At 41.8% G+C, this 60,948-nt stretch overlaps 2 protein-coding genes, 1 long non-coding RNA gene and 1 other non-coding gene across 6 annotated transcripts; 1 reads left to right on the top strand and 3 right to left on the bottom strand.

Moving 5' to 3' along the window:
• Nucleotides 1-2,643: 2,643 nt before the first annotated feature.
• Nucleotides 2,644-9,261, top strand: LOC145421448 (uncharacterized). 2 transcript variants are annotated; one of them, XR_013902803.1, is made up of 3 exons: nt 2,644-2,797; nt 4,674-4,735; nt 8,016-9,261. It is a non-coding gene; the product is annotated as an uncharacterized LOC145421448 (long non-coding RNA). The 2 variants fall into 2 exon arrangements; XR_013902804.1 differs by lacking the exon at nt 2,644-2,797 and adding an exon at nt 2,825-3,706.
• A 386-nt stretch (nt 9,262-9,647) lies between these two features.
• Nucleotides 9,648-23,825, bottom strand: LOC113009252 (uncharacterized). Of its 2 annotated transcripts, none has more exons than XM_026147456.2 (5): nt 23,693-23,825; nt 15,362-16,406; nt 11,810-14,887; nt 11,629-11,689; nt 9,648-10,402 (listed from the first exon to the last, which is right to left on the bottom strand). In XM_026147456.2, exons 2-5 carry the CDS (start codon nt 15,891-15,893, stop codon nt 10,363-10,365), a joined length of 3,711 nt encoding a protein of 1,236 aa, XP_026003241.2. In that variant the 5' UTR covers nt 15,894-16,406; nt 23,693-23,825; the 3' UTR covers nt 9,648-10,362. The 2 variants fall into 2 exon arrangements, with proteins under 2 accessions (XP_026003241.2, XP_026003240.2); XM_026147455.2 differs by having other exon boundaries at nt 23,582-23,743.
• Nucleotides 23,826-34,845: 11,020 nt separating this feature from the next.
• On the bottom strand, nt 34,846-50,305 carry ttll12 (tubulin tyrosine ligase-like family, member 12). Its single transcript, XM_026147551.2, has 14 exons — nt 50,104-50,305; nt 49,750-49,925; nt 48,137-48,335; nt 47,704-47,863; nt 47,408-47,541; nt 45,943-46,019; nt 43,302-43,418; nt 42,016-42,204; nt 40,862-40,973; nt 39,352-39,503; nt 38,794-38,875; nt 38,634-38,702; nt 38,194-38,332; nt 34,846-35,324 (listed from the first exon to the last, which is right to left on the bottom strand). The coding sequence occupies exons 1-14, from the start codon at nt 50,242-50,244 to the stop codon at nt 35,173-35,175; spliced, it is 1,899 nt and encodes a 632-aa protein (XP_026003336.1). The 5' UTR covers nt 50,245-50,305; the 3' UTR covers nt 34,846-35,172.
• A 6,016-nt stretch (nt 50,306-56,321) lies between these two features.
• Nucleotides 56,322-56,410, bottom strand: trnat-agu (transfer RNA threonine (anticodon AGU)). The gene is given in 2 exon segments: nt 56,322-56,357; nt 56,373-56,410. It is a non-coding gene; the product is annotated as a tRNA-Thr (tRNA).
• Between the last annotated feature and the right edge of the window lie 4,538 nt (nt 56,411-60,948).

Genomic DNA, 60,948 nt, shown 5'->3' with positions numbered 1-60,948 from the left:
CTTTTCTCCTTTGACGAACAATCGGTTTTCGAGGAGTCGTTGCAGGACCTGTCTGACATGGGTCTCGTGCTCGGATTGGTTTCTGGAAAAGATCAGGATGTCATCTAGATAGACAAAAACAAAACGGTTAATGAAGTCTCTGAGCACGTCATTCACCAGGGCTTGGAACACCGCAGGGGCATTAGTGAGACCAAAGGGCATGACAAGGTACTCGAAGTGGCCAAGGTGGGTGTTGAAGGCGGTCTTCCACTCATCGCCCTCACGGATGCGAACCAGATGGTATGCGTTTCGCAAATCCAGTTTGGTGAAAACAGTAGCCCCCTGGAGGAGCTCGAAGGCCGAACTGAGGAGCGGCAGAGGGTATTTATTTTTTACTGTGATGTTGTTTAATCCGCGATAGTCAATGCATGGCCGGAGGGTTTTATCCTTCTTTTCGACAAAGAAGAAGCCTGCCGCGACTGGAGAGGTGGAGGCCCGAATGAGGCCGGCAGCCAGGGATTCCGTGATGTACTTGTCCATAGCGTCTCGTTCTGGAAGTGAGATGCTATAGAGCCGACTGGTGGGTAAAGGAGCTCCTGGGAGCAGTTCGATAGCACAGTCATAGGGCCTATGCGGAGGAAGTGACTGGGCGCGGGACTTTTGAAACACCTCAGCTAGGTCGTGATAAACAGAGGGCACATTAGTTAAATCAGCTGATTTCAATTCCCCAGGAGAGGGCATTTCAGTGCTTGGAGGCGAGGCAGCTTTAAGGCAGGTCATGTGGCAGTCCTCCCCCCACCCAGTGACACGCCCCTTTAGCCAATCTATGTGAGGGTTGTGCTGTTGTAGCCAAGGATGGCCGAGAACTAGTGGAGTGCGAGTTGCTTTAAACACCAAAAAACAGATTTCTTCAGAATGATTGCCAGAGAGGGTGAGCTCGACAGGCTCCGTCACCAGAGTTGACCTGACAGACAACGCCGTAACACGTAATGCATGAGGCAGGGGCTCCAATAGTAACCCAAGTTGCCGGGCTAACTGACAGTCAATAAAGTTTTGTTCCGCCCCAGAGTCGATTAACACCGACAGGGAGCGGCTCTTAGAGTGAATGGAAAGCATGGTCGGTAGTGTTAAACGGGTAGGAGCTTCTTCCTGGCTCAGCTCGCCCACCAGTACTCCTACCATCACTGGCGGGCGCGCCCTTTTGCCCGCGAAGGGCAGGTAGCCACAACATGTCCCCTGTGACCACAATAGAGGCACTCACCGGCCGTAATCCTGCGCTGACGCTCCGCCGCGGTGAGATGGGAGCCGCCCAGCTGCATGGGTTCCTCTCCGTCCCCGCTCTCGTGAGTCCGGGAGGGGCCGGCATCCGCCATGGCGCCGGTGCCAGAGACTCCCGCAGCCTCATGGAAGTTGTAGTTCCGCTGCGACCGGCGAGCCCGTAGCCGCTCATCCACCTTAATGCACAGGGACATTAGCTCATTAAAGGAGGCAGGGAGATCACGCATGATTAGCTCGTCTCTTAATTCTTCTCTGATATTGTTCAGCAACATGCTCCGTAGCGCCTCCTGATTCCACCCTGCCTCTTCTGCCAGAATCCAGAAGTCGATAGCGTATTCAGACATGCTTCTCCTACCTTGTTTGAAGTTGAGGAGACGGAGAGCAGCGGCCTCTGCCCCGGTGCCTGGGTTAGACACATTCTTAAATTTGGAGAGAAAGTCAGCGTAGGTGATGACAGGATCAGAGTTCAACACAACCTGGGCCCATTTTAGTGCACGGCCCCTCAGAAGTTGAACTAAATAAGTGATCTTTGCCCCATCGTTGCTATGAAAACGCTGCAGCTCGCGAAACGTCAGAGACACCTGAGCCAAAAATCCGGCACATTTGTCAGTCTCACCCGAGAATGGTTCCGGTGTGGGTAAAGGTCCGTCAGACGGCGTACCGACCCGCGGTGAGCTACCTGACGCTACGGCGGGCGGTGCCGCCTGGGGAGCCGGGCTGGGCGGCTGGGGATTCCCTGGTTGCGCATTTCCCTCCAGCGGTATTAACTGCGCCACCGCCAGGGTCAATGCGGCGACATCCTGCCGTAGCTGCCCGAGCATTTGTTCATGGCGGGCCAGCGCGGCTTCCTGGGCGGCCAGAGCCCGGCCCACGGGGTCCTGTCCTGCTGAGTCCATAATGGCTGGATCGTTCTGATAAGGTTTCCGAAAGAGACTCAGGCGCAGGCCAGGGTTTTCCTTTAAGCGAAGGACAGTGCGTTTATTTACAGTGAACACATACACCAAGTGGCTATATACAACATGCAGGGGAAACGGGTCCGGGTCGCCAGGGTCCGTGGGAAACAGGGTTGGGAGAAGGGTGTTCCACACTTTCTGTACAAAAACGTTCCCCCTCAATCACTCCTCTCCGCATCGGGTTCCAAAAACGATCTACACACAAAACGTCGGGTTAGCAGGATAATTATAAGAAATTCTCAAAGTACAGGTTAGCAGAAACACAAGTCTAACTGACACTGATAGCTCAACGATCCAGCGAAGACTAGTGCAGACTCGCCATCTAAGTAGTGCAGTAATCAGCTGGGATCAGCGGCCGGTGTGGTGATGAGCAGGTGTGTGGGCCAGCAGCGGGAGCCCGCAGTGAGCATCGCCGTGGCGAGAGAGAGAGAGAGTGAGAGAGAGAGGGCGAGAGCGAGAGAGCAAACAAACCACAAACATATTGCCCAATAGAGGATTGACCAGCGGGGCACAGGGACCATGACATTTAATATCGCTAAGACAGTCAAGCAGTGATTGACATGGGGAGGTATCCAAATGACTATAAGGTAAGTAAAGCTGACAGTCATCGGCATACAACTTCTTGCTAGCAAGGGCAGCCTCCAGCACTGAGGCTCGCACTGAGAAACTGCCCTGGTCTTTATTTATACTTCAGTGAGCGTTTGTTCCTTACATTGGAATGTGTGTGTGTGTGTGTGTGTGTGTGTGTGTGTGTGTGTGTGTGTGTGTGTGCGTGTGTGCGTGTGTGTGGGGTCAGAGTGTGGCCCCATAAACGACTTCCTTTCACCTGCTGGTCTGGAAAATCCAACAGTTCATCTATATGTAAAGAAGCACTTAAACTAAAACTGACATAGTCCTACCGTAAAACAATAAGACAAGGTACGACCTCTCCCATGCTCCCAGAATGTGGGGGTGAACACCCTGGAATGTTACAGACCTCCTAGGATGAGACATTCTTTCAATATGCCACCAACTATATACTTCTAAACACAAATGATTACATGCAGCATTCTACCATATGCAAACTTATATCATTAAAAGATTATACTGACTACTAAGTACAATTTTCCATTGACATGGAGAAATAAAGGGAGAGTGGAGAATTATGGAGAAGCAGAGAGAGGAATGTGTTGTGAGAGTGCAGTTTGCGCTGTAAAGGTGGGCGTGTTGCCTGCTTGTCTGTTTAACAGTGATGAAAATGAAAGAAAGAAATCTCTTAGTGTGTTAATACAGGAGGCTACAGACCTGGACCAACCGCCCACCACAAGCACAGTGGCCGAAGCAAAATGATAGCAATGGGAGCCACACCCAGCAAGAATCAGCAGCTGTGGAAGAGACTGCAGCGAGGAGAGAATTAAAGGAGAAACTAAAGCTTTAAGAGTACACAAAATTGGGTTGGATTTTGGGCCAACGGACTTGTGGAGGTTGGGAAAGCGTCCGGAGCATCGCAACAAAAGGTGAAACAAAAACACACACAAGCAGAGAAATGTGAGAGAAAAGCACCTTTTAAGGAAACGCCTTGTTGGAGAAAAAGTTAAAAGTAACCCGCCTACAAATGCACACACACGCAATGAAAAAGCAGCTTACACTCATGGACACGTGAAGATTTTTTCAGCAAGATTAAAGCAGGGAAACTTAACATACACCTGTGGTTAAAGGATGAACTGTAAAGTCTCTGGGTTGCAGGACAACAACTTAACTTCAAAGAAAACAAAGAGACTGGTATGACCAACCAGTGTGTGTGTGTGTGTGTGTGTGTGTGTGTGTGTGTGTGTGTGTGTGTGCGTGTGTGTGCGTGCGTGTGTGTGTGTGTGTGTGTGCTGTGCTCACAGAAGGAAGGTCATAGCTCCTGCTTTTTTGAGTGCATTTCCAATCAGTTTTTCTTTTTACAAGAAGTGTAGCTCATACAATGGTATAAATGTATTCTTTTCAATACTTTAAAAATATGAAACTCTGAAGATTTTGAGTTCATGCACATTGTGAAACAAGAATATAAATATTTGTGTCACAATGATTTCTATAAAAACATGTTGTTTATGGGCATAATGTGACGAATCTTTTGTGTCCCTATTAATGATCAAAGGTAATTGAAGAGGAAGCTTGAACCCTGGCTCTGGACATTTGAGCCAGGGTTCAAGTGACAGCACAGACATTTGCTAACGCGAAAGCATGTTTTGTCATCATAAAGACTGTGAAATGAAGCATTGTTAAAGTGTGACTTCAGTAATGGACGACTTAAAACACCAAACTCTAATTTCAATGGTTTATTTTAAGTTTACAGAATATAACAACTGGTAAGACGATGAGATTTACTTTTCACTGTCCGTGTTATGTGTATCCATTATCATGTATGCTACTTTGCTCTGTGGACTGTAAAATGTTTCATTGTATTCATGAAATAAACCAGACTCTCACTGTCTGCAGCAGGGGCGATTCTAGGATCAGAGCTTTGGGGGTGCTGAGCACCCAGAGAGCTGCCCAGCCAGGTAAGATAAACTTTACTCATCACGATGAGATGTCTTCCCCGTCTCTGTCAGTCCCTGCATCCTTAAATGTCTCCAGTTGTCCCAAGTTGTCTCTGAATGTCTCCTTGGTGCATTTAAACCCCTGTTCCTCCCTCTCCTTGTCGTCTGTTATCTTTGTCTCTGCTATCAGTCATCATAATTTTACCATCTCTGTGCAAGTCTGCAAATTTCTTTATTAAATCATAAGATTCTTAAATTCATCAAGTCTCTGTGCCTGGGTCCTCGTCACAAAACATGACATCACTGTTTTGTACATTTTAACACAATTTAATCCCACATTTGTGAAAGAAAAGCAAAACACTTTTTTGAAAAGTCTGTAACAAAACCATCAAATCTGATAAAGGTTATTTAAATGCTGCAAAAGAAGAATGGATTGGAATAGAAAAATACACATCCTGACCTTAATTACTGGGGGAGAATAATGAACGATGCTCACAGTGAGTAAGAAGTAAACTGAGTGCATTTTTGGATACATACAAAAACACTCCCAAAACAGCATAAATTATTACAAATAAATGATTACAAAATATTAATTTAAAAAAACTATAAAAATGGAGGCAACTTTGCCTGTGGTAGAATGTCTACAATGTATGAAAAAATCGTTACTGCAGATGCTAATTTTACTAATTTAATAATACTAATTTTGTGTTGCAAGATTTATGAGTTTCATGCTTTCATAGTGGTCCTTGGGAGAGCTTGACATTGTTATCAGGTGGCCCACACTGTAAAAAGTGTGAGAAACACTGATAAGTGTGTGTGTGCTTTTGGAAAACATTTAAAGCTGCTGTACAGAATCTTTGAAACAAGCTTAAAACATTTTTAGAAACAGAGCATCTGCTTCTCTTTACAGCTGCTCACTCCACCAGGGCTGTTTGGCTCTTTCTGATAGTGAGCACATGTGATGCACGTACTGCGGCAGTCATACAGACAACTGGACGGTCCAAAGGTTGGCCGACCTATTACTGGCTGAGGTTTCAGTAGAGCTGTGGCTGAACCACATAAAAATATATCATTAATTTTAATCTCCCCAATCAGTGATAATGTTATGTTGGAATGTTGTTAAAGAGGGTCAAAATGCTTCAACCCAGTTTGTTTAGCAGATTCTGTACAGCAGCTTTAATATAGGGAGGACACAACTTCCAGACTGTGAGTAAAATCAGGTTTTTTCTCTTTGTCAGTTTAACAGTTGCTGTTGTGCCTGTCACTGCTCCCTGTCTGTTTGCTTACCTGGTTCTTCCTGACCTTGTACTTTCTCCTCATGTTCTCCTCTTTCCTCTCTCCCTCTTTGGACTGACAATCATACACAAATAGATTGTATTCAATTAGATGAAAAATTACATTAATATGAAAAAATTCTATTAAGATCACTAACAAAAAGTCCTCTCTCAGTGTACTTTCAACCAAAAGGCAAATAACCAAACCACACGAACATCTAATAAAAGATATAAACATTGAAACACTGATCCAACATTATTCCTGAATCACAGGTCATTTGATTTTACACTTTTACCTGAATGTGGCTCCTTTTTTGAAAAAACTTCCTTATATCCATTATGAACCTGTCTCTCTGTACACACACACACACACACACACACACACACACACTCAACACTGCAGGTTACCTGGTGTAATGTTTTTCAGCTAAAAAGAAACATGGTCTGATAACTACCTAACTATATAAAGAGTAACTGAATGTTAAATGCAGCTAATATGTCCTGTTTTAAGCCAGACACTCACACCTCCGCTGCGCTGCATCTCAGCCACTCGAGCGCTAGAATCACAGTAGGGGAGAGGCGAGCTGGAAGAAACCATTTTGGATTTCTATACTTTTGTTGTTAAAATGTTACGTCCCTCACACCAAAAAGCAATCGGGGCGATCGTGGCTCAAGAGTTGGGAGTTCGCCTTGTAATCGGAAGGTTGCCGGTTCGAGCCCCGGCTTGGACAGTCTCGGTCGTTGTGTCCTTGGGCAAGACACTTCACCCGTTGCCTACTGGTGGTGGTCAGAGGGCCCGGTGGCGCCAGTGTCCGGCAGCCTCGCCTCTGTCAGTGCGCCCCAGGGTGGCTGTGGCTACAATGTAGCTTGCCATCACCAGTGTGTGAATGTGTGCGTGAATGGGTGGATGACTGGATATGTAAAGCGCTTTGGGGTCCTTAGGGACTAGTAAAGCGCTATATAAATACAGGCCATTTACCATTTATAAATATAAAAAATGAAATCTCCAAGAATATCACAAAAATAGCATTGAGGGGGTGTTACAGTGAAAAAAAAAAAAGCAACCAAATTTTAATCTGAAGATGCTGAATTTTAGTAAAAACAATGCTCTGTAGGTTGATGCCGTCGTTACAGACAAAGCACATGTTTAAAGCCTTTGGATGTTATAATCTATCCAAAGGTTCTTTGCAGTTTTACATTGATAAACATTATCCTTAACATATTTGGTCCACATAAAGTACCATGGCCATCACACTGTCATTTATAATTGTTTAAATAACTCGTGTCTTAAGTCCTTCCATCACACAGAAAATTAAAAAAGCCACGTGGTTCACTTTTACATCACAAAATGTTAGAAATATAAGCCGTTCATAACAACCTGAAAGGCTGGGAGTTTAAAATGCAAACCATTCGAAGCAGAAGTAGAAGACATTTCCGAAAGAATGCAAAAGCATTGACATATATCTTTCCTTCCTATTATAGCCCGACGGGCAGGGCAGAGATAGATTTTGGTAGCCCGACTGGAAAAATCGCTAGCCCCGGGACGTCGGGCTAGCGATTTTGCGAGCCCTGCATCTTTTCCTTCCCTTCGCCTCTCTATTAATGTGCTTGGAGACAGAGCTCTGTGAATAGCCAGCCTCTTTTGCAACGACCTTTTGTGTCTTGCCATCCTTGTGCAAGGTGTCAATGGTCGTCTTTTGGACAACTATCTTCCCCATGATTGTGTAGCCTACAGAACTAGACTGAGATACAATCTAAAGGCTTCTGCAAGTGTTTTGAGTTAATAAGCTGATTCAATATTGAACCTTTTCAGTCATTCAATAATTTAATTCATAAAGGCACTAGAGAAAATGTATTGATATTCACCTTACAGTTTTACGGGTCAGGGTCACACATAACACAAAGCATTATGCAGGAAGTAATAAATGTTTTCACGCAGCAACAGTTGTTGTACAACCGTTTTTAGTTTTCTAATAAAGTTTTATTATTATGTTATCCATCCATTCACTTCTGCTTATCCCTTTCAGGGTCGCGGGGGGCGCTGGAGCCTATCCCAGCTGTCATAGGGCGAGAGGCGGGGTACACCCTGGACAGGTCGCCAGTCTATCGCAGAGCCAACACACAGGGACAGACAACCATTCACACCTAGTGACAATTTGGATTATCCAATTAACCTATCCCCACAAGCTGCATGTCTTTGGACGGTGGGAGGAAGCCGGAGTACCTGGAGGGAACCCACGCAGACACGGGGAGAACATGCAAACTCCACACAGAAAGACCTAATGGTAGAATTGAACTCAGGACCTTCTTGCTGTGCGGCAACAGTGCTAACCACTGTGCCATTATTATTTTACACATTGATCATCTAACTATGATGCACAATTCTATAATTCATAATCTTAGTTATACATTTGCAGTATTTAACTTAATTTTTTGCACACCTCAAGGTCTTCTCAACCTTCAGACACTTGTCAGAGATCCCAAATAGGGATGAGAAATAGGGAGAGAACTGGAAAGTACCAAATTTTCTGAATCCGGCAGGGCGAGAAGGTCACCATTTGGGCAACTCGGTATGCTTCTCAGAAAATTGGACAGCCTTAACATATTTTGTCTATGCTTTTGAGTTTAGTGAAAATGTATTTCGAGGAACTATTTTTCTGCAAATTTGAAGTTGCATGTCCAATGTTCATTTAGTTTGGTTTTGACTGAAGTAGCAATAGTCTACAGCTTCAGTTTTTGCTTTTCTCCAGAGGTTCTACAGTTGGGTCAAAGTTTATTGCAGTTCTACGAAAAAGTGCCCACAGGGTGTAGACAAATAAAGCATTATATTTACCACATAACCTGGTCATGTGCAGGTTACGGTGCAAGTTTTGATTTTCCGATGCTGACGGTGGATCAAGGAGACCAGCGCACAGGCTGCAGGCCCGGATCTCCTGTCTACATTGGCTGTCTCTCACCCTTTACCCCCCCTGTTGCTTGTCATGTGCTTCTTTGGTGTATTAAGAGTTTTTTCATGTGCAGAGGTGTTTTTCTCTGTTCTCAAACTGATCTCCCTGTTGGAGCTCAGTCTGGGGGGAGTTATTTTTTTCTCCTTATCTTTCCTCATGTGGTGCATTTTCCATTGTTGTACCTCTCTGACCTGTCTTCCCCTTGTGATGTTTTTGTGTAACGTATGTATGGTCGGAGGGTAAGATGGCACCGCGTGCAATAGGTCGGCAGCCTTAACATGAAATTTCTCACTCGTGGGACTAATAAAGGTATCTTATCTTAAAATGGGCTGGAACCGCTTCCTTTGCACCTGTCGTTTTTACTTTTTCTCCTTCTGGACTTGACAACTGGCCTGCAGAGTATGACCTCAAATTACATTACAGCAAAGCGCAGACATGGAAACATGCTTTGGGGCTGTTTTCCTGTCTATCGCTATGTCCATGTCTATGGATTTTACATCTGTATTCTCTGCGATTATGCAAAGAATCTGCTATATTTTTCAGATATCCCCTCTCACTATTAAAATAAAACTACAATAAAAATAAGAGACTTTTCAGTTCTTTGTACGTGAGCAAACTAACAAATTCAGCAACAGATCAAGTACTTATTTCCCCAACCACAGGTGAGCAATACATGATGAAATAACAATCACGCAAATAACAGCGCCCATGTTTTTCTAGCAGAACATTGTACCAACTTTTATTCATTTCACCTGTCAGCGGTTTGAAACCTTCTGATGGGTTTAGGACTCACACAGGCACTGGGGAACATCACTTAAACAGAGTGAGCATAATACTGCATTTAAAATCCCGTGAAACAGACATTCAAACAATTGTGAATCTATTAGCACTTCTTGTAATAAGGCTTCTTTTTTTTTTTATATGCAGCTATTTTAAGTGGTGCATAGAATTTTCTGAGTAAGAAAAAAAGCTTATAAATGAATAGATAAAAAAATTCAACAAACTATTTACAAAGTTTCAAGTATGAACAGTATTCAGAGAAAATACAGTAAACAGCTGCATGTTGGGTTTTCATACAGGCACTTCTGTTTCCAAAGAAAACAAAGAATAATGTTTGTATACTGCTCAGAAAATACGGGAACAAGTCAGTGTTTGCTTAGAATTAGAATGGACCCATCAAAACGTTGATGACTTTAGTTTCCATCCCATTTCCAACTTTCATTTTCAAGATTGTCTGGTGTGCAACTTCAGTGTTCCTGTATTTTTTGAGTGTATATAATATAGCAAGTACAACACATAAAATGCTGAACTTCTTATAGTTTTATATGTAACGTCACTTGTTTTACACAAGTGCTTTATTAAATCAAACACAGAACCAGTCATAACAAAAACAACAGAATGCCTCTTTGGCAGAGCGTTTTTCCCTTCAGTGGTGAGGTCTTGGAGAGCTGAACCTTTTCCTTGGTCTGCACACAGTGAAACACAGGACACACCTCAGAAAACCTGGTCATACTGTACACTGCATTGCTTTGACTTTGAAAACAAAACAGCAAGTTATCAATGACTCTTTACTCAAGCTCTGTTGTGAAGCCTCAAGCTAAGCATATTCACGTGTTATCTTAGCTATTTAAAACCAGACATAACAAGCCCAGACCACAATTTTCACATTATCTTTGACATGGCCTCATTCAACCTGTAAACTGACCAATACTAGTGATTTTACACGGACGTTAAATTGGTTAAATAAACCTTTTGGACTTGAGCATGAGTTAAAAAAGCAGATTCAAATTCAGCAGCAGATCAAATACTCAGAGTCCGGAGCCAAGGCAGTTTTCCCACATGTCGAAACAACTACAAGTTAGGGCTGCTCGATATAACGATATATATCGGATGACGATATAAAAACGTCTGTCGTTTCATTTTACGCTGTCGATTGTTTCGTGGTGTCGCAAAATAAACTGTTTACAGCGATATTTTTTCATTATCATTATTATGGTCACTGTAGCGGCTATATTCATTTCTTCTTTCTCTTATATTTAATATAACCACACTACGGACGGACAAGCGCCTGTTTTTATGCGTTGTCGTTAGCAACAACAACGGTAAAACCACCGCGTGTCCGCTTGTTCCACATAAACCTTTCACAATAAAGCTCAAGATCCTGTTGAGACTTTTCAAAATAAACTGAATCACGTGAAAGAGCAGATTGTTTATGGATGAGAAGTAAAAAAGAGCCGCCAGGTGCTAAAAAATAAACCTTAGACTCAAACGTTAGAACAGGCTTCTCCCCGCAGCACGCCGTGTAATAAATACTCACAAAGAAAACTGCGGCCGTTACAACTTATGTCTAAAAATGTATCGTTTCATGCATCGGCTAAAACACTGGACTCCAGGTACACGACGCGCAGCTGGAAACACTTCACGCAAGTCGAGCTGCCCGAGATTCACAGAATTTACAGAAAATGTTACATTTTTGTGATTTATATCGTTATCGGACGATAGATGTCTTAATATCGGGATATTAAGACATCTATATATATGAGATTTTGGTCATATCGCACAGCCCTACACAAGTTACTTCTCTCTGCTGGCCAAAGGAAAGTTAGAGGGATCTCCGTATTGGTTTTACTGCTCATACCCGGAGGCTTGACCACTCTTTTATATGCAGTCGATATTAAATGTTGAGCATCACCTTTTGTCGGCCATGACGCTCGTTTCATTCTTCCACTTGTAGCCTTGTCTCAGAGGAAATCCTACATTTAGAAACATGCAGTCAAGATCAAACACATTTAAAATAACAATTTGGAACTTGACTATTATTAATATATGAATCAAATCAATTAAAACATTTTAGAGACTTCAAAAGTACACACTTCGCACTAATGGAGCGCCCTGATGTCTGGCCTTCGTTATCTGTATGGCTTCATCCTTGGGCCTCTTCATCAGAGGAGGTACAGACTCATAGGAGCTGTGTCTCCGTTTGTGTGGCTTGTCACATTGACTTGGTCCAGCTCTGGCTTCTCTTAGCGACTCGTAATTGTGCCTTGGTCTCAGGTTACTCTCCAGACTACTCTTTCGGTCTCTCCTGGTTGGGACAAAGCTCTTTCGCCAGTCACTGAACACTTGTTCCTTTGCTGATGACTGCATGGATGTGGAAGATGACGGGCCCTCTGTAGGAGTGCGAGACTGATGTAATGTTGAAGAGTTTCTGTCAGAGTGAGATCGCTGTAGTTTGGATGAGGACGAGCAGTGCCTGGAACTAGATGAGCTATCCGCAGACCTAGACAACGGTTCTGTATGGTGTGCATCACTTATAGGCTTTGGGTTGGATACAAGCTTTCCTTTAGCCCCTTGTTGTTTCTTCTTTTTAGAGTCAGTCTTGCTGGTTTCTGTGGGGGTCTCTGGAGTTGGCTGGGATTCATTTTTGCCTCGCCTTTGGACTGTAGACTGTTTTAGAAGTTTAAGGGAATCACTAGATGAAGAAGACTTCTGAACAACAAAGCGAGGAATCACGGGAGTCATAGTGGAGTCATCCTCGCTATCAGAACAGGATGGACTAGTTTGTGCATAAATTAAGGTATCATCGCTGTCCTCAGTTTGAGATGAGAGAACTCTAGTCTTTCTCTTCTGCTTCTTCAAGGCTTGTTTAACCTTCCTGTCCATTGTTTTTGATGTCATATGTTCACTGGCCTTTTGTTCAACATGCTGATGGCAAATGGAGCCCATTCCCTTGTCCGCAGACTGGGGGTTCTTGTGTTGGTAGTTCATGAACGGTGGACTGGTTTGTATATAAATCAAGGTATCATCGCTGTCCTCCGTTTCTGACGAGAGAACTCTAGTCTCTCTTTCCTTGTTGTTAAGGTGTTTTTCTACTTCTCTTTGCACCATTTCTGAGGTTTGCCTTTGTGCCTTTTGTTGAACGTGGTGATAGTGAGCTTTAGTGATGTCTACCTCCGTGTCCACAGACTGCTTCTCACAGCGGTTCTTTGATGATAAATTGATTTGGGTGTTTTGGCTGACATGAAGACTATTTTGTGCATCATCACGATGTTGTTCCATGATTTTTGAAGTAGTCTGTCTGTTGTCGTTTTGTTGAACACGCTCAGGACGCACTTTAACTTTAATCAGTTTTCTCTTCTTTATACTATCTGATTGGCTAAAGGTTACATCCTGTTTCTTTTCTTTTATCTGTGTTTGCTGAGGTTTGGACTGATGCTGTGACTTTGGTGAATCTGCACAAGGCATACTCGGCTTTCTGCTGTTTGCTTTAGGACTTCCCTTCTTTTCAATATCCCTCACTTGTTCTCCACATGAAGTACTGCCTCCACTCATTGACTCAGAGAATGCACCTTTCCTCTTTACCCGTCTGCTGCTTTGTTTTTCTTCATCATCACTGTCAAATATTACTATAACAGCAGGATCATCTGAAATGCTTCGTGCTTTTCTACCATGGTGAGATCCAGTATTATTACACTTTTCTGTCCTTTGTGAAAGGTCAGGGTTCCCACTCTGGATCACTTCATTACAACATCTGGATAAATCTATAGATGTACGTCCATTGGTTTGACAGTTTCCTTCCACAGTTTCAGGAGAAGGTTTCTTCAGTTGATTAAGGCTGGCAGCTCCACTGTTCTCTGTGCGCGTAGAGAATAATCTCTTTGTTTTTGTCTCTGGACAGCTTTGGACACCTTCATCCTCGGTGTCAGAATCAAGGTTGATGATGTCATCCTTTTCTGAAGACTTGCTTCTGTTCCCCGTTTGACTTGGTTGTAAGTTTGCCATCTCATGGTCTTCATTTTCTTTTACAGAACCAGAGTCATTTTTCTCTGCTGACGCAGGCGCTGACAGGTTACTTAACCACTGTTTGGACACGGTCAGATAGTTACGTCCTGAATCAGCAGAGTAATCGGAACTATCGTCAGTTTCACAACTGTCATCAGGAGCACTATGTGACTCCCTATTTTGTGGTCTCTGAGCTTTAGTCTCAGTTGTGCCCCAGGAAGAAGGCACCATGAAGGACTGTTGCATTGTCTCTCTAGATTGTATGACTTTTGCTAGATGAGAAGGTGTTTCAAAAACCTCCATCATGGAAAAAGCAGAAGCTGGCACATGGTTTGGAACAGATCCGGGTACCTCACAGACAGCTGGATTTGTGTCACTTTGTTTTACCTGGTCTTCATGCTCACCATCATGCTGTGAAACAGTTTCTGGGTCAGCCAGGCCTTCATCTGCTGGTTCCCATTTAACATCTAATACGCTAATAGGCATAACAAGCCAATCATCGTCCTCATCAGTCTCCTCTTGATCTTGCGCGTCAGAAAGGGGGCTCAAAGAGCAGCTTGCTTGCCAATCTAAATGTTTCTCACCGTCACATTTAGGACATAAGAAACGTTCAAACCCATCCTCAGTTTCAACAAAACATGGACAAGAGCAATCTTGTGCTATGCCAAGTGTTTGGTTCTTTGGAAGCTCGGCCTGACTCTGCACATGTCCAAACTGCGTATTACTGGCTTCAGACACGTCACATGAAGGTGAAGGCATCTCCTCGTCATTATTATCAACTTCTGGATTCTCATCTTCACTTATATCTTCATATGAAGGGTCCTCAAACCTTACTTCCTCTTGGTTTGTGTTTAAAAGATGCATGTCTGGCTTTGATGAACCCTGTTCATATTCTGGATCATTTCTAACTGCAGCAGAGAATGTATCTGCACCTTCAGGTCTAGATGGAGGTGTCTGTTCGTTTACATTTTGATCTTGATCTCCAGTGCCTTCGGTTTCTTTGACTCTCTCACGCTCTCCTTGTGAGGAACTGCAGCTGACCGTTAATCCTGGGTACTTCTCAGTCTCTTCTGGCACGGTGACTCCAGAAACTGCTGTCACAGTCACTGGATGCTCTGCTTCATTATTTATGCAAGTGGGAGCAACGTCCAAGACGACACGTTGATAATCTGTGGATGTAAAGAGATGAAAGTTACCCATGAAATGTCTTGATGCATGCTCAATCACCCAGATAAGTAAATCCCTAAAAGTTGATTCTGTCCATCGGGACGTAGCGTTTTCAGTGGAAGAAACGTTTCATCCAACTGACTTCTTCAGTCTGAGCTGACTGCAGGTTTCCCCAATCTTATAAACAGTACATTTGCATAATGACTGACACTAGCAGCACCGAAGGAACAATGGGCTAGGGGGTCAGTTCCTTGATCATTAAGATTGGGGAAACCTGCAGTCAGCTCAGACTGAAGAAGTCAGTTGGATGAAACGTTTCTCCCACTGAAAACGCTACGTCCAGATGGACAGAATCCACTTTTGGGGGTTTGCCATGAAACAAGGTCATGTTTTCATACTGGTAAAATTTACACTGGAATACTTCTCAACATTTTTATGAACATGTCTTGAGCTGTCAACAGCAGAGTTTGGTGTACCTGCTACATGTTTCTCTGATGCAGATATATCACATTTCTCTTGAGACGTGGGAGAGAACTCAGCTCCTTTGCTTTCCTTCACTTCATCTTCTTGTCCAGTTGCAGTAGTGCACTGCTCAGTAAGAACAGGGCTGAAACTTTGCCGCTTGGTAGAATATAGTAACGCAACCTCTTTCTCGATAAAGTCTAATATTTCATCATCTGTGATTCGTTTGGTTTTTTTAGCTTCCAAGACTTCACCTTCGGCTGGCTGATCCCTGAGAGAAGAAGGGGAGAGCTTCTGAGAAGGGGTGGAAACATTTCCTTCTGAATGATCTAGGATTTGTTCCTTCTGCTCACAAACTCGTGGGAGGAAACTTCCCACTTCCTGATTCTCAAAACATTTTTCCTCTGAAAAATCATCAACATTAGGTTCAATCTTGGAAGATTTGAAATGAGCAGATTCCTTTTTTGGAGAGATGCAAAATAATGGGGATGATGTGGAGGCGTTGTTCTCAGGTACAGAAGAAGACTGATCTTGTAAAGAAAACATTTGGGCTCTCTCTCTATGAAGTGGAGCAGCCCTTGCTTCAGCCCAGCATTGTATATTAGAAACTTTTAGGAAAAGTTAAAGTCTCAGTTAAAAATTCCACAAGCTGTCCACTTTTGTTAGAAGGCTGTCTTATGAAGTTCTCAAGAGAGGATATTCCTTTGTGTTAAACAAGGACATGTGCTGATGAACTCAAGCCAGTATTTCTTTTTGTTTGATTGTCACTGCTATACACACTAAATGCAAAATCCTTGGGTTTGGGGTGCTGTAATTCAGTGCACAATTGTGATTTTTGTAGACAGTGGATTCCATGGAATTTTGGTGGGATTGTGCACTGCTTTCTTGACAGCAAGTCACTTCTGATTTTTCAAGATGCAGAAAGGCTACCCTGATTTGAGTTCCAATTGTCAGGAGAACCAGGCTGTCCTGAGACTTCCTTGACAGTTGGAACATTCAGAAAGTATTGCCTGAAGAGCAGTCTTTCAAACGATGACTTCAGTTAAGTAGTCCCCTTGTCTAGGAAACAAGACAAATAAATGAAAGTGAAAATTAAAAATCTGCATATATTTAACAATAGACCATTTTTAAAAAACATTTTTGATCTATGAAGCTGAAATTTTACAGCAATCATGATACATGTCTAAACTGTACAAAATTAAATCAGAAATGACTGAGCAGAAGGTCCACAACGTTCTGAGAAGGAACAAACATGATCCAGCTGTGTGTAGCACAGACTAGTGCTGGGCAATATGGCCTAAAATCCATATCGCGATATAATTTGAAGCGCGTGCGGTAACGATATATATCACGATATATTCTTTTCTTCTGTATAACGTATTTTCCACACAAAATCCTTTAATTTTCTCAAAAATCGAGTGTGCCTTATGTATGAATTCTGGTTGTGCTTACTGACCTCGAACCGATTTTGGCGTGCAGAAATCTGTTAAAAATGTTTTGATGGATTGTCAGAGCATTACGGCTGCCGTAGTGAGGAGCTTCGCGGAGTAATCTGGGTCCAAAACTCCGTCTGCTTCAGGTCCCAAAGTCAAACGAAAACTAAGAGTTAAAAACGGTCTAAATTCTTTCATCTTTAATTAAATCATCTGGTGTAACAATTAAGTTTAACATCCAGGCATCCATGAAAACAGAATTTATTAAATTTAACGGAGTTAGAAGTTAACAGGAAGTTGGCTCGCTAGTTTCCACCTAAACATTTCATACCATGTTCTGACAGAGATTTTTGAAACTAATTCAAACGTACAGCTCTGCTACCACTTCCAACATAAATGAAGACAGAAAACTAAACAGCAGTGGCGTTTGCAGGGTTACTGAAGTTGGACTACCTGGTATATAATGTTGTGCTACATGATTGCTAGCGACACAGCGATGTTAGCATAACATTAGCACAGTGAAGCTGGAGGATGAACGCCAACTTTTTTTCCACTCGATAAAAGTTAACGTGACGGATTCTGGTGGTCAGGGACAAATGCAGTCGCATAGCAGGATGCTGTACACGGGCCAAACTTCAGTCAAGAGAACAACTGAGATCATTCATCCACAATACGAGGTTAGTTATTAATATACTGCAACAACATGGGAACAGAACAGCTGCGAGAGAATTCAACATTAATGAATCAACGTTATGGAAGTGGAGGAAGCGCAGTTTTCAGCTTTCCCCATATTCCAGAAGTGCTTCATCTCTTTGCTGTGACTGTCGCCCGCCACAATTTGCAGATGATAATGGTTGTAGCCGCTGCGATGCTTTCGACCAAAACAGGCGCAGCTTGATGACATCATCAACATGCGCTATCGCGATAGAGAGGTATAGTCAAAATCTCTATCACCCACCCCTAGCACAGACAAACCCTTTAACCCTGCATTCATCGTGTTCAGTGTGTACATCTACGATACAGGAGGCAGAGCGCTTTGTGCAGAGCGGATAAACTTGGAATCCTGGGACGTTTTCCAGCGGCAGCGAGCAAAGCACAGCACAACCACGCCAGCGAGGAGTCCTCATGCCTGCTGACATACCTTCACACAAGTTTTGAAACTAAAACTACAGTCACCCTAAGTTCAAGCATGCAACGAAAACATTCTGTGCAGTTCAATGAACGTTATGACAGAAGTTTCCCTCCAAGCCGTTGAGTAAGTCATTCCATTCAACAGCTCTGGGGACCTTGGAAGGAAAGCAGTGTTGTGGAAACAAAGCAATCTGGTACATAACCTCTTTTTCATTAGTACCTACTTGGATCATCTCGCCACAATTTGCCACAATATTTAGAGTCAGACTGCGTGCCCCCGATTGGCTGATCAGTGGCGTCATTCAATGAGTCATGAGAAAGTCTTACTTATGCAAATCAAAACTGCCAGTTTTGAAACCTGGCAATGAGGGAAAATGGCTACAAAAAAAGCAAAAAACAAAACACAAAACAAGGACATGGTCCCCCGAGTCTGACAAACAGCCATAGATCGAGCACCGGGTATATCGTTGCCTCGACGTCCACCTTTGTTGTAGGGTTCATGTCACATACTAATTACGTCATTGGACACTTGGCCGCATTGCTATAACAACAAACATGCATTGTAATGGAAAACCAGTCGATCTGAGTTTAGTCATGGCGAGCTGATCTTAATAAGTACTAATGAAAAAAGTAGCTATAGACCGGGCACAAAAAAACGACGTACAAGCAGAGGGCAGCAGCCAGCGCAGAGCATGCCGTGTCTTATGTGAAAGGGCCTTCAGAATTCTCAGATGATGCTATAATTCCTCCCTGCCTAAGGATAGAAACTAAAACTTTATTAAAAAATATTATAAAGACACTGAGATACTTTACTAACGCTAAACCTCCCAGAAACACTCTGGAACTATCTGTGGTGGTCATACTGACGAATTTCCTGCAACAACAGCAGTAATGGCAAGAGAAACTAATTTTGGACAAAGTTGTTAATTCTGATGTACTTTCAATTTTATAAAATAACGATAACCAAAATTTCACAAAAAGGTATTTAAGGTTCAGTTTTAAGGTTTTGTTAGCTTAAAAATGTTGATTATTCAGGGCTCGCAAAATTTCAAAATCCCTGGTAGCCCTTCGGGCAGGGACTCTTCAGTTTTTGGTAGCCCAAAATAAATTTAAGTAGCCCGAATAAAAAAAAGAGCAATTTTTTGATTGATGTTTTGTTTCCTGTTTTGTTTCCGTTACAATATTATACATTAATGTATAATATTGTAACGGAAACAAAATATTAATCAAAAAATTGTTGAAACACAAATTACAACATTGTATAAAAATTACAATCATCAACTCAAATACTTGGTTCTGATTGAACAGACATTTCTATGAACTTGTAAGAACTGTGTAGGACATGAATCAGTCTGTGTCAGATCCTGAATTTGAAATTTCCACTGAAGTCTCGGGTAAGAGGCAAGTGGAACCAAGATCGAGGCCATTTGCTTTTTAAAGTTTGCAAAGACTGCTAAATTGTGCCAGTGGTAGTTCACTCTTTGCAACATAGTAGCTGTTTTAAACTGATTTTTCAGGTTTATTTTTAGTATGTTATTTGCAATTGGTGTTTGTTCTGGGAAAGATATTGCAGACTGAGCAATAATGCATTTCTTGCATTTCTCATGGGTTCTAATGGGGCCTTTCTTAAAATGACTGGTCCCAGTAACAAAGGCGCTTGTCGACTCAGAAATCGAGAGAAAACCAACAACACACCCGGCAGAACATTATGTTATTTACACGGGTGCACATAAGTGGTCCGCATTAGGGCTGGGACAACGCGTCGACGTAATCGATTACGTCGACGCAAAAAATACATCGATGTAAAAAAATCTGCGTCGATGCGTCGTCACTTTCAAAAAAAGACATGGCGGCAGCGAGTAGCGGAATCATGAGTGAGGCAGTTGCAGTCAACTTAAATCACTCCACCCGAACACGCAGTTCTACAGTATGGGGATATTTTAACAGAAAAGGAAGTGATTCAGTCGTTTGCCGGCTTTGTGAGGTGGAAATGGCCTATCATAAAAGCACGACGGCTATACACCAGCACCTCAAACGACTGCATCCAGGAGCCGCTTCTGCAAAGGACAAACCACCGTAAGTTTTCAACTTGTTTACTAACGCTAGTTTTTACCCGTTAATTCATCCAGACCCCCCCCCCCACGTAGACGTACACTCACTCATAGACACAGAGATAAACACAGAGATAATCACACACAGCACACACACATTTCAGGAATAAACAGAGAAGTCTGGAGGACTACTGTCAGAGAAGAAGTACACCATGCACCCCCCAGGAGGTGGCTGTACTTACTGAGAGCGTCTTATCTATGATTTTAAAAGACAAGAGACCACTTGCTGTGGGTGAGGGATTCAAAGAAATGCTGACCACTTTCCAACCAGGTTACACTCTGCCGTCTAAGCGTCATTTTACAAGCATGATGGAGAGAAAGTATGAAACTTCAGTGGAGAAACTAAGGAATGAACTAAAAAAAGCCACATCCAAAATCTCCCTTACCACTGATGCTTGGACAAGTCTGGTCACAGAGTCCTACTTAGGGGTAACTTGTCATTTCATTATTTGTTCAAAGACGCCATTGCTGCTGTTTGTATATTATTAATTTTTTGCTATGATTTCCTTTGTTATATTTGTTTTGCAAAACATTTAATTTTTTGTTAAAAACAGAAGATTGTAGTACAATGTTATTGTGGATTTTGTTTTGTGAATGAAGAGCACTTTTTGGCAGAAAGCAAAGTGAATGTTACATTTTGTTTGTTTAAAGACACCATTGTTGCTATTTATTTGAAATGTTTTGTTAACTTTTCCTTAATTTTATATATGTTTGCACATTTCATTTCTTGTTAAATGCTATCTCTATTGTATTGATTGTACGACCTCTACAACTTTATTTTGCAATTTTTTTTATTAAAAGGTCTTCAAATGAATAAATTTGTGTTTTTCATTTATATACATAAATTAGTAAATGTGAAATTGCTATACAAGTCAAATAATGGGGGAAAAAAATCGTTAATCGAATCGAAATCGAATCAGATTGAAAAATGAATCGTTAGATTAATCGATTAGGAAAATAATCGTTTTGCCCAGCCCTACCTCTCACATGTTTAAGCTTGCTGCGGGAGATTTCACTTGTCATGTTTGCATAGTAAGCTAACGATTGATAAGACGACGTCAGAGGGATTGGTGCACAAATTATCATCACTCACAGATCAGTGCTGTCGCTCTCTATACACAGTTCGTGCGATTGCAAAGTGAAAGCAAAAAACAAGCGCAAATTCAAACGCGATTTCAATATGTCACATATTGACAGTGGCTCACCGATGTCAATGACATAATTACCCAGCTACATTTCCGAAAGAACACAAAAGCATTGACATATATTTTTCCTTCCTATGATAGCCCGATGGGCAGGGCAGGGCCCGACTGGAAAATAGAGATTTTGCGAGCCCTGTTATTTCATTACAGACTAATATTAAATATATATTCAAATTCATGAATCTGCAAAGGATGCAACAAACAACAGCTAACCCATCTAAGTAATTTAACTACAGTAGAACAACAAAGTTATGGAAAAGTTCAAAATTAACTTCAGATAATGTGTGGTATTTATTAAACTAAGATGGATCGAAGACAATCACCAGGACACTGTACAGGAAGAGACTGAGAATGCAGAGCAAGAAAAACTACACTTCTGTAGAAGAAACACCTTCAAGCCAGACTAAAGTATGCTAAGGATAACTTGGGAGAAAGATTCTACACACTGGTAGCACTTCCTTTCTCACATGAGATGAAACTAGAGCTCTTTGGACATGGAGACAGTGCTCATGTTTAAGAAGGGAGAGGCATACAACCCAAAGGCAGTTGGTAGAGATGTGGAATGAGTACCAAAAGGATCAAAGCAAAAATGCTGCACAAGATGATTCTGAATTAGCACGCTGCAGGCACCAACCGCTTTGAGTGGTAGAGACTGACGCTACAACCACACTAGCCTGGATAAATGTGAAAACGGCGTTTTCGCCTCCGCGTCCACACTAGCATTTTCAGTCGTTTTCACGGAGTTGAAACGGCTGAAAACGCTTACGTTCCAGTCCTGCGCATGCGTGAAACGCAAGAAGATTCGACCTGCCTCATTTCCGTCTGCCGTTTATTTACTTGTTGAAATGTGGCAGCAAAATGTTGAGGAAAAGCAGCGAGCTTTTTAAATGGACTAACAATGAGGTGGAGTTGTTGCTGCAAGTAACACAAAAGTACAAAGTTGCAAAAGCGAGTGAGAATTAAAGAATTTGAAGAAAAGGTCTCTGGAGCATGTACAGACTGATATTATGAACAAGCGTACAACAACAAAAGTCAGTCACATTTATTTATATAGCACATTGCTGCTGACTCAAGTGCTGCAGCAAGCAGTCAGAACAAGCAGTAAAGCAGTACAAGAACAAGTAGTCAGAACTCATTCTGCTTTAAAAGCCAAGGAATAAATGTGGGTTTTCAAACATGTTTTGAAATTGCCTAATGTTGGGGAGGTCCTGATGTGAAGAGGCAGTTTGTTTCACAGTTTAGGAGCAGTCACAGCAAAGGCCGACCTCCTCTGTGCTTTGGTAGTCTGCAGATGATATTGAAAGATCTACCAGTTCAAAAGATCAGAAAGGTATGAGGGTGCTAACCAATGTAGCTGCAGTCAGCTAACAGACGACAAAAGTCGAGATACAATGAAAGCATGGATCGCTCTCCAAGTCTCTGAAACAGAGGAATGCTTTCCATCTACTTGCAAAAGTAAAGCCAAAGACAGTAGATTTGATTACAGCCTGAAAGATTTTTAAAAAGTAGCACAGCCAGTGGCCGTAGTTACAATTTTCAATGTTTAACACTATGTCTGTGAAGGTTCTCAGTCATCCAGGTCATTGTAGTCAAACACTGTTTCTCTTAGGCCTTCTATACGTTATAACTTCCCTCTCCTCCGCAGCTGGAGCAAGAGCCGTCCACTGACCAGCACAGACTTCCTACACTGCCTCCATCTGACAGCAGAGGAACAATACAGCGAACGCGCCCCCGCAGCTCTGCCATCAAAACACCAGTAAAACAACAGGGGCGGCAGGCAACGGAGCTAACTAGCAGTAGCTATCTAGCCCAGTTCAGCATAGGTGTTCTTTATTAAGGTGAAGAGTGCAAGAACTGAGGGATGATGCCATGAGCGGGAGCCACATACGTCATCGTAGCTGTGGGGTTTCAGCCAGGGCACCCGGAAGCGTGATCCCATATAGAGTGGGTCGACTGAAGGGGAACCATGAGTACGTTGGGGAACCATTTGAGTTAAACTGGTTACCAGGAACGCAGCTCTTGACTTTCGCATTTCAGATTAAGAATATGTCACATGCTCAAGAACAAAGACTTTGGCTCAACCTACCTACGCTAACGGGGCTGTGTGATTCGTTAACGTCCCGTTTTGGGTTGTATGGAAGCCCCAAACGCAATTTCATTGTTCTTGACAATGACAATAAATAAATAAATACTAAAAATACTATATTTTTAACTTCTTCTTCTTCTTCTTCTTTTTAAAGAAAACGCGCCAGTCACGCTGCGTCACATGCAAACAGAGGCGTGTTATGTCTTTTGAACGGTAATTAAAAGGTTATAAAAAACAAACACGTCGAGGTGCTCATGTCACTCATCCTTACCGCGTTTTTCACAATGCAATTCTCATCGTCTTTGAAGCGTGCACACAAAACAATGCAACGGCTGAAAGATCAAATTCAATGATGATGCTTGCTACCAGCAAACTTACGTACCACAGTAAATACGTTTTTATATCTTGGTCCCGCTGAACTGTCTTCTTCCGTTTCTTTTCGTTTTCTTCGGACGTTAATGGCGAGTGGAGAACCGACTGGCATGCGCATTAGCGCCACCTACGGGAAGGGCGTGGTGATGGAGTACAGCGTGCGGTGGGGAATATAACTAATTCTCGTCTCTCTTCCACATGCTTTGTGCAATTGGTCCATACATGTTTAACGCTTTCTGGTGTATTACGTTAAAGACAGAGACCTGTTGGGTGTTTTGCTTTTTTATGGAGTACATGGTTTAATCCTATATGTTCTCTTTTCAAGGGAGTAATAAGCATCGTGTTCTTTGAGTTCCTGCCTTATTATATTCAACTCCTTTTGGATATTGTTAGTTATATACACCAGTAATTTTCCATATATGATTCTAAATGATATTTTATCCTCAGCTCTGCTTGTTAACTTCCTATTATTTTAATGAAATGTGCATTTGCATCTCTACCTTTCCGTTCCCTTTAACAGTACATGAGCAATAATTTGGGTAAATTACATTTCTGAAACCCTGCTGTGGAATTCCAAAAGCATGTGAAAGATGTGATAATAATAATATTCAGTCTACATGATAATTTTCCAGACTGATTGAAATGTGCTGAAAAGCTATATGTATGATGGAACTTTGATTTTGGTTACTTTCTTTGACCTACTGCAGTGCAAACATTATTCCCATTACTTTTATGCTGTATCCTGAAAAAAGATCTGTTCTATTCTTCACTGCTACATATTGAGGGATATAAAAAACAGTACTTGCAGTACTCATCAGTAAATATATATTTTCTTTGAATTGCTGTTGATCTTTATACTCTTGTATTAAACCCCGATTCTTTTGTCCCCATGACAGAAGAAACACAACATAATTCCTAATTTATCCCATTAAGTTTACTTCAATTCAATCCAATTCAATTTTATTTATATAGCGCCAAATCACAACAAAAGTCGCCTCAAGGCGCTTCATAGATACAGAGAAAAACCCAACAATCATATGACCCCCTGTGAGCAGCACTTTGGTGACAGTGGGAAGGAAAAACTCCCTTTTAACAGGAAGAAACCTCCAGCAGAACCAGGCTCAGGGAGGGGCGGGGCCATCTGCTGTGATTGGTTGGGGTGAGATAACAGAGACTTTGAAGAGAGAGACCTAATATTTAATAATCCACATTTCACTGTTTTACTCTTTGGTTCAGATGTGGATTCTGTATTGTTCTTTCGTTGTGATTGTTTATGTTTACGTTGTTTACTGCTGGCTTTTAGTTTGTTTTTGTCTGTTTGGGAGCTGACACAGTCTCTATGGAGATGGGTTTTATTTGGGGTAGCATTAGGAGAGAAGCTGCAGAGAGGCGTGTTCCATGTTAAAAGCTAAAATATAACAAAAAAAATCATGCTAAACAAAACAAAACCTTTCAATTGCCCAACCCTATCTGTCCCCTCAACGGGTTGTATGTTTTCAATGTTTCCTTATTATTTTTGTCATAAAAATAAATCAAACAAATAAATCAAGTTGCGAGACAGCACCTTGCATTTACGCCAGGCTGTGAGCTGCCCTCAATCTACGTCCTTCACCCCCTTTTCAACTAGAATCCCAGTTTAAAACTATTCCTGACTTCCCTCAGTGTACACTGTAAACTCCAAAAGATACAATTAGCTTTTCCTGGTAAAAGGTCCTACTTTACTCTTGTCACTGGTTTGGAAACAACCTCTATAAAGTTAACCCGTTTCATCTTTAAAACTTAGTCCTGGTTTCTTCGTCCCCTTTAACGGGTAGCGCATATCCTGAACTTGACACTTATTAACCCATAAAATGACCAATAACCTATGATCCTGTGTTTTCCTAAACACACATTGGTCTCTTTTCTCTCTTACCACAACATCTCATGTTACTTTTATCTCAGTACTGTCTTTTTCTCACAGTGTCATTATCCTTACTTCAAAGCTTCACTTTATTCTCAAGAATTTAGTTTTACCACTACTGAGCCAATTTAATAGTTAAGATCATCCACTCAGCGAACAGATAATTTAGAATTCAGCCAATATGCACAAATTTGCTTTTTGAACAGGTTTGTGCCTACCTTTAAATCTCTTTAGACCGGTCTTCTGTTCGCCTCATATCAGATCCAACCTTCGGCCACATTTGTTCTCTCTGTTACACGAAGAACCGGGCGGAAACCCCGATTCTTTTGTCCCCATGACAGAACAGAGAAAACCGACTCATAGTGTGTTAAAACATTTATATTTCTTTTTATTCAATCATCTTCCAGAAGAGAGAGACCCCTGCACAGCTCAAACGCCAGTTGCAAGAGCTCTAACATTTTTAGCTCAACATGTGTCTCATATGGTGTTATTTCTGTACTTCAGACGTCACACAGTTTCAAACATTGCTTATATGGAAAGTTCCTCTTTTCTGTGTCTTAGCTATTAATATGGCTGTGCACTAAAACTTCCTGTTTTTCAGTCTGGCTGAGCACTTAGTTTGTGAGTCAAAAGTGGCCTTGCTTTACAAGCCTTCATTATTAAAGTACATAACACAATCTAATAGGAAAATAAGGATATTGATTTCATGACACTTGTATTATTGCACCTTCTGATATTCTTTTTGATTTTTTTTCAGGAACAAGAGAAAGTGGTTTAATGGTTTAACAAATTTTCAGGGAGGAATAGGTGACAATGACACAATCAGACTTAACCACCTTTGCCAAGGTCACAATGTTTTTGCTAGCGTGTATGTGCATGTACGTCATTCTGTTTGTAAACACAATAACTAAAGCTTTGAAAAAATTGTGAAACGTTATTATGTTGTAGAGCAGGGGTGTCAAACTCAAATACACAGTGGGCCAAAATTCAAAACTGGAACAAAGTCGCAGGCTAACGCTAATATTTATTGAAATATATTTATTCCTCCAGAATGAATCTTTTCTTATGGACTCAAACACGTTTTGCTGAAAAACTGAATATGGAACAAGCAAAGCTTAATACTAAACAATATATATATTAGCTGTATAATACCAGCAGGCCAGCTCTAATAATAATTTGGTGTGGCTTTGCGGGCCAAATGTAATTAGGCTGCTGGCCAAATTTGGCCCGCGGGCCAGAGTTTGACACCTATGTTGTAGAGTGAGATCACTGTAATAAATTTATTGGTCTAAATTTGACAGAAAGCCTTAAGTTAGACACTATGATTCTTGCAAGTGTGGTGTGTATTCTCAATATGTAGAAAGTACTTTATAAGTATATTTTAAAATATATCACCATCGTCCTTTTGTTAAGCCATAAAGAGCTGCACACACTCCCTTGTGAAATGGCATTGTCAGCTATATGTGTACTGTCCAACCAAATGAGGAAGTCCAATACCCACAATTTACCATTTACTCATAGTTTAACCTGTTCACTCCAACTTTATCATATTTGATCTATGAGTTTTTGAAACGTCTTTTTTTTCTAACTAAACCTAAATAAATTGCATTTTAAGGAATAAGTTGCAAAAAATGCATGAAATAGCAAACGTGAAACAAATTAAAACTCATATGCATTTATCAAAAAGTTTCCAGATTTTTTAAGACAAGTGCAGGCCCATTTCCAAACTTTGATTCATTTTAAAAGAATGGTTTGTTAATGATTTTCGGAATTCATTTGCACTAAGGGTACATGTAAACACTCTCAAAAAGGAGACAAAAGGTGATCTGGAATCTTTTTTTAGTAATATAAAGTAATAATATAAAGAAGTAAAAAATAGCAATAATAATAAACAGAACAAGTATTATTATTAAGGTTTGTTATACACCCACAAGACAAGCTCGGGTAACAGGACAAGATGTGCTGTTCACATAAGAAAAAAAATGTTTCCCAGTCTTTTCAAATTTGTGCCCAGTACCAGATAGGGTCAGTCTGATCTTCTCCAGCTTCAGATGATAGAGCACTTCCTTAACCCAGGCCATATGAGAAGGTGGAACTGAAGAGTACCACCTCAAAAAGATCAGCCTGCTGGCCAACAAAGTTAAGGATGCTATCGAGTCTTTATGTAGATTGAGTGAAGCTCATGATACACAAATTATGCAGTCACAGCATTTAGAACAATATTTCTCCCAGTTACCTTGGACAGGGCATCAAAGACTCCAGATCAGGACACCCTCAAAGATGGAGAGTGCCAGAATATATGAGCATAATTTGCAGAAGAATGACGGAGACATTGGATTATATATTTTAGTGAGCCAGTCCTTAGTATAATGAGTACGGTGTATCATCCTAAACCGAGCAAAATAATGTTTAGCATAAATAGATGACTAAGGAGAACAGGACAATCTTTACATGAACGGTGAACAAAGTTTTGGACTTGGAAGTATCTGAAAAAAATGGCTCCTAAGTAATGCAAATTTTGCGATCAATTGTTGAAAAGATGCAAAAGATGAATCTAAATATAGATCTGCAAAAGTCCCAATGCCCAACCTGGCCCATCCAGTGAATACACTGTCTTGTAGAGATGGAGAAACAGATGGTTCCCTATTAATGGTGCTTCAATAGAGGGCCCCTGCAAACCAAAAATGTGTCTAAATTGGGTCCAGAAAGCGGAGCACTCATGACTCTGTAACCATCATTGACTGTCGGCTTGCTCTCACACGTGTGGTAATAAAGGTATTGACTTCAGCTGGCTGTGTTTGCATACTTTGTCAACAAAATCCATAACAGAAGGCTTTCATGCTACACAGTCTTTCTCTCTTTGGACCAGTTACTGGAAACCACATGTTCATCCCCTCCCTGTCAGGTGGAGGCTTTCAGGTTTTGTGTAAAAATAGTATTCTGTCAATACAGGACATTTATATAAGAAACAGTTTTCCCTCTTTCCATCAGCTGGTAAACAGGTTTTCCATACCCAAATCTATTTTTTTATGCTTACAATTACAAAACTTTGTATCCTTACATACAGATTGCTTCTTGTCAAGAGATTTATTCTAAAGACACTTCTTCAGCTGAGAATCTAAAGGTAGAAACACACAGACATTCTCTGCGACCTGCTGGAGCGGGGGGGCTAGGAGGAGGAGTTGGCCGTCCGACTGCGGTCTGGAGTGTGGGGCCTCCCTGCTGCTGCGGAGTCGGGGCGGTCTGCCTCCCCCCACCGCAGGGAAAAGGGTAACACCACCTGGGTCTGGGTGCAGTTCCCCCCTCCAGGGGCAAGGGTACCTAGACCCGGTTTGTAGAGTACGCTTGGGGAGTGTGATCGTGTGTACAGCGTCTCTTTATGTCTGTCTCCACGTTGGTTGAGTGTGGAGTAAGTGCATATGAGAGCATGAGGGTGGGAATGGATGTTTGTGTCTGTGTGTGCCTGTATGTCTGTGTCTATATGTCAGGTTGGGTGTCAGGCGCCACCTCTCTGGGGACACCTCAGGCCCTCCAAGGTTTGGAGGCCTATCTCCCCCTACCACCACTTCCCCTGCCAGTGGTGGACTCCCTCAGACATCGGTGCGTTGGTGGTTCTTTGTGTCTGGGGATGGGCGTCCAGGTACACACCGGCTCACTCCTTGGCGGCCGCTTATCGGGGCCTGGAGCCTGGGGCTCGCTCGGGCCACTTCGGAGGTGGGGTGCCCCCGGCCTCTCGGCCTGGGGCTCGGTCACTCAGGCACGGCTGGCTGCCGGCGGAGCTCACGGGCGCGTCACTGCAACTCCCCCTGGCTTCTGCTCCGCGGCTGCTGAGTGAGCCCTCATCTGGGACTCTCCTCAGCTCTTACTGGGACAGTGGCGCGGCTGCCCCTCTGTTGGTCTTCCTTGGTCTCTTGTGTTCTGGGGGCCTCTGGATGTCTGGAGTTTTGATCTCCTCCATACCTGCTTCATGCCCTGGAGGACGGGGCTGTGGCCCCCCCACACCCTCTAGCAGATCATTACATGAAGGAACCTTTTAAAAAAAAAACAAGCGCGTCCATGCTCACAGGTGTACACACGGGTGATCACACCCACAAACTACACCCTTTTTGGCTCCTACCTCAAAGCACACTGTGTTCTGTTGATCTTATGTGCTGCACAATAATGTTTAATATTTAGTATTTACTGTCATATTCCCATATATCATTGTGATGTTGTTTATTCTATTACTCTTGTTCTCTTCTGCTTGTTTTCTTTTTTCTTTCTCAGCAGGTGATCCAGGTGATCGATATATGCATTTTTTATTTCTTTTTTTTTTCCTGCTCATTCTGTTGGTTTTTGTCTTTTGCCCTTCTCCCCCGTCCCTCTTCTCAGCTGTTTCTCTTTCCCTCTTTCTTTCTCCCCTTCTTTCCCCCAGTCAAGTCTGTCCCGTATTCAGTAAGTGAAAATAAAATAAACAATAAAAGGTGAATCAAATGGACCATTACGGCAAGGCTGGGATGGTCAGTTTGGTAAAGTAAATCCGTTGGGCATCTTTCTTTGCCTTTAGACAACAATTCTGATGCAAAAGAGCCAAACGGGACAGGCAAAAAAACAAAAAAAGAAAAAGAAAAAAAAGAAACACACAGACGCTGCAGCTTTTACTTGCAAGGGCGATTACAGAACGCTCACACCAGAGTGGGGGCCCTGTGATGTGCGCTCCGTTCCTGCACTTGTCTTTATTTAAATACAAAAATAATACAACAGTGAATACGTCTATTCATAGGAAGAGGAATGTTAGTGTGTGTGTGTGTGTGTGTGTGTGTGTGTGTGTGTGTGTGTGTGTGTGTGTGTGTGTGTGTGTGTGTGCTTGTGAAGGACGTGGCCCCTCTTCTTGTTAGGGAGCGCAGATAAAAGTGTCCAGCTCTCCTCTTCCTAGCAGGAGTGAAATAATAACAGCTTGTTCAGCTATTATCGCTGTGAGAAACAGTCTTGTAGTGGACAACAGTCTAAGTCATAAAAAGGTCATCATGCAGTATTCTATCATATGCAAACTTATATCATTTAAAAGCTTATACTGACTAATAAGTACAATTTTATATTGACATTTCCCCTCTCGTCCAGCTGTTTCTCTGCTAGATGATACTTTTAAAGTAGCATTTGATCAGAATTATTGGTAACATTTATAAAAAACGAATCCACAGCTCAACCACTCTTAATCACGTAAAAGTAAAGTTTGAAGTGGATTTAAATGTTGAAATCTCCAGGGAAGACTGCCTAAAAATTATAAGTAAGATTTGTTCATCATCAATTTGCCAATGTCATACTCGTCAAAGATTTGTCCTGATTTAGACCAGATCTGGATTCTACCTGTGATAAATGTAGGCAGGCTCCAGCGATCCTCCTACATATGTCCTGGACACATTCAATGCTACATCAGTTTTGGCAATTCTCTACTCTTTTTAAAATTTGATCCATGTTGCTTTGTTGCTCTATTTGGTACCACAGGGGAGGCATCTGAAAAAACACAAGCTGAAGATGCTTTTGTCCTCTGTTAGCCAGGAGACTTGTGCTGTTGCACTGAAAGACTCCTCACCCCCTTCATGTTCACAATGGATCACAGAAGTTATGGAGTATCTTAAACTGGAAAAGCATGTCTTTTATCCTGTCTTCCTTCTCTAACCCCAACCAATCACAGCAGATGGCCCCGCCCCTCCCTGAGCCTGGTTCTGCTGGAGGTTTCTTCCTGTTAAAAGGGAGTTTTTCCTTCCCACTGTCGCCAAAGTGCTGCTCATAAGGGGGTCATATGATTGTTGGGTTTTTCTCTGTATCTATGAAGCGCCTTGAGGCGACTTTTGTTGTGATTTGGCGCTATATAAATACAATTGAATTGAATTGAATTGAACTAGAAGCCAAATGCAAAACTAGTGAAAACAAAATCGTCAGAAAAAATGATTCAAGATTTAAGATTCTTTATTTGTCATGTGCATAGTTATACAGGTATAACACGCAGTGAAATGTGACCTGATACGCTCCTTGACTGTGCAAAGACAAAGAGAGAGACAGAACATTATATACAGTGCATGAGTATACACAAAGGAGGAGGGAAAGGTCAGTGGCCTCCACCTGTAAAACCATTAAATTACCTCAAGAGGACTGACCGTTTGGACCCCAAGTCATCTCTATTTGGCTCTCTGGGAACAGACCACCTAGTCCATTCCTAGAGATCTCTTTCAGCCCAGCTGGTTCCGAGTACACCTGACTTTGAACTACAGTCTCTGACTGACCTGTCCTCAATCCCTGATTGGATTCCACCTTTTCTGATTTTGAAGAATCTTAAACTTCAGTGTAAAATTCCTATTTTTATTTTAGTTCTCCTTCTATTCTGCTATACCACCAGGGGTGTCTGAGACCCACAAAAACATCTCTATGCTTTCTGTATGACACAATGTGACCTTGTTTGAACCTGCTGGGAGTTGTAGGTGTGATGGTTGTGCTATATTTGTACATACTTGAATAGATGTTTTTCTTTTTAGGATTTCGGCCTTCTCTGTAGTCTAAGGAGCTTGGAAAGAAAAGCGTCTGGACTTCTTTAAGTTGCTTGAAGATGTTTCATCTGAGAAGCTTCTTCAGTTCTAGGGTTGAATGGTGGAGAGTCCCAGATTTAAATCCTGTGGGAGTGTCCCCCCAAGAGGGTCATGGACCCCTTATTGATCCTCTACCTCAGTGGTCTCCAACCTCTTTTGCGCCACGGACCGGTTTATGCCCGACAATATTCTCACAGACCGGCCTTAAATACAACAAAATAAAACTAGTACCGGTACCGAAAAAAAGAAGATTTATTCATAACACACATGAAAAGACCCAGGAAAACCGAGTTAACGATAAAACGATAACAAAATAACGCTGGAAACCGATAAAAACCCTGAAAACCAAACATTTCACACCTGAGCCTCAACTCTCGCGGCCCGGTACCAAACGACTCACGGACCCAGTGGACATAGATGCTTCTTTCGCTCCTCTTTCTAACCATCTGTCTTCTCTGTCCAGAATGTGAACATTGACCTTTGTCCTTCAGATGCAGATGGACAGCCGAGTCTTGCCCCGTCGAGGCAGCTCTTCTCTGTTATTCTATTCTTATAGCTAAGAACAGAATTGATCCCCTTCCAAGGGCAAATTAAAACTTTACAAAAACAACTTGTTTGTGTAGTTTATGTCATCTTATAGTTAATGAGGCAGCTTAAGATTCACCATATCAATCAATCAATCAATCAATCAATCAAAATTTATTTATATAGCACATTTTTAAGACCGAAGTACACCAAAGTGCTTTCCATTAAAATCGCAGTACAAATAAAATCACAATAAAATATAAATTACAAATATATAAAATAAGATAATTACATCATCTAAATACAGAGCCAGATGTAAATTACCCTAATTCGCCTTAAATGCCAGATCAAACAAATACGTTTTTAAACGTGATTTAAAAGACTGAATGGAATCTGACGCGCGAATATGAAGAGGGAGAGTATTCCATAGCCTGGGTGCAGCAACGGCAAAGGCACGGTCTCCTCTGTCAACAGAACCTGTGCTTGTAGTCTAACACTGAGGTCTGCCTTTAGGTGGAGACAGCCCGGCAATTCCTCCTGTGAATATTTGAGAATAAAGGCGGGAAGGGAAAAGGGGGAAAAACAAAGAAACCAAAACCTCTGCTTTTTTGAATTTTAACACATGATTTAATTAACCCTGTCCTGTCTGGCAGCTTTTGCGATTAAGATCTGCTTGCACTGTTGTGCCAAACACATTTTGCTTTTCCTCTGTGACCATGTCCCACAGGGACCCAGGCCCAGCCACACATACCATTCACTCACTCATACATACCCACCAATGACACACAGACACACGAAGCCACACATGCAGACACAATGACCACTTGCCCCCCCAGCAAGCAGACTGTTTAGCCTAACTGTTGAACAGTAGCGCACATCCCCTGTCATTGTCTAAGATGCAGATAAAAATGAAGGGCAGATAACAGTTAAGGGGTGAACGGGGCCACTGCAGCAGTCCCACCCACAAGCCTCTGGGGGGGCCCCTCAAGGGCCTGTGAGTGTGTGTGGTAATATGTTGTGAACTGTAATGGAGGATGAAGGAACTGATACCAGTTACTGCCCCTCACACTCAGCTGGCCTATAGAAAACTTCTGGGACATTGAATATCAGACGTCAGTAGGAGAAGTCAGTCATACAGCGTTTGGACGTAGTGTTTTCTCCCACTGACAACGACAGAATCAGCTTTTTTGGATTTCCTTACCTGGATGACTGAGCAAGCATCAAGACTGTGTGTGTGTGTGTGTGTGTGTGTGGGGGGGGGGGGGGTCATACAAAGTACTGACTATCATTTTTCTACAAAGTGGACCCTCTGCTGCAGCATCTTTCCACTTTGTTTCCATCATTCCTAACACATTAGACTCACTGCTGCTTTCTACTCTACCTGAGCAATCAAGGCATTATGCAACCCGACTTACCCTTTCATACAAGCGCTTTTTTTCTAGGCTGAAGTACTTTTAGCTAACATGCATTAGTAGATGCTGCTCTGCCTCCTGAGCTACAACCAACTCTACCCCTCACATTTCAGGATAGCCTGGACTCAAACCAGGCCTGTTCAGAATGTGTACATCCTCATCACTGAAAGACTGGCCACTGAGTGTAGGTGTAAACACTGCAGAGTCCTGGCCTGATGAGTTAGCTCTTCTGTGGTGTGTCATCCTCTTAGCCAGAGGCTGTTTGGTTCCCCCGATGAATAAAACACAGTAATCCACTGGCTGCTGTATCTTTGGGGATGGTGTTCAGTCGGTGTTGTATTATACTGACACATAGCCAATTTAGACCCATTTGGGGGTGCTTGAGTATCATCAGAGCACCCCTAAAATAACCATAGTTGATTCACCCAGTTGGTGCTCCCATTACTGATGGCAATTTCACAGTCTCAGCCTGAGACTAAAAAAAGTCACTTGGGACGAAACATTTCTCCCACTGAACACGCTGCATCCAGATAAACAGAATCAACTTTCTGGGATCCTAATAGGGCCTGCATCAACACATATCACATGTCCAGTAGGATTTTTTCTTTGATGGAGTTTCGAACTATATCTTTCATTTTTTGTATGCAGTATATGTGTGACATCTTCTGAGCTACTGTCTGCAGGAACTGCAGAACAATGTCAGCCGTGTGTGCATGAGGAAACATACAGCAAAAGAAAGAAAAAGTAATTATAATGACACAGATGAAAGAGTACAATATGGCTTTAATGAACAGTGAAACTAAAGAGATTACATTTATACTCTCTGAGAAGCCTGAGAGAGAACATCAAGAGAAATCATTAACAGAAACTGAAGTTTATCCATTTTTAATCTCACTGTGCAACACAGAGTTGACAAGGTGTTCCTCTATACGACTCTACGAGCACACAACCAGCAGAGTATGCACAGTTGTTATCTCGCATACAGGGAGTTCCACCAAACCTATGCAGCGCAGATGGATAAGGGGAAGATTTCAGCAACTTGAAGCATGAAAACATAAACTAAAGACACTCCTCCATCATGTTCGGTTAATCACATGATTTGCGTGACAGGGCACTCCTCAGGCTGATCCAGGAACAGCGTCTGAAACATGTGGTTGTAGAAGTCAGGGTGGTAGAGGCAGGCCCGGGCACAGTCTGGGCTGAAGTTCAACTCTAGGATCTGAGGTTGTATTATACGTTCACCTGAAGGATGAGAACACAGTAAATAAAGTTTTAGTCTGATAAGCTGATATGTGCAATGTCTTGTTACAAAACTACACCTGTTGTGCCGCCAACAGGTGTAGTTTTGTAAAAAGACTGTAAATGGGCCGAAATACCATACCATACCATACCAACTTTATTTCTAAAGCACTTTAACATAAAACCAGGGTTTCACAAAGTGCTGTACATGTTAATAGCATACGTAAAGAAAATTAAAATGAGATACGATAAAATAAATAGATACAATAAATTAAAACATGTTAAAACAAATTGAGTCAACCCCTCTAATCAATGCCAAAGGCTTCAGCGAATAAATATGTTTTAAGAAGACTTTTAAATTCAGAGACAGAAGAGGCCTGCCTAACATGCAAGGGCAGATCATTCCACAACTTTGGAGCAGCTACAGCAAAAGCACGATCACCTTTAAATTTATACTTAGTTTTCGGTACCTTAAGGAGCTGCTGATTGGCGGACCTAAGGGAACGGGCAGGTGTATATGGTTGTAGTAGCTCCGAGAGGTAGGGGGGGGCCAGGCCATTAAGAGATTTAAAAGCAAATAAGAGAATTTTAAAAACAATCCTAAAATGTACAGGTAGCCAGTGGAGTGAAATTAAAATAGGGGTAATGTGCTCAAACTTTTTTGTTCCAGTTAAAAGACGTGCTGCAGCATTTTGCACAACCTGCAGGCGCCTAATGGACGCATCACTAATCCCAAAATAAAGTGCGTTACAATAATCCAGCCTAGAAGTAACAAAGGCATGGATTACTGTCTGAAAATGCTGTTTCGATAAGATAGGCTTTATTTTGGCTAATTCCCTCAAATGAAAAAAGCTAGATCTTACAACAGCTCTGACCTGGCTTTCAAGTTTAAGATTTGCCTCTATTTTAACTCCCAGATTAGTGATGACTGGTTTAACATACTGTGCCAGTGAACCAAGATCTATAATAGTGGCCTCAGAAGCGCCACCAAAAACCATCACTTCTGTTTTCTGTTCATTAAAATGTAAAAAGTTCAAAGCCATCCAAGTCCTTATTTCATCAAGGCATCTGAGCAGCGGGTCTACTGAGAAGCCATTTATCTTTTTAAGTGGGAAATAAATCTGGGAGCCATCGGCGTAGCAGTGGAAAGAAATCCCATGTTTCCTGAAAATAGACCCAAGGGGTAGGAGATATAGAGAGAAAAGAAGCGGGCCTAAAACTGAACCCTGTGGGACCCCACATTGAAGAGAAGCAGTAGAGGATACAAACTCCCCTAGTTTCACAGAGAACGTTCGCTCTGCCAAATAGGATCTGAGCCACTGCAGTGCGGTACTCCGCATACCCACCAACTGCTCTAAACGGGAAATTAAAATATTATGATCCACTGTATCAAAAGCAGCAGTTAAATCTAACAGCACAATAATAACACAGTCACCTGAGTCATTTGCCAAAAACACAATAGCCAAACACTTTCCAAAGACACTGTCTCATTAAGCTCTCTGAAGCTCACAGTAAACACATTTCTTGATGCCATATTTTAAGAAGACTGGATAAGCAGAAAATAACTGCAAAATATGGCATGTCTTTATCCTGTCGTCCTTCTCTCACCCCAACCGGTCGCAGCAGATGGCCCCGCCCCTCCCTGAGCCTGGTTCTGCTGGAGGTTTCTTCCTGTTAAAAGGGAGTTTTTCCTTCCCACTGTCACCAAAGTGCTGCTCATAAGGGGGTCATGTGATTGTTGGGTTTTTCTCTGTATGTATCATTGTAGGGTCTACCTTACAATACAAAGCGCCTTGAGGCGACTGCTGCTGTGATTTGGCGCTGTGTAAATAAAACTGAATTGAATTGAAGTCTAGATACAGACACTTTATTCTGGTTCAGATGCACCAAGGCACGATTACAAGGATTCAGACTCTGGGGTAGGGTCTGCATGTTTTGTTGTAAAAAAGGGGTTTTGAGTTTCTTTTCTTTAATCTGTACCCTTCTCCTGTCACTTTCATGAATCCCTGTTTTACTCTGAGCCTTTGTCTTCAAAAGACCTCGAGCTCAATAAGGCCTCTGAAATGTTGATAGATACTACAAGGGCTCATTTTGATTTAGTCGTGAAAGCGACCTCTTTTACATATTTACTACACAAATACAGACATTCACTCAATTCTAGCTGTGCATCAGGGAGAGTGTTAATCACATGGAAGAGTCTACCAAGCAGCTAAATCATTTAAGAGAGAAAAAACCTTGTATCAGAATTGGACAGCTAACGTCCTGTGTCACTGACATCCTGATTTCTTCACACGTGGAGCGAAGGATGGAAATGCCTCTCATGCAGCCTGACACCAGCCTGATCTGAACTTGTGACGGTGGTTCTGAGAGCCAGTTTGCTGCAAGAGATGCTGCTAAAATGCAACTTGCTTGTTAAGTATTTAAACTTATAACCCACTTTAACCTCTTTTCTACTGTCAGGGCTGCTGTACATGATGATCCTTTTTATCTTGCAATCTGTACTTGTACAGTGTGGATTTCCTTCGAGCTTTCCAGAAAGTTGAATGATGGTAAAACATGCTTTGCACAGCTTTTAAATGAGTCTGTGTGATTCTTTTCTGCCTGGGAATGCATAACAGGACAAATTTGCAACCTCTCCTCCGCCCTCTCAACCTTGATTGAAGCAGAATCTCAAAGTTACAGAATCTTGTGTTAATGAATTTGGGGAGACAAAATAAATGTAGAGAGATGCTCCCAAAGGTCACAGAAGAAAAAACATGAGCCAGGTCAAATGAAGAGAGCTTGCCTTTGAAACAAATGTGGTTAAGGTGCCATTCCTCTGAGGCTCAAACAAATGTTACTGGCTTTGATGATCAGTAGGATAAATGCTCACCATTTTGTCCTCTACTCCACTTTAGCATGAGGTCTACAGCATAGATGGCCCGGGATGAAGGATAGGGACAAATACCATATGGTGCCGGTCTAGAAGTGGCTGCCTCAAAGAGCTCCTTGAAAGCTTTAAATAACTCTCCCTGTAAAGAAAAATGGACAGAAACCCAGATTTGAGTACGATAACCATACTAGGATTAAGGCCTTAGAGATACTGTCACACGTGCTTCACAATCTGTGCAGATGCTGCTACCTAATCTGCAGATTCAACAGGTGGTGTGAGGGCTTTAGATACTCCTGGAAGAATCATAATTTGTGCTGACATGCCACTGATGACTGAAAACATCAGTGACCAGCTTGGTATCACTTCTTATAAACAAACCATTTCCCTAAACTCTCAGAAAGAGCATCCTAAACTGAAAAGCACTTAACATTTTCACTCACTTCCACTTCTTTCCATGGATGCTGTGGGTACTGCTTCTCAAACATTGGGATGAACTCATCATAGTGCACCTACGAAAGGGACCCATCCAAACTGTTATCACTAGACTTTGATGACGACAACAGCTATGGCAAGACATACAAATTAAAATAGAGAAGATACCTGCTTAAGCTCCACCCCCTCGGCATAGTTCATGACAGTGAAGTGCTTTTGGTAATCATCAAAATGGTCCAAGGAGAACGGTCTAGGCAGAAACACCGAAAGATCAGCACCAGCACGGCAAAGGGTCAAGGATGGAGGAGCAACAACAAACTGCCAGGTTTAACAACAAACAGGTTTAACTTCGTGAAGAGCCAATCGATGGATAAGAAACAAGACAATCTTTGAATATGAAAGAATAGACAGAAACATTATTTTGCTAGTTTTGGTTGGTTTGTAACTTCTATGTTAACTTTTGATATATTTAATTAAATTGTGCTGTTATTTTTTACATCAAATGGAACAAGAACAAACAAACTAATGAGTGCCACAAAAGCAGTGTGAGCCATCATCTGCCTTTTCCTGTCTGACTTCGCTTTGCTTAGTGTCCACAGATTATTAAGTATGGATGTAATCCATACTTAATAATCTGTGGACACTAAGCAAAGTCTGAGGAATCAGACTGTGCAGAGAAAGGTACCCTACAGGAAAGAACTCTTTCTGTATGTATGCATTTCTTACCTGTTGGCAAAGCGCAGCCAGAAGACATTATAGGCATAGAGACGCAGAGGCTGCACAGAACGCAACATCAACATGTAGCGAATGTCAAACTTCACCATTCCCACTTCCTCCCTGTTGAACAGGACTGGATCTTCGAGATACTTGCACACCACCTGGAACATGAAAACAACTGTGAGCTTTGTCTGTGAAGGTTCTCAGTCATCCAGGTCATGACAGGATAAAGGACACTCTTTCGAGGATGCCAATGTTCACATTTTGGACAGAGAGGACAGATGGTTTGAAAGAGGAGTGAAAGAAGCATCTATGTCCACTGTGAGCGACCATCTTTGAACAGAGGCGGGGGTTTACGACACCAACTGTCTGCCATGTATAATCCAGTTTTGAGATCCCTTCCCAGATGCCTTAACGCCCACTCACATCCTGGGCCATCTGACCTCAGGAATTCACATGATAAGGTGGGGCCAGGTTTCACAATGAACACACCCGAAACTCTGGCTGATTGGGACCCACACCCAGTTTCACACCTTGGCTCAGGCGATTAGAGGATCATCAGGGGGTCCTTTTGTCCCTCCGTGGGGGGAAACTCCCACTAGGTTTATATCTGGGACTCTCCACCATTTGACCTTAGAACTGAAGAAGCTTCTCGGATGAGAGGTGAAACGTCTTCAAGCAACTCTAGAGAAGTCCAGACGCTTTTCTTTGCAAGCTCCTTTGACAACTGTGAGCTTTACAGTCCTGACACCGTGTGAATCTTAAAGTCATGCAGCACGGAGTCTGCAACTCTGTATCCCTTTGAAGATTTCTGTGATGGAAATTTGTTTTACCTTAGCGTATCGATCCTGTGTTCTGATAACAGTAAATATAAATATATGAGTTACAGATAGAAAGGATAGCATCATATATGTCTTATGTGGTTAAATGGAGTGGTCCCTATACAGCACCTTTCTACCTGATCACTGTTTTCTGTGCTAATCTAACATTCACACTCTCGCACTCATACCCGATGGACGCGTCAGAGAGCAGCTTGGGGGTTAATCTTGCCCAGAGATATTTGGCATGCACCACGGGAGCAGATGGGATCAAATCAAACCTTATTAGCAGATGAACTGTTCTAGAATTACTGTATTATTTTTGTAAAGTAATGCAGTGTTATAAAATGAGAATATCTATTAGTTAATGAAGTTAACAATAGTAGTTAATAACAGCTAATCATGCATAATTCTGATGTGTGAATGTCATTGTGACTGGTTGTCTGTAACTCTGTGTTAGCCCTGCGACAGGCCAGCGACCTGTCCAGGGTGTAAGACTAGTTTATGGTCACTCTCATCACACTGCTCTTCTCGTTTCCTAATTAATTATCAAGTCTTCTACCCATCTTTCTTTGACCTCATCCACCACTGAGGTCAAGTGGAAGCGGTTTGGAAAGTGATACAGAAGGCCCTTTCTGAACACATACACATATAAGTTTATATAAGTGTCATTCTTGGTTTCTGTGTATGTGTGCCATCACCTTTGGTGTACTCTCTCGCTGCCTGATTATGTAATCCAGGTTGTTGGTTATGTGTGTGTCTAGTCCACGAGCTAAATTCCAAGGCTTACAGATCCAGTGGTTATCTTCTCCCCTGAAAAATATAAGGCAACTTTTAATTATCCAGTTAATAATGATAATAACAATAATAAATACATAAAAGGAAACTTCAATTATTTCTTCATTGTAACACTGCCTGTTTATGGTCCACACTTGCATTCGTGGGTTGTTCCCTTTAAAATCTCTGCTGATGCCAAACAGCTTAAGCTGCTATTGACTTTTGCTTGCTGCTGTTTATTAAATTAATGATTGAAGTCTGAAGAAAGAAGAAATATAAAGTGTATTATTTTACAATTCAATTCCATTTTATTTATATAGCACCAAATCACAACAGCAGTCGCCTCAAGGCGCTTTACATTGTAAAGACCTTAAAACATTAATAAACAGGAACATGTGGAAGAACCATACCAAGCCACAGACTGGATCTCTCCTGTTCACCAGGACGGTCACACACTGTTGTGGGATCCCACCCTTCAATCTGCATTTGTCACAACATGCCCAAGCAGACCCTGTAAGTGTTTAATGGGACGGAGGTCGGGACTGCAGGCAGGCCCTTCCATCCTCTAATCTCTGATAAAGATGACAACACAGGGTGGGGTTTAAGTTCAGTCCCAGACTGTGGCAGTAGGTCGATATCTCACCATCACACTGCCTCTACCAGAAGCTGTTACAGTATAGCCTGGATTATACTTGGTTGCTGGTGACCCACATGTAAGAGCTTCCAGTTCCCTTCTTTCAGCACTTCTCAAGCTTCTCGTGCTCCTTTTTCCTGATATTGCTGCCATTTGATAACAGCTACGACCGTCTTCCTCTGCTTGTCCAGCATCACTATGTTAGCCATCACCAGTTTGTCTGTATCTGGAAGTCCCACAGGATCTTAGCTCGGTCATTCTCAAGCACCCTAGGGGAGCGTGTCCCTTTTTGACCTCAGGACTTCCAGGCCATACTCAGCACAGATGTTTCTGTATACTATTCAGGGTGTCTGTGTGAAACACTGCGGTTAAGTTCTTCCTTCCTTTTATTATTCGTCATAAAAACTAGAGATGACTAGAAACAAACAAAATCAGAATCCCAACCTTTGTTGCTGGTAATGCTTGATGAACTGTGGCAGCTCTGTCTGTAGGTTGAAGGTCTGCGGTAACCAGTCGGGTCCTGGGCTGCCTTTCACCCTGCGAGCCACAGCAGCCAGGCAGTCCTTCACCGTGATGATGCTCTCACAGGGAAACTGGTTCAGCAACACATGAGGCCGCTCCACACTGAGTTTGCTGCCAAATCAAAACATGATACTTAACCTTTCAGACAGTCCAACAGCAACCTCACCTAACGCTGGTTCATAGCTGCTTTATCAAGTGTCAACATAACTTTGCTGATAGACTTAGAATAATCCCATGTTTGAGTTTGAGATTAACTCATGAACTCTGACTTCTTTTAACTTTCTGGTATTTATGAACTTAAATACCTCCCCAGCATGAAAACAGGTCACTTTTTAAAATTGTGTTGGAATCAATTAAAGCTGAGATTAGGATGTTTATGCAACAATGTAGCGCAGCCTAGCAACAAACATACAGAGTTTATTATTAATTATTTACTTATTAAGTCACACAAAAAAACATGTTCTTGGCATTCACACACAATAAAGCCTGTTTTCATAATTCCTGCCTGACAGTTGGTCAAGATCAGTGTTAGCTTTGAAATAAAGTCTAATAAAGTCTTTCTATTAGTCACTCGACACACACACACACCAACAGAATACACAAACTGTGAGTTAACATATAATAATATTATAACACAGCCAGGATCATACCTTTTGGACAACTGATCTCTATTATTGTTGGATCTTTACATTACAATATTAAGCACCTTAGGGCGCTATATAAATAAATCTGTTCACCACAAACATTACAGATTACATGGCCCAACATTTATTTTGTAAGGTATTCCATTACGTTACTCAATGAGAGTAACGTATTCTGAATACTTTGGATTACTTAATATATTGTCATGCTACATGAATGTACTATTGCTGTGTGATTTATTACTATTAAAGAAGGTTACTCGCCAACCAGTACCAACTGTGATGGTTTTGTGTTCACTGAATACAACCTACTGACACAATGATCAGAAAAGCACTATACTTAGTGCATAAGAATTATGCACAATTCACTGAATTCTGTAGCCTAGTGTATAAGGCCCCAAGGACCTGTGTGCTGTGACTCTGCAGAAATAGGTGTTTCCTGGTTTCCTTGAGCACATGTTTTTTTAATCCAGCAGCTACCATGTATGAAACAGTCACTTATGAAGAAATCATGTCTGTCTAGCTCCATAATGTCACCGAGTTATGAATGCAGCTTCGCTGGCTCACCTGTAGTCTTTGATGTGATTATAGCGCCAAATGATATCTGCCTCGTCCTCATCCTCTATCAGCTGGAACCGAGGGTGGCTAAGGTTGTTTGTTACTTGTGACATTTCAGAGTAAACCCTGGAAACAAATGAACAAAACAATAACAAAAAACTCTTTTTGTTGAGCTTTTTAATTAGCACTTAAAGTGGACATGAAACTCTTTATCTATAAACTGAGCGCTGCTCTCAAAAACAGACTGTCTGTGACGCTGGATTTAAGAAATTAGGGCTTAAAGTTTGAAAACATGTTTAGCGCCATCTTGTGTCAGTATATTATGTGACATCATGGGTTGGTTGGTTGCGATCAGTAGACTTGCATTAGTTTATGTTAGGTAATTGGTAACAAACCCAATAACTCAGGGAAAGCGAAGGGACGTAAACTAAAAACCAGTCTCTGGTGGCTCTTCGTTGTTTGGTTAGCTATACTGAAACGGGAAAATACACCTGCTAGCTGTAATGTTTGGATTTGTAAAGCACTTTGTAAATGAAGACTGTATGAAGTCAGATGTCTGCGGAGTCAAAAACAGATTTTTCCTTGTATGTAGCGAGTGGCACAATCAGCTAACATGATTATATGTATTTTATGCAATAAAGGAATGTCTGTTCTCATCCAGACAGTTTACAACCTAACAGCTTAATACAGAGCTTACCAAAGTGTGGGGCCGCCGCCTAGGGGGGGCGCAGGGCCATTGCAGGGGGCGGGCGCCGTATGAAAAGGGAAAAAAAAAACGCTTGGACACTGCTAGCACGCACTGGGCTGTTCAAATCACGGACGAACAGGATCCCACATTCTTGATTTTTAGTTCACAAACACTTGTTGTAATGACTAACTGCTCCTGACATTTTGGAGATGTTAGCTCTTTATACAGTAAAGTTACAGCTGGATACAAATAACATCAGGCTGATCCTGCCACGATTTGTTCCCCTGTCTAAATCACGGACGAACAGGATCCTACAGCTGTTTATGTTTTTGAACCCATTTTGCACACAGAGAGGCGATTTTGAAAAAAGTATTGACAGCAATGTTGAACATTATTACACAGGAAAAAACAACTACACGTAAAATAATGGCACCGTGACGCCTCTGCCTTTGTAAATAGACAGTAACTGTTTGTGTATGTAAGTGTGTAAAACCTGCAGACAGTCAGATTAACAGGATTTTGTCTCTATCTGCCATTCTGCAGTTCATCTCATGTAAACAATAACGTGGCCACAGCGTGACGTGGAAAAAGGCAAATATTTTATCGTCCACACTAAATGCAAAAAAGGAGTTTTAAAAAATCTCCATTCATGGTTTGGGAACCACTGGGTTATTACATGTGCATCACAACACAAACACAAACTGTTCTTCTTACCGAAGCACGAATCCTGTCACTATGTCCGCAGCAAAAATAGACTGATGTGTTCGATGGAGAGACGAAAAACCAAGAAGCTGTTTTTGGTTAACAGTCTGGTTTAAAATATAACATCCAGTCAGTCTCATTGTATACTCTTGTATATGTTTAATCGGCTTCATCTGATATATACGATCTCAAAGAGATTGATCTCTTCCAGCTTATCTTTACCCACAAGTGGAGGAAAAGGATTAAACATGCAGCCTTTTTATGGGGACGGTGACACAGAGCGCTAAAGTAGAGTTTACTTAGCAGTGACTTTGCTAATAGTTCAACATATTTAATTCTAATTCAAAGTATAATCAAGACCAGATCTAATCACCAGGATGAGTAAGAAAATCATGTTTGAGTAATGAACGCCTGACTTTTTCACCCAGATTCCCGAAGCATTCTTTTGACTACAGTGTGTCCTCGGCTCCCTCTGTGGTGTGTGTGTGTGTGTGTGTGTGTGTGTGTGTGTGTGTGTGTGTGTGTGTGTGTGTGTGTGTGTGTGTGAGAAAGGCACCAGAGTCCAATGTGACTGTGATTTTGAATAACAGAAGTGATGCTGTGACTGACAAACACAGCGTCATAAAGGGAAAAAGCAGGTTCAGTTCACATGAGACTGAGCTAATGAGAACTCATGTTGATGTAAAGCAGCATATAAACTGAATGAGACATGATGAAGAGCGACAGCATATATGAAGCGATTTGCTGTATAAAACCCTGAGCAGAAGTTATTTTGAGTTTCTTTAAATTCAGAAAAGTTTTTCTAGCTGTAGACGTAGCATGAAACAATGAATCCTGTACATGCACCTTAGATTTCAGTTGAGCACCAACTATGTATTCAGATACATTCCACCACACACTGAAATCTGGCCTCTATGTTGGTAGAGATTAAAATATTATCTATAGTCAGACAAACACTACACGGAGATCATCTCGACCTGCAAATTCCCAACAAAGTAAATGTGTTATCTTTAGTGAGGGAGAGAGTGGAGGCAGGCAGCGACCTTCCTGACACACATGAACAGGCGTGAACAAGCAACGTCTGAAGCTGTGGACCAGCTCAGTATTTCTCCTTCATATTCAGATATCCACTTTCTCTGTGTCACATTATCATTATTATATTATCCAAATACAGAAGTCTGCAGCAAGTCAGTGCCCAACTCAGAAAGGCCCTACAGGTAAATATAATAAAAAAGATTTCTGCAACAGTGACAAACTTACTTGTAGACTTTGTCCTTCGGAACAGTGTAAGGCTGTATTTCCACGGGAAGCTGCTCCTTGTTTTCCCGAGCAATGTTCTGCAGACACAGAGACGACCCAACAATTAGGCTTCAGTTCAGCTCAGATATTGACTGTGGATACATCACATACAGTGGTGGGAAAAGTGTTCCTGACTTCATATGTTTGTCAAACTTAAACGTTTCAGATCATCAAACAAATTTAAATCCAGGACAAAGATTTCACCTCCTTTAAAAATGCAGTTTTAAATGTTTCTTATTAAGAAGAAACCAGCTGGGCCCACTCATCTTTGCAGGATTGTTGTAATTCAGCCACACTGGAGGGTTTTTCAGGTCATGCCACAGCATCTCAAGATTCACGATTCAAGAACTTTATTGTCAATACAACAATATACACAGTATACAGCGTTTCACCCCTGGTGCATTTATATGAGTATAAATAATATATCTCCAAGAGATATAAAACTAGGATTTACACATAAATAATAACTTGCTAAATTTGGGTCAAATTAAGTGATAAAAAGGTACTATTACTAACTTTATCTATGTAATAAACACAGACAGGACAGAGACAATATGGAGTGGATTGTGCAGCAGGTACTGAATACAAGGTTGAAGTTATGAGTCAGGATATTTTAGACGAGAACGGACGAAGACGTGCAAGAGACAAAATGTGCAAATATATTTGAGATGTGTTCAGTAACTATGTGACTGAGTGTGCAAATAAGCAGATTGTTCCCAGGTCCGGTTTGTAGTGCATTTGTGGAAGTTTGTGTTGTGTTTGAGTCTTTTGGTGAGTACTGTAAGGTGTTTGTGTTTATCAGTCTGGTGGTAGTGAGTTGAGGGCTCTGACTGCTTGGGGGGAAAAGCTCTTGCAGTGTCTGGTCGTTACAGTTTTGATGCTGCGAAAACTTCTGCCAGATGGGAGGAGGGAGAACGGTGCATCGAGGTCACAAAGAGCTGGCCGGATATTCTCCCTCAGGATGTTTTGGTAGACGGCAGAATTCATGGTTCCATTTACCACAGCAAGTGCTGCAGGTTCTCAGGCAGCCACACAGACCATCACACTACCACCACCATATTTTACTGTTAGGAAGATGTTCTGGTTCTACTTAAGTGTCTTCTTAATTCAACAGGTCTGCCAGTAATCAGGCCTGGGTGTATTTAATCAAACTGAACTCACCTTTCAAAAACACGTGGTTAATCACAGTTGGATCATAATTTAGGAAATGAGGAAGGGGTGACTGGACTGTGCCTTAGGTACCGAATGAAAATACTTTGTCGTATTTAAATCTCCTATTAGTGAAACTTATTTAACATTATTTACTACTTTGTGAACTGTTTGACTTTTTTTTTATCAAGAATCCAAAAGACTGAATCTGAGTTTGAGATGAGAATAAAGTTTAATAGAATTCTTGAGGCTGATAAATTTATGTGGTACTCCTCACCTCAAAGAATGAGTCCGGGGGCTCAGCTGTGACGCTGCTGACCTCTTCTAGATCACTAGGTATCCATGGTAACAGGCGGCACTGCCGCACCAGAGGGTCTGGCTCTCCATATGTATAGTCACGGGTAACTTCATCTGTGGATAATAATGTAATAAAACATTATGTCATCCAATCATGTTGCATGTTTTAACAGGGAAACTCTATTTCAGGTATCTTGTATCCAAAGACAACCAGATGTATTCATTTTCTGAATTGTGACATGGTGATCGCTCCGTGTATGCTTTGTGCGCTTTCACCTCCTTCGTGCAGGTCCTGCAGAGGCCAGAGCACGGTGTAGGCTAACTGGCCCTGCACGTAGAAGAAAGGAGCCATGCTGCAGGTCGGTTGATCAGAGTGCCGCACCTGAGAGCCAAACTCATCCATGACGTACCACACGGGAACCTTGTCCTCTGGGGACTGCACAGGAAAACACGGGAGGAAGTGAGGCAGAGGAGGGTCAGGTTCTGGCTTTCGGGTCATTATTATCACAAACTCCCTTTTGTTCAAAGTGTGCGCAGCCCTCGTAAGGACAAGCGTTCAGCAGGTTTGTGTTACACATTAGCTGCTTTATACTGAAATAAGTTTCACATCATGGTTCCTATAGTAGCTCCACAATCATCTAATATACAGTATTAGGAGAATCATGTGTAGTACATATCTAAGTGATAAGAGCAGTGTTTTCTCACACACCCCCTGAGAGAGCTGATAAGTCTGGTTGTACTTCCACATGCGCTCCATCACCAGCTCCACCGTGTCAGGGTCGGGGACCTCACCATGGAAGTCCAGCCCCATAAGGGCCGCCATTCTGGGCAACAGGCCTGGGATCTGTTCCAGCTGCTGCCGGGCATGATCCACGCGGTACGTCCACGCGTGATCCACCAGGAAAACGCTGCAGGAATATGGAGACAATCTCACGCTAGATGTTCGTTTGGAAAATTACCTTTAAAGAGCTTTAAAATGCTGACGATTAATAAAATCTTAAAAATCTCTTTATTCACATAAAGAAAGCGCTGATGGAAAGTAGCAGCAGGAAATTTGCCCAGAAACGATGCAGTTAAATATTTCTGTGGCGGTGTAATATGACTAAGCTGCAGCTGCTCTCCCCCTGGATTCCTTCAAGCTGACACCCTGACCTGCAGGGCACTTTTATTAATCATTTGTAGTCTATGAAATATTACTGGATGAACCTTTAACCTTGTCACTAAAGCAATAGTTCATTTTAGCTCGGAAAATGAAATGTAGTTACAACCAAGGGTTAAAGGGATTTCCATGGTTTTCTTAAGAATTCCAGTTGTTAACGATGTTCTCTTCTCACTATTTTGTTATAATGTTAATGAATTTAAGGTTTTCTGTGTCATTTTGTTTATATAAATACAAAACAGTAAAGGACAGGGTCAGGATTTCAATGTTCACAGCAATAACACAACAAACAACTATCCAGTTATTCTTGTTCACCATGAGGTAAGACAACTGATTAATTTCAGCTATTCTGAACATCACCCCATCCACTTCCTCTAACTACCTGTTCAAGGATTAACAGTTTGGAAATATGAAGCAAAACAGTACTCAGCTCATATAAATATACCAGATACCTGGACTTTGGCACAGCTTTGGAGGAGCAGAATCAAAGCATCTCAAAATATCAAATATGAAAAAGTATGATGTAACATCCAAGAGGAGAGGAAAAGCAATTTTCTGTTAAATAATTTATCTTTTACTTTGTTGATTTGTTAGTTGGAGGCTGGAGATCATCATAGCTATGTCCTTATCACGGGCACGGCTATTATAGTTAACAAAAACTGAGCTAAAAAGTGAAACAAAATGTAAAAAAGTTTTAGTTTGAAATCAAATAAAAAAAAAATACTGTTTTTGTTTATACACCACATCATTAGTTAATCATTCGTTATTATTGTCTGGTCCTCTTGCTCAATTGTCCCCTCCCATCAGACCAATTGGTCGCAGCAGATGGCCCCGCCCCTCCTTGAGCCGGGTCCTGCTGGAGGCTTCTTCCGGTTAAAAAGGAGTTTTTCCTTCCCGCTATTCCCAAAGGGTTTCTCAGGTTTTCTCTGTACTATTGGAGGGTCTTTAACTTTTAATATAAAAGGCCTGTATTTAGAAACATTATATAAATACAACTAAAGTGCAGCCCGCACCTTTGACGTGCAGTCTGCAGTCGTATATAGTGACATAAATAAGACATTTAAACACTTAAATGTTAAGGTCGTAGCATTCCTTTCCTCTCCAAGGAGCACAAAGACAAACATGCAATCAGTGGAAGAAGAGTTATCGTTTGGCGCCCTCACCTGGTCGGCTCCGAGGCTTGCAGACCACTCTCCCGGGTTACAACCACTTTACATCTGATCTCATCTCCAGGATTGTCCTTCTTCTTCTCCTCTCCGTTTTCTTCATCTCCCTCCCCCTCATCTTCATCTTCTTGTTGGAACTGCATTATTCCGAAAACTTCCCCGGCATCATAAATCTACGGAAACAGACATGGCATGAAGGGGCCTGCTGGGAGAATGTCTTTTAATGTGTGCACGCCAAGGTGCTGCATCTCAGCGTGTATGAAATGTCAGCAGCAGCTTTTTCTGCAACAGTAAACAAACAGTTATTAGGACTGAACATGTGTTTCAGTGCTTCGTGATGTCAGAGCACACCTCGCTGGTGATCTTGTGGTGCAGGCTCCTCCAGTAGACCGGAGGGATAGCTGAAGCCTGGAGCGCTGCGCTGTGGAGAGCCACGAACACTCGGAACTCCTCGTCCTCCGCGCCATTCGGAACCGTGGGGTTTGTTGACATTACTGCACTGGAAGTGTATCTCACGTGGAGACGGCGTTAGTAAACCCGGAAGAAGGAGGAGTTTAACAGCTACACAGCTATGCATTGTGGGAGAGTTTTTCGACTATCTGAACTAAAACATACTTCACAAATTAAAAACCCATTAGGTCACTTTTAGAAAAAAGTAACTGGGTTAAAACGCAAAGTCTCACATGTCAGAACAAAAATAAATATGGTCTTTAAATTAAGTAAATACAACCTGAGATGGACAACAACATAATACATGTTGGTGTGTCATGTTAGTCATTATTTATTTAACAAAATGCAGAAGCAGAGTGTGAAAGACCGAGTCCAGCCCCTGGTTGTTTCTGTCATTTCGCTTTTCAGACTCTCTGCATGTTGGCTTAGCTGCTGTTCTATGATAGTGACTGTGTAAAATGTCATGATTATCTGAGGCTATATTTGAATAAGACCTGCTGAGGACCAGATGACTTCATTTACATCCCGATATGTAAAACCTTAGGGAGGTGTTATATGTCCTTAGTACCATGACTGTAAATGCTTACTGACACGGACAAAAATCACAGTTCGTGCCCATTAACACAAACACACTGACTGTTTGTTTTGCCCTAAGGCCCGGCTGTTATACATCTGTCTGTAGCTTCTGTTTTTATCAGCAGCGCTAAGTGGCAGAAGCTCAGGCTGGTACAGATGCTTTATATCGAATTTGGTTCAGTTTAAGTTTAATCAAACTTTTGGATAGCTAACCCTAACTAACCTAGACAAACACAACTAGTATCTGCTGGCTGGCTGTCATGAGGGGACCTCGACAGCAGACCTAATCACTGAAGTTGTGGACACATATATGTGACAGACACAGAGGTATCAGAGTACCTGTAGCGTGTCTGAAATGATCTGAGATGTTTGTTTCTCATTTGGCAAATACAGAATTTCTGTGTCACATTAAAACTTCTGTGTTCTTCTCTCTTTGTTGTCAGGTACAGGATAGATGGACACTTTTGTCTAGCTGCAAACATCCCGCTGCAGCGTGACACCAACACACTTCATGAAATCCTCAGAGAAAGAAGCTATGAAGAAAAAGTGAGGACAGTCATTGAGGAAAGAAACTCTGAGAACAGTAAAGTTTATGTAGGCAACAACCTGGTTATAGCCAGGGTTTTAAAACCTAAACACGCAGAATATCAAGTTCTTCAAAAACTAGAACAATTGAGCCAAAACAGCGCTGGAAACTTCCTGCTCCTCTACTCTTATCTCTCCCCGTGTAGCACGTGTACAGACATATATGATAGCAATAACATCCTTAAACAGACTGACATGTACATTCACAAATGGGCAGACAGTGCCTTTGTGTTTACAAAAGTTTATGACAAATCAAATTCTGAAACTCAGTCTGAAGTTGATGTCAGCACACACACAACCATAGACAGAGGGAGTTGACAGAGTCACTTCTCGAGCTCGCGTGGTCAATGGGCAGCCTCAGCCTCGCTGTGATAAAACGAGTAATTCTGAGTTAGTGTCACAGCTGCTATACAGATGGCAGCTATTCTGAGTTTTGTATTAATAATAATAACAGGCAGGAAACCATAGACGGGAAAGGAGACAGAGTGAGAGCAGCAGAGTAGAAAGAAGATGGGGAAACAGGAGCAGCAGTGGGAGCAGGCCCAACAGAAAAAACATGGGTGGAGGCAGCAGCAGCAAGCGGAACATGTACAGGAGTCAGAGTGAGAGCAGCAGCAGAAACAGTAAAAAACACAAAGGTGGAGGCAGGAGCAGCAGGAAGAGAAGCAAACATAGTAGCAAGAGAAGGAGCAGAGGAGGAAGTACATGAGGAAGCAGGGGGAGGAGCAGCAGTAAAAACAGAGGTGGAGGCTGCAGGAGGAGCAGTAGCAGTAAAGGTTAGAGGAGTTAAAAACAAACCATCATCCCTGGAGACAAACTTCCTTCACACTTTTAAATGATTTTTTCCCAAACAGCATTTAAATTCTACTTAAAACAAAATATAAAAAATGTTCTGCCCTGTTTTTTCTGAATAAAGTCTTCAGCTTCAAACCTGCTCTGTGTCTGTCTCTGTTACACCGAACATCTGCAGGTTAGACTCGATTTACTGATGTCAGTCCCACGTCGAGATATTTATTGAGGCACTTACCGTTATTCTGTTTATGATCCAACAGTGCACAGTTGAATGAAAATACATTGCCAGGCAGGTATGTTGAAGTCCATTCTTTTGACATGGAATAAATAGCCATATAAATATATATATAAGAGCGCATCACAGAGACTTTATTATTCCCAGAGGAAAGATTAGTTGTCATAGCAGCAAATACACAACAAACATCAAGCACACACCAATTAGTTAAACTGCAGGAATGTCTTCAAGACATAAAGACCTGATGACCTCTAACTTTCTGCTTCTTAATTCAGATCAAACTGAGGTTATTGTACTCGGCCCTGAAAATCTTAGAAACATGGTATCTAACCAGATTCTTACTCTGGATGGCATTACCTTGGCCTCCAGTAACACTGTGAGGAACCTTGGAGTCATTTTTGACTTCCATGCACATATTAAACAAATATGTAAGACTGCTTTCTTCCATTTGTGCAACATCTCTAAAGTTAGAAACATCCTGTCTCAGAGAGATGCTGAAAAACTAGTTCATGCATTTATTACTTCCAGGCTGGACGACTGTAATTCATTATTATCAGGAAGTCCTAAAAACTCGCTGAAAAGCCTTCAGCTAATCCAAAATGCTGCAGCAAGAGTCCTGACAGGGACTAGAAAGAGAGAGCAGATTTCTCCTGTTTTGGCTTCCTGTTAAATCCAGAATTCAAAATCCTGCTCCTCACATACAAGGTCTTAAATAATCAGGCCCCATCTTATCTTAATGACCTTGTAGTACCATATCACCCTATTAGAGCACTTCGCTCTCGCTCTGCAGGCCTACTTGTTGTTCCTAGGGAATGTTTCTTGCTTCATGTGTGAGCGGTCCCTGGTTCGAATCCCAGATGAGTCTGTGTGGTGCTATAACAACTCTAGGAAGACATTAGATTAATTCTCCTTTTTTTTAGATTGTATAACTTTGATTTTTTCTTTCATTTGTTTAGATACCAACTGAAACCACAAAGCTCCAGTTTCACACCCCAAACTAACCAACTGTAATGCTTCTTTTCATCAGCACAATAGTTTTCAGTCTTCAATTTCACATTGGTCTACACTCCCCACATCCTGTTATGTCCTTATCCTCATTGCAAATCAGAGATTTGAATATAATCAATTCATTAATTAACAATTGAATTCCACGCTTGTGTTCATCCACAGCAGCTGGACAATAAAGTTTATTATGACCCTGATACTGCAGCAGATCCTTCTGATCCATTTCCTGTTATCACTTCAAATAGAAATGAGGCTGCAGAAAAGCAGCTGCAGGGCTGCTGAAAATACTTTTCTGCACCAACTTTCAGCCAGCAAACGCTCAACTTCTCCCAGCGTGCTGAGCTAATGATTAGTTGGTGTTTTTCTCCAAACACTCTCTCACTCTTCTCTCAACGTGTTCACAATAAACTGTGAACAGACACCGAGCAGAGCAGCAGAAGACCTCATTCAGGAGCTAAACTCAACATGAACTGAACTCACAGTAACGTTAGCTCGGTGCTTACCTTTAGATGAGCGCACAAACTGAGAGACACTCTACTGTGGCAACACCACCAGTTTATAAAGAACAAGAGATGACAAAGAGAAGTTTTTTTCCGGAAAGAGCAGCAAAACAAACTTAGTGAGGAGGAGGGAAACCTCTCAGACAAACCCAGACCCCTGCACAAAGTGCTGTTCAGACAAACTCATTTATATTTCAGGTTTTGCAGTGTGGCACACCACTACCAGGTGAGCCATCACACTTCCTCTTTATGCCACAGTACAGGAAGTGTCAGCTCGAAGAATTTTATTTATTTTATTTTTTTTAGTTCATCTATTTATTTTAAATCCAACAGTTAAAAATAAAGGGCCGAAAATTCACCCCGTTCCTTTTATTTACTGGAAGAGATCAAATCTGAGACTCTGTTGTGTTGAGCTACATGAAGACAAGAAGATTCAAACTTAATACAAAAAATCTGATATACATTACAATATTTGTAATTAAAGGATCAGTAGCTGCTGGCAAGGCTCTCCACTTGCTCCTTCAAAAGTTGTGTTGTGAAAACCTGAGTTGTTGTTGTTCATATCGGCAACAGGGTTGAATTCATAATTGCCGTTGCCTGGTAGCATCGACCAGCCAAACAACTGGGGTGAGGTGGGGAAGATCCATTGAGGTCCAACCGCAAAATTGCCCACAGCCTGATAATTTGCACCACTTCTGATTAAATTGATCTCCAGGTGCTGGGTGTACTGCTGCTTGAGTGGGGGCTGTCCCTCTCCCTGAAACTGAATCACAGACAGCACAGTCAGTAAAAGTACAATACAAAGTTCTTGTTTCAAATTCAACACATTTCAAATGAAATTAATGAATGAATTACCCAGATGTCTGAATCAAAGTTTAATAATAGGAGATACTTACATGAAATGGGACACCCTGATTGAGATGCTGAGGATGTGACCTCCTCCTAAACTTTCTCCTTCTGTTTTGAAACCAGGTTTTTACCCAAAGATGGAAGAAAATAGAAAACATCTAATCAGTTCACTGGAGACAAGATTGAACACAAATTCAATTTCTTATGTTCAGTAAGCTGAAAAACACTCACCCGTTTGTAGGTCAGTCCTGTCATCTCTTCCAAATATTTAATCTCTCTTGGCTCATGGTAATGCTTCAAATGAAACGGGTGGACAAGAATATTTAACTGTCTCTCTGTGAACACCACCTTTAGGTTTCTCTGGAGCAGTGCTGGGATCGTGCAGAGTGGCAGTGATGGGACAGCAAAAACCTGTTTCTGCTCTGACACAGAGCTGGAAACAGCCTCAGAAGTATCACTGGTTTTGTTGCTCAGCTCCTTTTAAAGAGCACTCTCCACCCGTGAGGCGAGTTCTTCCAAGGGAAGACTCCCTTCAAGGGAGACAGGGACATTTCTCCCATTGAAACTAGACCAACAAGCCAAACAGTTAATTGTGTCATTTTCCCAAAGTCACACATCAGAGTAAAAAAATGAAGAAGAGTGTATGAAAGATTGTTTTGAAAGCTCAGAAAGTCATCGGTTTCTGTGTTTGATTCTAGTTTTTATTCTAGGATTAATTCCACAGAGATTGTGCACAGTGTGATGTAAAAAAGTAGAAGCTAAAAGTAAAAATAGTATTTTATATTAAATTCTAGATTTAACAGGAATCCAGTGGAGAAAAGTCAATATAGGAGAAAAATGCTGTCTTTCTGTTTCCTGCCAGTTTTGCTCTGAAGCTAAACGCTTTCCGTGGAGTTTTTAGGACATCCTGATAGTAACAAATTACAGAAATCAACAGGGAGGCGGCAAAGTCTTAAACAACAAATGGGCTCATCTGGGATTTGAACATAAGAAACTCAAACTGAGGATCATCCCCAAAAACCAAGTCACAGGAAACAGCTCCTTTTTAAAATCTCACATTTCAGTGCAACAGTTTCCAACAATGGCAGCCGCTACTAAGTTTTCATATTACTCTAATTTATCTTTCTGCGTCACAAAATAAACTTTTAACATATTTTCAGAAAGTAGCCGTATGAACTTCAAATATCTATTTGGTTTATCAAGACATCGCATATTTGCAAAAGTGCTGTGACGTTTTCGGCGACGTCTGTTACCCAGTGCTTATCGTGATGTGCTCGCGCCGAACGTGGGTCTATACTTTCTGTTCTTTTGTTCATATTTAACAAAACAAAAATGCAGACATAAGTGTGCACATTAGTTTTGACTGCTAGTGAAAATAGTTTTCTTTACAAATAACTCTCTCGCTGAACTAACAGCCAGTCCCTCGCTGCTCATATTGCCTTCATATTAAATCATTTTGTGCTTTTTAAAGATCTTATTTTAACATTGCACTTAAAGGAATCCAGGCACTCATCTTTCCGATCTCCGTAGACTAACAGGCTGTGGATGACTGAGAACAGACAAAGCTTATATCTTTTAGGCACTGCTGGGAGTTGAACCCAGGATCTCCTGTTTTCTAGTTTAACACTTACTAGACAGGCACTTTAACCAACTAAGCCACAGCGCCACATACACGCCACACAGATGAGTGACTGATGAACACTGAGAAAACCTCCACACATCAAACCAATTTGAGCTTACACAGAAACACATGAAAGGTAATCTTGTTTTTTTTATATTAATCACCAGAGGTTGTCGCATCAAAAGAGACGACGTCTGTCAAAGTCAGGGGTTAAAAGTGCGACGGTGTTTTTGTTTTGCTAACTCTCCACGACACTCTAAACTCCAGGCTCATCTACAGTCAGCCTCCTCCATTGCCCCTTGATGCCCACTCACACTAGTCAGCTTCTGGGTGGGAATCCTGCAGAGTTACTCTAGTTTTGCATTTTCATTTTCTTCATTTGTTTTTAATTTAGTTTAGTTTCACTTATGTTCTATTGTGAGTTTATGTATTTCAGTTTAGTTTAGAGAGCAAGAGAGTAATAATAACTAACTGAGGAAATAAAAGTAAAACCCTTCAAAGTGCTGCAGAGAAAGAAAAGATTTCACTCTTGTCAGTCTCCTTAAATGATAAAAACTGGACTTCACCACAGGCTCTAACTTGGCTGTCCAGTTTAAAATCACTGTCCAACTGAAAACCAAGGTCAGTAAGAACATCCAGGAGTCCCAAATCAGCAAGGACCACTAGTTCAAAACACCAACACCTCTGTTTTCTTATCATTAGAATTTAAGAAGTTTAAAGCCAACCAAGCTTTAATGTCATCTAGAGATGCCAAGCGAGGTTTTATGGAGATGCCATCCTTCTGCTTTAACAGTCATCAGTGGAACAATGAAAAGAGATCCCATGCCTTTTAAGGATGAAACCCTAAGGCAATATATAGAGTAAAAAGAGCAGTGGCCGTAAAATTGACCCCTGTGGGACGCCACATGACAGAGAAGCAGACGATGATTTGGAACCGAGAAGCTGACAGAGAAAGTTCTATTTACCAAATAAGACTAAACCAATTAAGTGCAGTGCCACCAATACCCACTAGATCATCTACCGTAATCGAGATATTAGAATTTTGTCTTCTACTGTGTCAAAGGCAGCAGTCAGGTCAAGCAAGACCAGAACAACGTGGTTACCAGAATAAAAACCTTTAAGAATGCAGATTCTGTGCTATAAAGGGTTTTAAATCCTGATTGAAAAACCTCAAGGATGCCATTACATCTATAAAATATTTCAGTTGACACAAAACAATTTTCTCTAACACTTGGAAAGAAAATGCAGCTTGGAAATCGGTCTATAATTAGCTAAAACTGTGTGATCAAGGCCAGGTTTCTTAAGCAGTGGCTGCACTACTGCATGTTTGAAAATTGCAGGAACCGCACCACAGGACAGACTGCTGTTAATAATGTCAAGGACAGACTGCCCTATACTAGGAAAACCTTCTTTTAAAAATTGTGGAGGGAAAGGATCCTGGGGGAACCTGCGGGGTTAATATGACACCCCGCATCCTCTGAAATGGAGAGAATCACAAGCTCAGACTGAGTAAAATCAGCAGTGCAAGGGACAGAGACAGAGGGGTCGGGAGCTGTGATAAGAGGCCTGGCGGTGCCGACCTTTTCAATAAAAGGTGATCATCATGTCTGGCGATTACACCTGAGCAGAGACTTTGTTTGGTGAATGACACAGGTCAGAAATAATAGAAACAGAAACAAACTTGGGCGTGACAGATGAGCAACCACACACACCAGCGCCATCTTGTTACCAGTCAGGTGTGAGGAACAGTTGGACCAAAGGTTCATTCAAGACTTTTTATGTGAAGGGAAGGAGTTTAAACTGGATTTATCAGAAAATCAGTTCTGTTAGATCTGTTTCAGGATGGCTGAGTGGTCTAAGGTGCTGTGTTCAGGTCGCAGTCTCCCCTAGAGGTGTAGGTTTGAATCCCACTTCGAGCAGTTTCTGCTTGGTATGAGGACTCTGATGGGTTTAGATTTTATTATTTGTATTGGGAAATATTTAACCATATATGCTTAGAGGTATATAATCGAGTGTGTAGTGATAGGATGTGTGATCTTTAGCAGTCTGCAAAGGCTTTGTGTGCATTCCAGAGTGCTCTGGCATTCACACCAACACCCTGGGAGCATGGGAGAGGTCGTACCTTGTTTTATTGTTTTATGGTAGGATAAACGTAGCTATGTCAGTTTTAGGCTAAGTGCCTTTTGTTTAGATGAACTGCTGGACTTCCAGGCCAGCAGGTTTAGGGAAGTCTTTATGGGGTCACACTCTGACCATTAGAGAAGAGCCTGAGTTATGACCTTGGCTCGCTGTTTTTTCTGCTTCTAACAAAGGTGGGAGTGAAGCTCCCATGCAATGTGCTCTGTTGTCTCTACTATCAGGAAAAATAAATAAATAAAAAAGGCCCTGACTCTCTGAACACAATATTCTCTTCATAACTCGGCAGTATGAAATGTCATGAAACAGTGTAACTCACTCACAGTAAGTCAGCAGTATAGGATAATACAAACCTATCCAATAAATCTCATGATTTTCACACTCTTTTAACTCAGAAGAATGATGCAAACTAAAACTACATACTGATTACACAAGAAGTATGATGTGGCCTACAGCAGTATCATGATTCACTCATTTTGATTACAGGTATAATGTAATATATAACAGCACAATAATCTCACAACTGCTACAAGCACATTTGCCTTTCTTAACATATGCAAGAGAAAGGCAGCTGTTAAGAAAATGCCCTTTTGGGTGAGAGAGGCCCACAGGCCCTGCATGCAAGCGTACTAACACACATACATGCACTGAAGAACAGCTTACACTATAGCACACACTATACATGCACCTATATCTCTCATTGGTGTTAGGGCAGGGATAGCTCAGTAGGTAGAGTGGTGGCCCCATGATCGGAAGGTCGGGGGTTCGGTACCCCTGAGCAAGGTACCGTCCCTACACACTGCTCCCCGGGCGCCCAGTGGCTGCCCACTGCTTCACTGAGTGAATGGGTTAAATGCAGAGAGGGATTTTCCCCACGGGGACCAATAAAGTACTCTTTCTTCTAAAGCAGGGAAAAACTTAACAGAGTTTTGTTATCAAATGCTGAATCTCCAGCTTGCAGGACAACAGGTGAAACGTTTGTGAAAACAGAGAAGGATAAAATAAAGACACAGAGAGTCTGGTATGACCAAGCAATAATCAGACAATAGATTTAGTTGGTAATACAATACATTGTGACATGTTTTCTGTTTGATTGATGCAACACAAGTCATTTACTGTATGAAGGAAATTCTCTTTTGTGATAATATTTTGAACGTGCATTTCTGTTGACCTGTCAACTTAGCGCATTATGAGCTGATAGGGGTGGGGGGTGAGGGTGAGGGTGAAAAGAGAGAGAGGGGGGGGAGGGAGATGGGGCAGGTATTAGGAGTTAAAGGGAGACAGGGGAGGGAGAGGTGTCAGGAGAGAAAGGGAGAGGAGAGGTGAAAATTAAGATGGAACAGAGGTGGAGGAAGACGAGGTGACATTAGCAGTAGAAAAAGTGGAAAAAGTAGAAAAAGCAGGAGTGTCCTTCCTCCAGAAGAAGCGGAAGCGTTTTTTCCTCTTTCCCATGAGCTTTTCCACGAGCACTTTTTTCTCTAGGATGAGGGTTCTCAACTGATCGGTTGTTTCTGAGTTCTCCTTCTCAAGTTTCTTGCATGTTTTCTCCACTTCTTCTAATTTGGCTTGTTTGTCTTCGAGCCTTTCTTTCATTTCTTTAGATGTTGCCTCCTGCATTAGCTTTGCCTCGTGCAGCTCTGTATAACTCTGTTGTAATTTGTCATGCGTGTCTTCTAACTGCTGACTTCTGCTCTCGATTTCCTGAAGTGTACACTGCAGGTCTTCGTTTGTTTTCTCTAGTTGTTGCTTTAGCACCTGCATCTCAGTGTTTTTGCACTTCAAGTTGACTGAAAGTTCCTCAAGTTCTGTGTTTTTTCTCAGCATGTCATTGAGCTCACTCTGCATCTCTGAGCATTGGTTTTGCAGTTTTTCCTTTTCCCCTTCCAGTTGAGTTGTTTTGTAGTTCAATTTGTTATAAAGTTCTTGCAGGTTTTGGTTTTTCCTCTCAAAGTCCTGGAGAATTTGTTTGTCTTCTTTCTGCTTTATTTCCTGTTGTTCTTGGTCTTGAAGCAGCTCTTGATATTTGTGCAGTGTTTCATCAAGCTTTACCTGCAGCGCTCCGTATTTTTCCTGCACACCTTGGAGTTGGCACTGCATGTCTCTCTGGTTAATGTCCAGTTTTTCCTTCTCTTCAAGGATTTCTTTATTTTGTTGCAGAGCTTCATCAAGCTTTACCTGCAAGCCTTCGTTGTGTTTCTCGATGTTCTGAAGCTTGCAATCCAGATCTTTCTGTTTCATGTCTTGCCGTTCTTTCTCTTGAAGGAAGTCTTTATTTCTTTGCAGTGCTTTATCAAGCTTTATTTTCAGCGCTGTGTATTTTTCCTCCACGTCTTCAAGCTTGGAGTCCATTTGTTTCTGTTTAATTTCTTGTTGCTTTTGTTCTTGAAGCAACTCCTTACTTTTGTTCAGTGTTTTATCAAGCTTTACCTGAAGCGCTTTGCATTTTT

Source organism: Astatotilapia calliptera, chromosome 17 (genome assembly GCF_964374335.1).
Source record: "Astatotilapia calliptera chromosome 17, fAstCal68.1, whole genome shotgun sequence".
NCBI lineage: Eukaryota > Metazoa > Chordata > Actinopteri > Cichliformes > Cichlidae > Astatotilapia > Astatotilapia calliptera.
Note: the sequence above shows the minus strand (reverse complement) of the source record. Positions and strands in the feature narration are given on the sequence as shown.

What these genes read in the sequence shown, in the direction of transcription:
- LOC113009252 (XM_026147456.2), bottom strand. Translation starts at nt 15,893, where the DNA reads ATGTTTTCTTTACAAGATCAGTCTTCTTCTGTACCTGAGAACAACGCC. An exon ending in ATCAGAGAAACATGTAGCAG is followed by an intron (nt 14,888 to 15,361) that starts GTACACCAAACT and finishes TTACATCCACAG; the next exon opens with ATTATCAACGTGTCGTCTTG. An exon ending in GGGCGCTCCATTAGTGCGAA is followed by an intron (nt 11,690 to 11,809) that starts GTGTGTACTTTT and finishes TTCTAAATGTAG; the next exon opens with GATTTCCTCTGAGACAAGGC.
- ttll12 (XM_026147551.2), bottom strand. Translation starts at nt 50,244, where the DNA reads ATGTCAACAAACCCCACGGTTCCGAATGGCGCGGAGGACGAGGAGTTC. An exon ending in CAAGCCTCGGAGCCGACCAG is followed by an intron (nt 48,336 to 49,749) that starts GTGAGGGCGCCA and finishes ATATTCCTGCAG; the next exon opens with CGTTTTCCTGGTGGATCACG. An exon ending in TGGCTGCGCTTTGCCAACAG is followed by an intron (nt 38,876 to 39,351) that starts GTAAGAAATGCA and finishes GTTTCTGCCTAG; the next exon opens with ACCGTTCTCCTTGGACCATT.